Source organism: Balaenoptera borealis, assembly GCF_965194805.1.
Source record: "Balaenoptera borealis genome assembly, chromosome: 1".
Lineage (NCBI taxonomy): Eukaryota > Metazoa > Chordata > Mammalia > Artiodactyla > Balaenopteridae > Balaenoptera > Balaenoptera borealis.
Window position 1 is genome coordinate 174,755,863 of NC_138860.1, and position 70,451 is coordinate 174,826,313.

The 70,451-nt window shown below is 53.1% G+C and overlaps 1 protein-coding gene across 1 annotated transcript; it reads left to right on the forward strand.

Moving 5' to 3' along the window:
• The first annotated feature begins 25,256 nt into the window (after positions 1 to 25,256).
• On the forward strand, positions 25,257 to 55,500 carry RUNX3 (RUNX family transcription factor 3). Its single transcript, XM_082342210.1, has 5 exons — positions 25,257 to 25,877; positions 27,754 to 27,910; positions 35,506 to 35,610; positions 46,910 to 47,068; positions 51,862 to 55,500. The coding sequence occupies exons 1-5, from the start codon at positions 25,590 to 25,592 to the stop codon at positions 52,404 to 52,406; spliced, it is 1,254 nt and encodes a 417-aa protein (XP_082198336.1). The 5' UTR covers positions 25,257 to 25,589; the 3' UTR covers positions 52,407 to 55,500.
• The last annotated feature ends 14,951 nt before the right edge of the window (positions 55,501 to 70,451 follow it).

Genomic DNA, 70,451 nt, shown 5'->3' on the forward strand with positions numbered 1-70,451 from the left:
AGCGAGGGGTCGGCCTGCTCCTGCCCAGCCAAGGCCCCACCGGCCGCTCCTTGTCTCTCTTCCTCTTCCCAAATCGCTATGTCAGTCATCTTCCTCCCCGGCCCTCCCTATCTGGCTGTGGAGCAAGGGTCTGCCTTGGGCTGGGCAGAGCCGTGCATACAGCAGGTGCTTGGGAAATGCTTGTGGCCTGTGTTGTGGTCCCAATCTGAAGACAGTTTTTCCTGGAAAGGGCTGGTTTTCCTGGATTCTCCCATTCCCAGTGCCCAGGACTTGGGGTGTGATGTGGGCCAACTGGCGCTGCTGATCATTCAATGGACATTTATTGAGCATCACCTGCATGCCAAACACTGTCCTGGGCACTGAGGATTCAGGAGCAGACAAAACAGACAAAGGTGCCTGACCTCCTGGAGCTGACATCCTCGTGATGTATGGAAAGTTTGCCTCAGGGAAATGCCCCAGTGAGAAAGGCCAGCACCCCTTCGGCTTATGCCCTTCCTATCGGTGTAGAATCTCAGGCTCCTGGGACTTCTGTAACTTCCCATTACCCCATGGAACCCTCATCACAGCTCCTTGTGCTGGGCACCACTACCTCCATTGCAGAGGTGAATAAACAGACAGACCCAGAGCGATGGGCGATGGACACTAACATTTCACAGAAGGAAGACACTGAGGAAGGGAGAGGGGAATCATGTTTGTTGATGATTTGCTGTGTGCCAGGCACTGTGGTGGTTCTAATTTCAGTTAATCAGTTAATCTCTAATCCATGTAGTAGGTGTTATCAATATTATCCCCATTTTACAGATGAGGAAACTGAGGCTCAGCAAAGGGAAGTAACTCACCCAATGTCATGTAGCTAGTAACCGGTGAAGCCCAAATTCATGTCAGAATCTGTCTGATATCAAAACCAGCCTGACAAAACTCTCCTTTTTCTACCTGGCAGACATCTCTTCTTAAAGGCCCAGGCTCACCACCTCCTTGGAGCCCTCCCTGATTCCTCCAGGCAAGGTGATTCATATTTTCTTCTATGCAATTAGAGTACCTTCAGGCCCTTCTCAAATAATTCCAGAAGGCTTCCCAGAAAGGGTAGAATCTGAGACAGGTAGATCTGGGAAGGAAGGAACATTGGGGAGTCCAAGCAGAATTAATAGCATGGACAAAGGTATGGAAGAAGGACCACATAGAGAGGATTGCTTAGAAATGGGAGGGCCTGTGAGTCCTGTGGCGACGTTGAGGGAGAAGAGGCTGGAAGGAAGTTGAGCCAGGCCTAGAGGTTGGGCATGGCCTTCAAGGCAGTGGGGGTCCAGGCAGGATCCAAGCTGGGCAGTGATGTGGGGCAGAGCATCCTGTGATGCACCAGGCCGCTCTCTGAAATAGGCCAGTGTAGACGTGCGCCTTGAGTGCATGTAAGTGTGTGAACACAGACCACAGGGGCCCTCCCGCACCTGCTTGCGAGCCCTATTTTTATCACTCTCTAGACACACACCTCAGCAACGAAAGCAAACTTTTTCTCAGGCACATAGAGTGCGCCATGGATGGGATCGTCTGTGGTCAGACGAGGACAAGTCAGAGCAGCCAAAACGAGACCCATCCCCGGGAGAACCTGGGACCAGTGCCGGCGACACAATTTGCAGGGCACAGTGCAAAAGGAAAATGCAGAGCCCCTTGGTCAAAAATCATTAAGAATTTCAAGATGGCAACTGCAGAGCATGAAACCAAGCGTGGGACTCTTCTAAGCAAGGGAGCCTGTGTGACTGCTTGGCCTGCAGGCCCATGAAGCCGGACCTGCCTAAAACAGCCCTAGGCTGGAGGGGCCCTGGCCTGAAAATGAACCTCTGTCTGCCTTTCCTTCTTTTGTGCTTCATTCCTTTGACTTGTGCAGGCCTTCATTCTTCATGAGTCCACAATTTTTAAAACAATGATAATAAATTAAGCCTTGGGCAAGAGCATACCTTGAAGCTTTTAGAACCAGCAAGAAAGTTAGGGAAAACATAAATCCACCCGACACCCCCACCCCACCGGCATTTTAGGTTGTAGATCACCTGAAGGACCTAGGAAATTTAAAAATAAACTCTGTAATCTCAACACCCAGAGAAAACCACTAACATTCAGTGTATTTCTGTCTAGACTGTTTTTCCCTGTGTCTGGTTTTTGCCTCTAGAGGGTCTCTTCCCTTTATGGGTGAGGTCATACGGAGACTTATGACATATCCAGGAACTTCACCAAAAATATTAACAATCATTATGCATATATGTCGGGATATGTCTTGGGAGAGTCTGGAGCAATGCTGTCCAATAGAACTTTCTGTGATGTTGAAAATGTTCTGTCTCTACTGCCCGATACAGTAGCCACTCACTGCGTGTGAATACTGAGTACTTGAAATGTGCCCACCCAGGTCCATGAGTGTCACTGAGACACTGAATTTTTAATATTATTTTATTTTAATTATTTTAATTTAAATAGCACATGTGGGACCATCCAGATCTAGTAGAGTGTATGCCCAACTGTTAACCCAGGTTATCGCTTGAGGTGAGGTTATGGAGTTTTTCATTTTCCAACTCAAAATGTTTGAAAAGTTTTATACCCAATCATCACAGATTGCTTTTGTAAGCAGAAGAAAGCTGCTGAAGATTTAAGTTTGTAATATATTCCATGCTATAGGGGAAAAAAAAGACTTTAGATTTTTAAAAGCATATCACCAGGGAAGATTGATCCTGGCAGAATGAGATCTATTTTTATTTTTCTTATCAACGTACAGAAAAAAGAATGTGGGGTTTAGAATCAGAAGTTGTGGGTTTGCCTCCTGTTTCTGCCACTTACTGGCTGTGTGGCCACTTAACCTCGTGAACCTCAGTTTCCTCACCTGTGAGATGGGGATATTGACGCTACTGACCTCACCAGGATGCTGTGGGGACTGAATCAGACAGTGATGATGAGAATGCAGGGAACCAGCTGAGCAATGGAAGCAAGTTACTGGAGATGATTTCTGCAGAGGTGGAACCACTCGTCTCTGTGAGGGGCGCTGCTCACAGCTCTGCCATTTCCTAGAAACCAGGAAATGAGTGGGGCATCTCCCAACGTGTGTTCAGCAGATGTTTTCAGGTGTTGAGCAGAAATAAAGGGGGCTCATAAAAAGGAATGAAATAATGCCATTTGCAGCGACACGGGTAGACCTAGGGATTGTCATACAGAGTGAAGTCGTCAGAAAGAGAGAGACAAATATCATATAATATCGCTTATATGTGGAATCTAGAAAAATGGAACAGATGAACTTATTTGCAAAGCAGCAATAGAGTCACAGATGTAGAAAACAAACTTATGGTTACCAAAGGGGGAAGGGAAGGTGGAATGAATTGGGAGATTGGGATTGACATATACACACTACTATATATAAAATGGATAACTAATGAGAACCTACTGTATAGCACAGAGAACACTACTCAGTGCTCTGTGGTGTGACCTAAATGGGAAGGGAATCTAAAAAAGAGTGGATATATGTGTATGTATAACTGATTCACTTTGCTGCACAGCAGAAACTAACACAACATTGTAAAGTAGCTATACTCCAATAAAAATTAATTTTAAAAAAAGAAATAAAGGGGGCTCTGTGACCAAATAAGATCAGGAATGACTGTATCAAGCAGTGTTCCACAGAGGATTTTACTGCAGGACTTTTCAGAGCCTTTGATATGCTAACGAACATTGGCTCCTTGAAGGAGCTGGTGTGTTGAGAGCCCACTTTGGGAAAAGCTGCTCTAGGGAAAGCTATTAAATCCACCATAGCTGCAGGCCTGTGGGAGCAGAAATTGTATGAAACTTGAAAGGGAAATTTGCTGGATCCTAAATGCAAAAGGAAAAGTACAAAATTGGAATTAATAAATGCATAATTATCTAGAAAATATAAATTATGACAATTCAATTCTTAAATAGTCACATTAGCAGTAAACACTTACATGGCTCTTACTGTATGCCAGGCACTAAGTGCCTTACAGATCTTTGCTCACTCGATCCTCACAACCCTACAAAATAAGTGCTATTATTAAGCCTGTTTTATCCATGAGAAAACTGAAGCCCAGAGAGGTTAAACCACCTGCCCAGGATCACCCACCTGAGGTTCAAACCTGCATCCGGAGCCTGTGCACCTCACCGCAGCACATTAGCTCTGAGTTAATTGAGGTTTTCCCAGATAAAGGAACATCCCTTGGCTTCCACTGGCCTCCTTCCTGGGAAGGACTGGCGGCACTTCCATGAGCCTAGCCAATCAGAATCAGCTCTGCTGCTTTCTTGCTGGGTGAGTCATTGCCATTTCTGGGCTTCAGTTTCCTCCTCTGAGAAATGGGCCAGTAATCATTTGACGACCAAGAGAGGGAGGTTTGTAAAACACAGTGCAAGGTCTACTTAGAAAGCACTTGATGTATGGTGGTCCTCTCCTTCCTCAGTGCACAGTTAGGGAAACTGAGGCATGGAGCAGTGGGGGCGGGAAGGGGCCGGGGGGGAAAGTTGAGCCAAAGTTGAGCTCAGAGAGCACTCCAAGGAGCCAAGCCAAGATCCCATAGCTGGCCCAGTCCTCGCATGGCACAAGCAAAGGGCTCCTTTCTCATTCGGCAGGGAGGGGTCCCTGTTATCCCTCTCATAACAGCACTTTGAGCACTTTGGTGGGGGCCTCTCCCTCTGGGCTCCTCTCCCTGGGACGCCCAGCTTTCCCAGGGGTCCCTCCCACCTAGTGTAGGTTCTGTGTGATCCAGCACCACACCCCAAACCTACTGCCTGGGCATCCTGCAGCAGTCCTCTAGAATTCCCCTCTTGGGTCCTCCATGTGGAGTGAGGGGCACACACAGACATGCCTCTGCCCCTATTCATGGACCACCCTGCTTACCGGGGGGATATATTCCCCTGCCCTGGGTCACCTCTGAAATTGACTCGTGCCAGTACTGGGCTCAGCACTTGATATAATCACTACTAACTCTGACAAACACAAGCAGTTGGTATTTTTGTCCCCATTTTGCAGAGGAGGAAAGTGAGGCCCAGAGAAGTGAAGTCACTTGCCTAAGTTCCCAGAGTTTATAGGTGGTGGAGCTGGGGTTCAATCCCAGGCTCTCCTCACCACTGCCACGATGTCCCCCATAGGCACAGCCTAGTGCACAAAAGACAGCTCCTGAGTATACGTGCTAGACACACACACACACACACCCACACTCCCCCTGCACCCCTGCATGTCAGGGGCTTTGCTGCTGGGGTGGAAGTTGGGTGACTGACCCTCCCGTCTGAGCTGGGTCCCTCCCTCAGGCAGGGCCAGCTTCGTGAGCTGTAACCCATGGGGTGCTGCAGGGCTCCAAGCTCAGAAGGTCCCCACACTTGCGTTTAATGCTCCGCGGTTGCCTCTCCACATTCTTAATACCTTTATCTTTGGCTAAAAAGGGGCTGCTGGGGGGTGCACACCAGCTCAGACTCCGGGCCTGCCCCATGCTCTGAGTGGAGGCTTGTCCTTCGGCCAAGGCAAGAGGGGAGCTGGACTTCTCGGCCCCCTGCCCGGGCAGGCCCCAGGCCAGCACACAGCCCCCTGCCCCGAGGAGGCTTGGCCCAGAGTGGTGGGCCTGGGGTGGTGAGTGGGCTCCTGATGGCCTCCCTGCCTGAGCAGACAATGGACTGGTGAGGCAGGCACCTGGCCTTGGCTTTTGGACACATCGTGGCCCATGAAAAGCTCATAAAGGCCCCTGCTGGCTGGGGGAGGCGGGACTACAGCTCGTAGGGGGTCAAGCTGTGGTCAGGGTTGGGGCTCAGTCTGTGACCATTTGGGAGCTCCGATTAGGGCCTGTCTGTCTTGTTCAAGGCCAAGTCCCCAGTGCTGAGCTAGATCCGACTCTTCGGAGCGCTCAGTAAATACCGCTGGAGGAATGAATGAGTGAACACAGTTTTCCCAGGGGAGCCGAGCCCTGGACCCCGGGAGGATCTGCACTTGCAAATTAGCCAGACCTGGGTTCGAATCTTAGCTCCACCACTTACTCCCCGAGGGTCACATTTAAGCTCCCTTTCCCTCAGTTTCCTCATCTGTACAAGGGAGAGAACAACAGTTCAGACAATTAACTAAGACAGTATTTCAAGTGCTAAGCTCCACCCCTGGCCCCAGTGAAATGCTCAGGGTGTGAGAATTAAGATGATTTATATTAAGAGGCTCTAGAGACACCTTCCTCCTCAAAGATGTGTGGTATTCAGCCTGGCTCTAAGATTTCAGGCTTCAACATTTTTTAGGTGTTTTTCTGTATTTGACCAAGTTTTTTCATTGTGCTCATTCTACTTGTATCACAGGGGCAGGGGTGTGTTATGTGAGACCCTCAATGAATGTTATTTATTAACAGTATTGTTTTAAACAGACAATAAAAAGGAGGCAAGTCAGAGTCAGCTCCCCTCAGGCCTTCACCGGGGTCCCAGCTCCTGGAGGCCCCGACAGCACCGGGGCCCTGGGCCCAGCGTGCCCCCCTCCCCCACGTGGGCCCCTCCCCCACAGATGCCCCATCCCACATGATCCCCTCCCCCACACGCAAACCTCCCCCACATATACCCCCTTGTCGCCTGTGCCCCTTCCCCCCCCCCCCCCCCCGTATACCTGCCCTGCATACACCCCTCCCCCACGTGCATTCCACCTTCAGGTTAGACCAGCCCCAGCCATGGGGTTCTGGGTGAGACCTGTGGTTGTGGTAGGGCCTGTCACAAGCTGCCCCTGTTCAGCAACCAAAGTCTGGTCCCCCCAGGCCCATGTGCCCACTGGCCCCCATGCTCCTCCCACCCCCACCACATACGTGTGAACACACACACACACACACACACACAGAGGCAAACACACATCAGAGGCCGCACCCACTGTGATAGACACCCGACTTTTCAGGAACCCCTGTCTGTGGGGACCAGGGACACCTGGTGGTGTGGTCTGAGGGAGGCCGCAAGGGAAGCGGCTTTGCCCCTACCCAGGCTGGTCCCAGCTACTCCGGCCAGGAATTTCCTCCTCTTCCTGGGGGGCCCCCAGACACCTGCCACTGGCCCCTGTCCACAGCGCTAATGCTTCTCGAGCCTCACGGGAAACCCAGGACTGATGGGACAGAGTGGAGGCCCCAGCTCAGAAGGAGGTTCTCCAGCTGGGAGATGCTTCAGAGATGCCCAGAGGGGACTCATGATCTGACAAGTGGGAAAACTGAGGCTGAGACAGGAGGGTCTTGCCCTGGGTCACCCCAGGAAGGTGGAGGCAGAGGGGGTGGAAGCACACAGCAGAGGGGGCGGTGAGGAAGGCAGGCCTGGTCCAACCTCTCTGGGCTTCGGTTTCCCTGCCTATCACACGGGGACCACTCGGGGACCTTCCAGCTCCAACAGTCTGATCTGCTGGGAGCTCTGGAAGGCTCCAGGGAGCTCCAGGTGAAGTCCACTCAGCTCCCTGGCTGGTGGGGGAAAGAGGATGCAAATAGGAGGGGTCCCCAGGGACCTGGGTTAACCCCCTGAACTCATTTCTGGCCTCTTCTTCCTGTGGGGTTGGTTAAAAAATAGCCTCCCATCTGCCGGGGCTGGGGGGGTGTGGTGGGTAGGCTCCACCTGGGGCTGTCAGGTCTAGGACTGAGACTTGCCCGCTCCAACCCCGCAAGAACCAGGCTTGGCTGCCTCTGATGACGTGGCCCGTCTGACAAGAGTTCTCTCTTCCTTTGACTCAGCGGTGAGTATCACCACGGCTGTGCTCAGAGAAGCCGCATGCCCAGGAGGCTGTCATCTGAGTCCCTGCTCTTCCATTTTACAGATGGAGAGGGTGAGGGTACACACGGCATCAGGACAGCGGACAGAATCTGGCCCACCCAGCTTGTAGGCCAAAGCTCTCTCCTTACTTCCCAGTGATGCTGGGACTCTGCCCCATCAAGTAGCAGGCAGCAGGGGCAGGGGGTCTAGGTCTTTGCACCCCCAGATTACAAGGCTCACAGCTCTTCAGGGTAGAATCAGTGGTCTACAAAGGTGCAGCCCCTGGAGGGCAGAAGAGTCAGTTTTACACTGAGTCAGGCCAACCTAGGGTGAATCCCAGATGCCCTGTTTCCCTGCTCTGTGAGCTCAGCCAAGCCACTTCGTTCTCAGACCCTCAGTGTTCTCATCTGTAAGATGGGAGATAGTCATCCCTACTTCCAAGGGTGATTGTGGGGATGCACAGAGATGCACAGGGCCTGGTATGAGGTAAGTTCAGTCATTGAATTATTAACACACATGATGTCTATGCAGGCCTGAGGTCGTGAGCACCCTCAGAGATGTCTGAGGCTGTTTCAGTTGGAACCGAGTGTCTGAGATGGAAATCATGAGCCTTAGACCATAATGCGGACAAATGGCTAAATGAATGGGTATCTTCAGCCTGGATGGAACCAGTGAGGCCTTGGATGTAGAGGGGGTTTTTCTTCCGAGGAGGTCAAATAACTCCCACAATTTCCTGCCAAGCCCAGAAAGCCAAGGCGAATGGTAGGAGCGGGACTGGGGAGCAGCAGGCAGGTGGTGTCGAGAGCCCAAGAGTGTCCACACGGGGCTCCCCATCCTGGAACACATCCCAAGGGAGGGACCAGGGATGAGGCTAAGACATCCACACTGGGGTGTTCTAGCAGTGTCTTCATAACTGAGATCCAGAAACACCCCAAAGGGCTGACCACGAGGGAATACCACGGTGGTCCAGCTGGAACTGGGGGTGGGTCTCTCCACACACTTACCCCCACCATGCCCCATCAGTGTAGTTTTGTCACCTGCCGTCAGGGAGAGGATCAATATCAAGGGGAAATGCACACTGTATGTTGGTGAGTTTCAAAAGCAGATTCAAAACATGGACTACAGGTTCCCACTGTTAGAAAAGAAAAGAAGGAAAGACAGAGGGAGGGGGGAGGGAGAGAAGAAAAAAAATCTATACATATAGTAAGAATACCAGAAGGCTGAAAACCAAAATATTAACAATTGTTCTGGGTGGCAGGATATGGGTGGTTTTAATTTTCTTCTGCATAATTTTATTACTTTCCAATTTTTCTTTAATGAATGTGTATTATTCTTATTATCAGCAAAATATGTGTTTTGTTTCAAGAGATGAGGGGGTAGGGATTAGAGATTGTTCTTCCCCTTTCTTAGACTCTAAAACTGAGGCCCAGAGTGGGAAAGATGTCCGTTCATTCCCTCGTTCATTCATTCACTGCTCATTCATTCATTCATTCATTCATTGGTCCTTAAATGCTTCTGGAAAGTCCCTTAGAGCCATGTTCAGTTCTAAGTTCCTCGGCCAAAGAGCTGAAAATGACTCAGTTCTGTCCTCAGGGAGGTCACAGTCTTGGGGAGTAAAGGACAAAACAACAAGTCCTTACAGTGTGTTCAGACAAGGGGCCAAGTCCTCCTGGGAGCATCAGAGACAGTCTCACAATGAAGGGGAATTAGGACATGGCTTTGGTGTACGAGCGGGAGTTCTGCAGTCAGAGAAAAGAGGGAAGCCACCCCTCACAGAGGCACCATGGTCTGTTAGAGAGAAAGAATCCACTATGTGTAGGGAAGTGAATTAGGAGATAAAGCTAGAATGTTCTGTGAGCCAGGGTCTTCGAGGGCCCTGCACTGCCTGACTCTGCCACTCGATGGCTGTGTGACTGAGAAAGTTACTAAACCTCCTGGGCCTCAGTTTCCTCATCTATAAAGTGGGCTAATGACCCCATTGGGTCACTGCAAGAACTGAGTAAGTTAGTAATTGTAATGCACTCAGAACGGTACCTGGTTTATAGGAAGGGCCATGAAACTGTTTGCTTTCATTATTTGCTGTTATTTATCCTGTAGGAATTCTGGAAGCCAAAAGGATTTTTAAGCTAGAATTTAATATTCATTCATTCATTTATTTATTTCACTCATTCAACGGATATTTATTGAGATCCTAGTATGATCCCAAGCACATTTTTAGGCACTGGGAGTAGAGTTGCCAGACAAAATACAGGACACCCAAATTAGTTGAATTTCAGATAAACAATGAATGACTGCAATCGTTGGGACAACTTTACACTAAAACAGTATTTGTTGTTTATCTGAAATTCAGTTTAACTTGGTGTTCTGTATTTTTATTTGCTAAATATGGCAACTCTAACTGGGACTGCAAAACCAAATGAAAAAAAAAAAATACCCTGCCCTCCTGGAGTTGACATTCTGGTGCTGGGGGAGGGAAAAGACAATTCATAAGTGAAAGTGTAATTTATCAGGCAATGATAACTGTGCTAAATAAGTATAAATCAGGGAAGAAGGATGTATTAGTTTCCTATCACTGCTGTAACAAATCACCACAAATGCAGTAGCTTAAAGCCCATACATTTATTATCTTACAGATCTGGGGGTTCAGAAGGCCTACGTGAGTCTCGCTAAGAGCAAGGTGCTGGCAGGGCTGTGTTTCTTTCTGGAGGCTACTGGAGAATCCATTTCCTTGTCTTGTCCAGCTTCTAAAGGCCATCTGCTTTCCTTGGTTAGGGGCCCCTTCCTCTGTCTTCACAACCAGCAACATTGGGCCAAGTCCTTCTCATGCTGACATCTCTCTGGTTCCCCAATCAGTTTTCCATCTCACGTCTCCCTCTGACTGTCCTCTTCTGCCTCCCTCTTCCACTTGTAAGGACCCTTGTGATGTATTAGGCCCACCCAGGTAATCCAGAGTAATCTCCCCATCTCAAAGTCCTTAACCTTCATGATATCTGCAAAGTCCCTTTTGCCATGTGAGGTGACATATTCAGTTTCAGTGGTTGGGATGTGGGCATTTTTGGAGCCATTACTCTGCCTACTGCTGGGTCTCCAAGAGGGCCTCTCACTGGGGTGTCAGGGACTTGACTGAGGTGGGGAGTTGAGCCATGCAGACTGAATGTAAAGGCTTTCCAGGCAGAGGAAACAGCATGTGCAAAAGCACTGTGGTGGGAGTATAATTGTGTGTTTGAGGACCAGCGAGGAGGCCGCGTGGCTGGAGTGGGATGAGGGAAGGGAAGAGTGGAAAGAGATGAGGACAGACAGATGGAAGAGTGGGGGGCAGTCGTGCAGAACCCCACAGGGCTGATTGGAAGGGGAGAATCAGTGATGCCCCTTCCCACTCCTGGCCCTCAACTGCCCTCAACCCCTGCCCCCAGTACCATCCTGTTCTGCTAAGCTGACACCCACTCACATCAAAGGCCAAACTCCGCTCAGAAGTATCGCAAGATGAGAAGGAAAAGGGATTCAAGGGAGTTGGACTCAAGGATCTTCAAGGTCTTCCCAATATCAACCAGCTGTGATTTCCACACTCTAAGACCCTCTGATTCTAGGGATATTATATTCTAGGACAAAAGCCTCATAACTGTGTGACCTTAGGTAGGTTACTTAACTCTGATGAGACTCGGTCTCCCCACCTGTAAGTGAGGGGATCACAGAACCCAGGATGCACGGAGTTTAACCGTATAAAGTGCTCAGCACTGCGCCTGGCACACAGTGAACACTCAATAAATGTGAGTTCCGATGACAAAGATTCCGCCATTCTCGCAGTGTCTCAGAGCCTGGAGCCCGTGACCCTGTCTCCGAGAGCCTGACATTGGCCGGCTGTGGGGTTCCAAGTCTCCGGAAGGCCCCTACACTGCCAGCGTGCCCCCGATGCCCTGGCCTTCCCCACGTGCTGGGTGGCATGCCTACCCCACAGCCACATGAAAGGCCATTCCCCCAGGGTGTTCCCACACCTGGGAAAACCGGCAGCCTGCCCGGTGCTGGCCCCGCCCGGTGGCTAGAACACCGGGCAAGATCAGTGAAGCCCGGCCGGGCTCCCGGGGCCGCCACCTTGTTCCAATCAGGGCCGGGCGCCCTCTGCTCCGGACCCCTGCACAGCCCCCAGCGCCGTCCCTTCCAGGCCCTGCCCAGCGGCCCACGTTTCTAGCCCCGTGACCCCTGAGGAGCGGTGCCCATGGCCTGACTCCACTCTGGCTGCCGCCTGCCTGGGCTTGGAGGTTGAAGAACATGCTGGACAGTGGGGCCGGCCTGAGGAGCCCCAGGCCGGGTATGGGGCCTGGTGGGGTCCTGGCATTGGAGCACAAAGGAATGCAGTACAAGCCCCTCTCATCTCCAGCCTCAGTTTCCTCAGCTCTAGGTCAGGCTACTTCAATTCACCCCAGCTGGTTCTCAGGGCTATTGTGGGAGAAGCAAAAAGGGGGAAAAGGGGAAACAAGTTTTAGAATCATGGACATGCCCGGTGCAGAGGAGGTGGGAGAAGGCAGGTGGGAGAAGCTGCTTCCTGCCGTGCTGTGGGCCCTCCCACCAGCTCCCCTCTCCCTTCCTCCACCTGAGTCTCCTCAACCTTCAGGTCTCGGCGCAGATGTCACCTCCTCCGAGAGACCTTCACTGACCCGCCTGTCTAAGGAATTAGTGACCACCCACTGTCTATCTTCGTGTTTATGTATTTGCCTCCTTGTTTATCTTGTGCCTTCCCTGTTGGAGTCAAAGCTATCGTGTCCATTGCTGTATCCTCAGCACCTAAAATAACCCCTGGCACATAGTAGGTGCTCAAAAAATGTTTGTTGACTGAATGAATCTAGCTAGAGCCTCCTCCTTCCTTTGCTTATTTCTCCTTTTCCTTTCCATCCGAGCTCTTCCCCCATCAAGTGCAAGGCTCCCCGAGGATAGGACTGGGAACATTTCCCCCTGCGCTCCTAGGATGGGACCAGGTCTCTGTGAGCTAAGGACTTTCAGAGCATCAAGCCCACCCCTGATTTGACTGAGGTTCAGAGATGGGGCAGTAAGAGGGTGCAGCCCCCATCCAGGGTCTGAGCACATTTTATGATCCCATTCCAGAAGTCACTCAGGGACACCCAGAGATGCACAGGTGATGAACGTCACATTCTTGCCAGGGACAAACTCATGCCAACAGCAAACGACAAAGAGTGCCCGGTGTCTGAGCCTGTGGCCCAGACACGCCAGGCAGGGATTTATGAGCTTGCTCTAGCCTCTGTTTGGCTCTGCCCATATCCTCAGCACCTCCCCAAGGGCCACAGGCCTGCTAGGCGAAGAGGGAGGGACACAGGCTCATTGCATAGGGCTGGTGTCACTCTGGGAGCAGCTCTCCCTGCTGCATCCCCCAACCCCAGCCATCCATTCCTGCTGGCCTTTGGTTCCTGGGGGTCATCTGTGGACCCCAGGCCACAGCTTTGTCTTGTGTCCATGGCGTCTGTGCTCCCCATGGGCCTGGCAGGGCAGCACAGGCTGCCTAGGTTCAAAGCTCACCTCTGACATTCACCCGAGGTGTGAACCGGGGCGACTTATTAACCTTTCTGTGCCTCAGTTTTCCTAGTGCTATAATGGAAGTAATAATAAGGGTACTTAACACATAAGGCGGCTGTGAGGATAAATGAAATAATACATGTGAAGTGTGGATATCATTAGTTATTATATTGAAGGGCCTGGCCCCTGGGGTGAGGCTGCTGCATACAGCAGGGCACAATTTCAGCATCAACAGATCTTGATTCAAATCCCAGCTCTGCCCCTTCCTAGACGGGTCCGGGAGACTTACTCAATGAACTTCAGTCCCTCGCCTGTAAAGCAGGCCCGATGACATGTACCTAGAAAGCTGTTGGCAAGATTTAAGGAGCTCAGTAGGGAGCATGCTCAGCAGGGGCTGGGTACCCCAAAATGCTCCACTTGGGGGGGCTGCCATAATGAGCATGGCTTCAAGGCCACCAGATGATTCAGCTGAGTGAGCTGGTGGACAGGACAATCTGGTTGAAACAGTGATTTGGCCAAGAATAAACACTCTCCAACTTTGATGCACCATGGGCAGTTTTGCAACTCTATGCAAATTTCAGCATTTTTGTCAATCATTTTTTCAGAGGTTTCGGGGAGGGATGGCTTTTTCGGGGAGGGAGGGCTTTTTCACCTTTTGCTTTTCTCTTAAAATATTTTCTTGTAAAATATAGTAACAGGGAGTGTATATAAATAGTGTTTAAATGATAATAATAGAACAGACATCCATAAACCCACCACCTAGCTTTTAAAAATCTCTACTAAGTGAGGTGGATGGACCTAGAGTCTGTCATACAGAGTGAAGTAAGTCAGATAGAGAAAAACAAAAATATCGTATGCTAACACATATATATGGAATCTAAAAAAAAATGGTTCTGATGAACCTAGGGGCAGGACAGGAATAAAGACACAGACGCAGAGAATGAACCTGAGGACACAGGGAGGGGGAAGGGTAAGCTGGGATGAAGTGAGAGGACAACATTGACATATATACACTGCCAAATGTAAAACAGATAGCTAGTGGGAAGCAGCTGCATGGCACAGGGAGATCAGCTCGGTGCTTTGCGACCACCTAGAGGGGTGGGATAAGGAGGGTGGGAGGGAGACACAAGAGGGAGGGGATATGGGGATATATGTATGCGTATGGCTGATTCGCTTTGTTGTACTGCAGAAACTAACACAACACTGTGAAGCAATTATACTCCAATAAAGATGTTAAAAAAAAAAACCCACTAAGTGGACCTTAGGGCTCCCACCAGTGTCCCCTTCCCAATCACATCCCTCCTTCTCCCTCTCCCTGCCATGGCGGGGCAGGGGAACCACTCTCCTGGTCTTTGTGTTAACCATCATCTTGCTTGTCTGTATGCTTTCTGCTTTCAGTGTCATTTTCTATTTATAAGAGCAGTCATTTTGGAATGAACCGAAAGGCAGCAATAAAAGATGTGAGCTATTGAACTACTAAAGTTTACTTAGAGGGAAGAGCATGGAAGGTGGTCAATTCTCCCCATTTTACAGATGAGGAGACTGAGGCTTGAGGAGGCCCAAGGTCACACACTAGCAGGTAAAGATGCCAGGGTGAGAACTCAGAGCTGGTAGACCCTGCATCACAGACTGTCAGGTCACAAATGGAACTTTGGTTTCACTCTATCATTTGTTCAATAAATGTTTACTACGAGCCAAACCTAAGCTAGACACTGGTACCTGGTCCAGCCTCCAGCCCCATCCAACATTTAAATTCCCTCTACAATATCCTGGCCTCAACTTGAATACCTCCCATGACGGGGAGCTCTCTACCTCTAGAGGAATGTCTCATTCTGTCTCTGCTTCTTTTCCTCATATGGAGCCCAACAGCCACTGGTCATAGTTCCATCCCCAGCATTCGTGTGGTCCCCTGCCACGCACGGGCTCTTCAGAGATCTGAAAGCAGAGTTCTCAGCCCCAGGCCTGCTCTTCCCCAGGACAAAGTTCCCAGTTGCTTTAACAGTTCATCAAATGACATGGCTTTAATACTCTTCCCCATGCTGAGGTCCCTGGGGGTGTCACCTAGGCCTTAAAAGAGGGGGCTCAGGGTGACTCGCCCTCCAGGGGTGGTCAGGCTGTGGCAGCTGCTGTTTCTGAGCTCCCATGTGAGCCAGAAGCCCCCTCACGACCCCCTTTGAGCAGCAGTAATTGCCCCGTTTTACAGGTGAGGTGGCTGAAGCTCAGGAAGGTGATGTGTCATGTCCAGGGCCTGTCAGCCTGAACCTGACCCCAGGGCTTTGGGGCCCCAGGCTCATGCTCTGCCCTCCAGCCCAGGCTGCCTCAGGGACCCTCCCTGCAGCCCTCATATAACAGCCACCTTTTTCTGGACCAAGAGGGCAGGCTCCCCTCACCTCCGTGGAACATTTGGGAGGGAAGGAGGTTAACAGTCAGATACGGGGTAAGTGTCTGAAAGCCCCGGGCTCACAAACCACCTAGAGAGTCAATGTCCCTGAACTAAGAAGAAGCAGAAACTTCCACAGCCAGGGTTCAACTCCTCCCAGAGCTGAGCTAGAGAACAAATTCAAGCTCTGAGCCCTTACTCCACACCTGCCTCAAAGTTTGCATGTAGCTCTGTCCACAGGATGGTCTGTGTCTACATACACTTAACGTGTGCCTATTGAGGCCTATCTGCGTCTACACTAATGTGTCTGTGAGTGTTGACACAGACAGATGTGTCTCCTTGTGAGCGTCTTTGCACACACATACACTTAACTGTTTACATGTGTGGCTGTGACCTAGCAGTGTTGGGCTCCATGAGGACTTGTCCACATAGATGTGTGAGTGTGAGCTGCCAGTGAGTGTGTGTGGGAGTGTGCCCATGAGCATGTGTGCTGCATGAGTGTGCCCATGAGAAGAGGTGTGTGTGTGTGTTTGTGTGTGTGTGTGTGTGTGCGCGTGCACACACGTACCCTGTGTGCCTTGGGTCCAGTAAGATCTTTCTTCTCCCGGCTTTCCAGCGCTCTATCCCTCACCTGCCCCTTGGGTCCTACAGTTTGACCCTTCCTCCCCATTTTCTAGCCAAATTATAACACCTGGAATAGAGGTCTTTATTACGGAAACAATGACACAACCTAAATGTGAGTGGGAAAAAAAGGACATTACCATCACCAGGCACATTTTTTCCTAAAGAGGACCCTTAGCTGAGGCTTCCAGACCTGGGCACTTAAGGTCCCTGACAGGCCATGGTGGCCTGTGGAGCTGGGGAAGGAGGACAAGACCAGAGTTGGTCCCTCCACAGGTTTGCACAGAGAAAAGCTAGGTTATCAGGCAGGAGCCTCAGAGGTGGGTCCAGCTGCCAGTGAGCATCCTGTGTGACCTTGAGCAAGTCTATGACCTTGCCTGGGCCTCAGTTTCCCCAGTCATAGATTAACATGGAATTCTAGAACACTGAAGATGGACAGTCCTCCTGGGGATCAAGTGTGGGCTAATACACTTCTCTCCCCGATGGGGTGTCTGAGGCCCAGAGAGGGAAGGGGCTTGCCTGAGGTTACCCAGCAAGGAATAAGGGGACGGCTCCCCTGGGGCCAGCAGCCAGGTCATAAGTCATGACCACCTTTAGGCTCCATTCAACCCCAACTTTCTATGATTCATAGAGGATTGGAAGCCCTTGGAGTTTATCAAGGTATAAGGCACAACTGCTTCCCCAACCAATGAGGGTAGCAGAGGAAAACTGGAGCATGAAACAGTGGAGGAAGTCACAAAGAAGGACTTCTAGATGTTTAGGACAGAGAGCTGGGGAGGGAGGCCAGGACTCCCACTACATCCAAGGCCAGACTCAAGGCAATGACCCACACAGAAGAGCTAATAAATTTACAAGTGCAACAAACAACTATAAAACTGGGGCACCCCTCCCCCTCAGCCCTAGGGGTCCGGGCCCAGGTCCACTGTTGTCCAGTCCAGGACCGAGGGACCCATTCCCCACTGACTGGGTATGACCATGAGTACCTTCACTTGTCAGGCCTCAATTATCCCTTCTGTTATTTGGGAATAAAAAAGCCTGACCGTGTACCTCACCATCCCCACTGGGCATGGTGAACATGAAAGACTGCAGAATGGGGAGTGGTTCAGACACTTGCTTTGGAGTCAGAGGGACCTGAGTCCAAATCTAGGCTTCCTTGCCACATGGAAACCTCTTTGAGCCTCAGTTTCCACATCTGCCCAATTCAAGAGGTTGTTTTAAAGTTCACCTCAGACAATATAGGTGCTCAAAAAACACTCTCCCCAGGCCTGAGCACATGGAAGGGGCCAGGAGACATGAGGCAATGGGCTGATGGGGTGACCTGTGGACAGGACCAGTCATATCATTTGAGGGGCCTAGTGTAAAATGAAATTGCAGGCCCCTTGTTCAAAAAGTATTAATGTCAAGGCAGTGACGGCAGAGCATGAATCCAAGTGCAAGGCCCTTTTGTGGGACTGCATGGGTCATGGGCCCAGGAAGCTGGCCCTGCCTGTGGGACATCTGGGGCGGCTCAAACTCAGTTCAGGTTGAGGGGCTGAGGCCCTGCCACTGTGGCTTCTACCACCATGCGGAGGGCTACCCCTCTCCCCGGGGTTGCAGCTGGGATCACGACCGCTGGGCCCTGCCACTCTCAGTGGCCGTCGGAGGCTGCATAAAAGACCAACTGTTTTCCACCTCATTCTGCCCCGTTTTTATCTCATGCCATGCATACAGCACATAGTTGATTTCTTTCCGCAAAGGGCTGCGCTTTTTTTCTTTTCCAAGGGCGACGCTTGAAAGCCATGTGGCTTTTATTGCTGGCAGGAATGTCTGAGGCGTTCCTCTACCACCACATGAAATGGAGCCGTAATCTTCATCTGCGTAAGGCCAAAGCCCCCAGTCTCCTCAGAGCCATCGGCCTCTGAGATTAATTAAGGCTTCACAAGGACTGATAGTCATTAGGACCTTTTTGGGGCGATGGAAAATCCCTAATGGGACTGGCTGGGCCCGGGAGGCCCTGGGTGGGCAGGCATGGGGGGAGGTGGCGTGGAGAGAAAGATACCCTGGGGCACAGTCAGTGGGAGGCAGTGAGAGGGGGTTCCAGACTCTGCCCCTGGCCAAAGCTGTGACCTTGAGTCGCAGCTTCCCCTCCCTAGGCCTTGGTTCCACCATCTGATAAATAGGAGATCTGGCTATGATACCTCAGAGCCCTGAGGAGTCTGACATTATAAAATTCTGAATCCTGCCCACAATTCTCATGCCAGGATTCTAATTCTATTCCATGACTGTAACTTCAAGCAACTGATTCTGGTCCATGAGAACAAGAGAGTGGTGGTCAGGAACGTGGGCTCTGGGGCCACGCTGCCTGGTGGGAATCCTAGCTCCACAGTTTCCCAGCTGTGTGTCCTTGGGCAAATTACTTAACCTCTCTATCTTCGGTTTTCTCACCTGTAAAATGGGGGTGATAACTGTACCTCCCTCATAAAAGTATTGTGAGGCTAGATGAACTTTAACTGTTGTCAGTAATGATTAATAAAGCTCAGCATTCTAACCCTGTTCCAATCCTATTGGAAAAATTGGTTTTGGGACTACCAATTTCTTGGACTCCTATTCTTGCCACCTGATTAAGGTTTGGAGGCATTTTGAACCTGAAAGCCCTCCTGTGTTTCCTCTACTATAGGGGATGCAAGAGGCAACAGCCACTCAGAAGAGCCCTTTCCTTAACTGCCAGAGCGGAAGCTCCATCCTGGGCCTGGGGAAAGGCCACGCCCTTCCCTGAAGCCCTCTTGGGCTCCAAGATACCCAGGCCCCTCTCACCATTCTCCTGCTCTTCCCTGCCCCCCAACAGAAGAGTCCTCTGATTTGATGGCTCTGCCAGCAAGGAGCTTGGCACCCACCCAGTGCTGTGGATGGAGGCACTGTGACCAGCCAGCAGAGCAGAGACAGAACCCTGCTCTGTGTCAAGGAGTCATGTTAAAAGAAGGGCCCTCGAGGGACTTCCCTGGTGGTCCAGTGGTTAGGACTCAACTGTGGCCCCAGGTTCAATCCCTGGTGGGGGAACTACGATCCTGCAAAAAAAAAGAAGAGCCCTCAAGCCTTTCTTGTTTGAACCTCTCAGGTTCTGAGGCCCAAAGGGAAGAAGCTCTTTACTCTCTGAGCCTCAATTTTCCCACCTGTAAAGTGGAGAAAACAAAATCTCTACCCTGTGGAAGCCTCATAAGGGTTAGTGATAATTGGGGTAGCACTCCCAGCACACAGCAGGAGTCCAATCAATTAGGGCAATTGTTAGTCATAGACCACAGCGTTCTGCCAGAATTATTTCCGTTTTATAGATGACCAAAGTGAGGAACAGGGAGGGTGGTAGGAAGACCAGACCCAGTGGCGGAAGCCAAAGCCAGAATCCACTTCCCTGGCTACTGATGGGGCCACCTCCTCTCCCCTGGCCAGGCTTGTGCTGAGACCACCCCTCTGCCCTCCGTCCTCCCTCTCGCATTCCCAAAGCTGGGCACCCTCTCCCAGGGGAGCTACAGCAGGGTGGGAGTGGGAGTGGGGGGCTCCGCGGCTACAGGGGCAAGAGGGAGCCGGCACCGCCTGAAGCTCCAACCCGGGGTCACAGTGAAAATCATCTGGGGTACTGCGGAGAGCCGGCCCAAAGCCTAGAAGGCTGGTGAAAGTGAGGCCTGCAGGGAGACGGGGCACTTCTCCTGGAGCGATGGGCCGCACCTGGCCGGGAGGGGGTGCTGGAGGGACGCCCTGCAGCCCTGGCTCGGGGCTCCATCTTCGGGCTCCAGCAGGGTGGGCGGAGGTCAGGCCGCCGGGCTGTGGTGCTGCCCACTGGCCTTGCAGGAGCTCCGTCCAAGTCTCCCTTCTTCCCTGGTGACTCAGGTCAAGTCTCTCCCCGTTCTGGACCTCAGTGTTCCTATCTGTAAACTGGGGACTACAGCTGAGTCAGCCTCCTCACAGGAGAGTTGGTTCCGAGGTGAAAAGAGAGCAGGCTGTGGGAGCGGACAAGCCCTGCACCCGCTTCCGGGACTCTGAAGGGTCTGCTGATTTCCAAGTCCACTGCTGTTTAACAAATTTTATTGCCTCTAGCTCCCCTACCATCATCACAGCTAACGGTACTGAGCTCTTTCAATATCTGTACACTGGGCTCTTCCCATTTCTTCATTTAACCACTGGTGGGAGGAGGGGGAAGGAACGTATATAACCGTTTGAGGTGCCTCCTCCCCGAATTTTGAGTCAGATTGAGTTTTTAATCTGGCTCTTGTCCTCCTTAGCCCGGAAAACCTTGAGCAATGTTTCTTTTCATTTAAATGGGCGTAACACCTACCTCGTACACATGAGGATTGAAAGATGCACTTAAAGCCCAAACACAGGGCCTGGACCTGATAACACCTCAGCCAACATGGCTGTTACTGCTCTTCCTACTTTATTGTCCAGGGGACCAAGGCTCAGAGAGGTGCAGACCCTGGGCAAAAGTTACAGCCAGTTAACCGCAGAGACTGTAGCTGTGTCCTACTCACCATGCTCTCCCCAGCTCCTTCTCCCTCCCCTCAGAGTCTGGCCCTTTCCAAAAGAGAAAAAAAAAAAAAAAAAAAACTCTGCAATTTGAGAAGCCACTTGTCCTCCTCCTCCAGCCCCATCAGCAGGAGCCCTCCTGAGAGGCTGCCCAGGAGGGACGCCTCAGAGATGGATTCTCTGGGGTGAAAGCTCCCAACTCCGAAGGCAGCAACCCCTCAACCATATTACTGTTTCTCATGACCTTTTCTCACTAATTCTATATGTATATTTTAATATATGATATATAGGTAGCATATATAATAAAACTTACCTATGTATAAATATATATCTGAAATAAGGATACAGACAAGTCCTAGTTTAATTAGCAGCATTCTCTTTCTTTTTCTTTCACATGGAACAATTGATGGTATTTTTGATACGGTGAAACACAATGCCCCTCCCCTCCAGATTGTGAAATGCAGCAATTAGAATGACCTCCATTCACAGAAGAGGAAACTGAGGCTCAGTGAGGGACAGGAACATTCCACCTTGGGTTCCAGGGCACTAGGAAAGAAACAGGTTTCACCATGGGTCTCTCTGGAGCGGGTGTGGAGGCCGGCCTGGGAGAAACCATTAGCTTCTAGATGACTGTCCTCTGTCCATTCACTGGACTAGGGCTCCCATGAGACTCAGGATAAAGGGAACAGCCGTCTCCTGGGGAGGGCGTGGGGATTGACAGTGCTGGCTGAGGCCAGTTTCTACTTGGGAAAGTGTCTGTGGGGAGGTAGGGAGTGAGGCGAGTGGGTTTCCAGAGTGAGGGTCTGAGAGCCCAGGGGAAGGTGAGTCCTCAAGACTCAGGCACCGGCAGCCCTATGATGGTTGCTGGAAAACCCTCCTGCAAGCTGTCTCTGCCTGGACATTCCTTAGCTCCCCCAGGCCGCCCCCAGGAGAACCAAGGTGGCCAGGATTGCCAAGGACTAGGTTCCGAGTCTGGGGAAGCTTTGAATTTGGGAACTGGGTATTTCACAAATGGGAAATGTGAGGCCCAGAGAGGGGAAGGGACTTGCCAAAGGCCCCAGACAAGGGGTGATCAGGACTTATTTTTTTTTAGTATAAACAACAGTGCCAGCTTGAATGGATGGAGCACCACCTATGTGCCAGGCCTGTGCTAAGGACTTTACACACAATTCTATGAGGAGGCCACTGTTATTACCCCCGCTTTACAGACGAAATAGAAGAGGCTCAGAGAGGTTTTAAGCAGTTTTCCCTCGATCACGGTAGGTGGTAGAAGAACTCAGGCAGTGGAACTGCAGACCAAAGCTCCTTCCACAGCCAACGGACCTCTTAGAAGGTTTTCCAGAGCATAAACGTCCACTATCTGGCACAGCTGGGGGGTCCTCACCCCTCCCCAAGCACTGGGACTCCCTAGGAATCAGACCTGCCCTCAGAAGCGCTCTCTCTGGTGGGAGGGGACACACGTGCAGGCACCTCACTACCGGGAGTGCACTAGGAGCGCACTCCTAGACATTCTCCTGCAGCAGGAGGAGGGTGCCCGACGCAGGGTCATTCTGACCCCATGGATCCCCTTCCAGGGGTGGAGGACACTGGCGGGAGGAGTGGCTCCCAGAATCCAGACTCTGCAGGCTCCACGTTGTGTCCCTGTTTACCCAGCTCTGGGCCAAGGTAGGTCCAGACCTCCTGGCTTCCTCCCCCTGCTACGGACAACTTGGCGTTCCCTTAGGTGGGCTGTTTGTCCATCGGTCCCAGAGAAGAAGGAGAGGAGATGACGGTCCACATAAGATGGGGAAGGGAGAGGGTAACTGGGTGTCCCAGCTTGGGGACTGGGAGCTTTCCAACTGTAACTGTCCTTTGAAAAACGGGGAGAGAGGGGGTGGGAAGAGAAGGAGAGAGAGAGGTGTGACTCTAGGTTCGTCAGTCTGGGGTGGGGACAAACTAGGTTTGCCTTAGGTTGAAATTGGGAAAGAGCTGGTCTGTTCCTCTGTGAGTGCTCCTCAACCCCGGTGCCCCGGAACAGGACAGGAAAGTACTGTGCATTTCTGCCAGAGGGAACGTTCTGCAGCGGGTCGGAGGGCGCAGGAGCCCTCCGGTGTCCGAGATGCGAAGGCAGAGAGCGTCCTTGTCCATAGCGGGCGGAGAGGGCAGCCTCTGGTCTACCACAAAGCCATTGGTTTGTCCGATACGTAGCCGCACAGATGGTGAGGAATCGGGCGGGAGGTCTGTCCAGAAGGGGCAGCTTGCAGGAGGCGGCCGGCGGCGCCTGAACGCGGGACCGCAGCTGGCGCACATCTGTGCACAGAGCCTGTCGGGGCATCTCCGCGGCTGGCAGAGTGCAGGTGTCAACTAGCGGTGGATCTCGGAACTGCTCCTCCCCCGGCGGCCCCGGCGACCTCCTGCGTCTACAACCCAGGTTCCCTAGTTCTGGCGCCCATTGGCAGCGAGCGCCTTCCTTAGGGCTGGAGCCATGACGGGTCCTGTGCCAGGTGCCAAGATCCACAGGAGTCCTATTCTCAGGAAACCCATTTGTAAACTCGCCGTAGGATAAGAGGGAGAAATCAGGCGGAGAGACAAGTAAGGGCATGGCTGCAAACCAAAACCACTCGACAAATCGAATTTACGAACCCCAGACGCAGCGGGTCCTGGCCCCAAAGCCGCTCCAGGGCAGTGCGGCGTCGCCCGTCCTCCCTGGCCCCGGGCCCTACCTGGCGGGAAGCTCCCAGAGGTTGGATGCGCCAAGGTCCCGGTTCCTCACTTTCTTCTAGTTCTGCGGCTAGTGCCAGCGCTCACGTGAGCGAGCGGGCCTGAGCCCCGGCGATCTGCAACTCCGACGTGTAGGCTCTATAAAAAGGTCCAGTGAGGGACCTTCGTCGTCCCTGCTCTCTAAATGGCCCGAGGGACTGACGTGAGGCTCCGAAAGGGGTGGGGATCAGCTCTCCAGGTGGTCGAGGTTGGGCCAGAGCCGGTCCTCCCTGGAGCGGACGCAGGGCTTGATTTCGTTTGGCAACGACGAAATGGCGCGCGATGGGCCGGGGTCAGATCCAGGGCGAGATCTTGCAGCCACCGTCGGATCCTATGCTTCTTTGCTCCCGAGGCTTGGAATCGGTCGTTTTGCACCTGTCGAGTGCCGGAAACAACGAATATCCAACCCGATCTGCAAAACGGAGGGGAGACTCTGCACGCGTTCGTTCCCCAGACTCCAGGGAGCGCATCTGGGGCGATAATCCAGTGTGAATGGCGGCTTGATCTTTCCAGTTCCCCTCCTCGATGTAGCCTGTCCCTACGCCCGCTCGCCCGGCCTAGGAGGCGGGAGAGGGATTGTTTGCCTGCTTGCCGCCGGGGAATGGTTGGGCCACGCGGCCAGGAGTGGGAGCGAGGACCCAGGGCCGGCGAGCAGTGCCTTGGCAGAGCTGTCTTTGGTCCCTGCCCGCGCGGCCCAAGCGCACCTTCCGGGAAGAGGTGGGCGTGGACCCGCGGGGGCCAGTCTGCATCCACATGGTGGATGAAAATTCCCTCCTTTGGAAGAAGGGGCCCTTAGCTTTGCAGCCATTCCTGCGTTCTCTGCACAGTTTTCCTCTCACCAGGGACTCGCGTCCTCTTCCACGATGCAGGACAGTGTTTATATGCGCGCGGGGTCGGCGGGGGGCGGGGGTAAACACTCGCGTTTTTCAGGCCCCACCGCGTTTTTCGAAGACCCTCAGGCTGCCACAACGAAGAACGACGCAGCGAGGCCTGCGCGATCCTGAAAGTTATTTTGAGGAGAGAGCGGAGAGGAACGGGGTTACTCGCCCCCAAGCCGATGAGGGCGCGTAAGGGACACCCTTCCCTCTGTCCCCAGGTTGGCACCGGAGCCACCGAGGCCGGGAGGAAAGTCGCGCAGAGCTGGGAGCTGCAGAGGCCTCTGGCTCGCGCGTAATCTCCTATGCGGTGGAGGCTCTTGGGTCAAAATAATTTGCGGGACAGGTAGGGGCAGTGAGAAGCCACTTTGGGGCAGCTCCCCGCTGGATGTCACCGGCCTTGAAGCCCCCGCGGCCCCCAGCTGAGGGTGCAAGCTTCACAGGCCGAAAGCAGCTGGAGCTGGGGAGGCCTGGCTGCGGGCGGCCGGGAAGGGAGACAGAAGAGGAGCTGCAGCCCCCGAGTCAGGAGGCGGCGGCAAATGAGCCTCTGTAGGAACTAGACGTTTTAAACAAATTCTTAGCCTCGGCTCCGGCTCCCCAGAACTCTCAAGGAGCCCAGGGCGGTCGCGCTGGGGGCCCCAACCCCGGGCTTCCTCGGCGGGGCGGAGCCTTCCGCCCCTCCCCGTTGGGCAGCCTTCGGCGGTCCCCGTTCCTCCCCCGCGGGCGCTGCCGAGGTGCCCGCGATGGGGGCTCCGATTGGCTGCACAACGCGTCGCTCGGGCCGGCCCCGCCCCCGCGGGCCCCGGGGTACTAACTCCTCGCAGGCGGTTTCGGCACCGCCACTTGATTCTCGAGGATTTGCTCTGGGGCTGCGGCCGCGGAGTCGGTGGGGAGGCCGCTAGCGGGCTGCGGGGGCGGGAGGCGGCGGCGGTGGCTGCACAGCCCGCGCGGGCCCCGCCGCGGCCAAGGCAACCGGAATCGCCGCGAGGGGCGGCCGCACGCGGGCCGCTCGACCAGGATGCGGGACTAGCGGACCGGCTGCGCGGCCGTCGGGGCAGCGAGGCCTCGCGGCTGGCGGGCCCAGGCAAGGCGTCCCCGGGCGCCGCCCCCTGCGCCCTGAGGCCTCGGCCCGGCTGCTTCTGCTTTCCCGATTCTCGCGGCAGCGGCGGCCGAGGAGGCGCCCGCGCCAGCCGCCCCCGGGGGAGCCGCGCCGCCGCCGCCCGCCCGGTGCCCTGACGGCCGCTGTTATGCGTATTCCTGTAGACCCGAGCACCAGCCGCCGCTTCACACCTCCCTCCACGGCCTTCCCCTGCGGCGGCGGCGGCGGCGGCGGCAAGATGGGCGAGAACAGCGGCGCGCTGGGCGCGCAGGCTGCCGTGGGGCCCGGCGGGCGCGCCCGACCCGAGGTGCGCTCGATGGTGGACGTGCTGGCGGACCACGCGGGCGAACTCGTGCGCACCGACAGCCCCAACTTCCTCTGCTCCGTGCTGCCCTCGCACTGGCGCTGTAACAAGACGCTGCCCGTCGCCTTCAAGGTGAGTGCGGGCGGGAGGACACCGGCCCTGCGCCTTCGGGCGTCTCAGCTGCTGGAGCCAGGGCCCCAGAAAGGGAGGGAAGGGGACGTGCCCGCGACCCCGCGGCGAGAGCCCAGCAGCCGAGCCACGGGCGCTTTCGGTCTCTTTGCGCGCTCCGGCCGGGGACTTAGGCGTTCCTTCTTGGATGCACCCGACACGGACGACTTTTAGAGGATTTGGCCCCTCCACCCTTGGGGAACCCTGCGGAGAGACGTTGATGCGGAAACGGGCGGATGGGGCTTCGCTCTTCCCCAGCCCGGATCCCTCGGACACAGCCCTGCGGGCAGCGGAGCAGAGGAGCCCCGGGACCAGGGCGAGGACACCGGAGGCGGGGTGTGGAGGGTGGAGAGGGCCTACCCGCCTCTCAGAGGAGCAGCACCCCTCCTTCTGCACTGCTTCAGAAACACTTCCTGCTCACACCGTCAACTCCCGGCTTCTGAAATTTTACACAGGGAGGCTCTAGGCCGGGATCGGGGGCCTAAACGAACCCTAAACGGTTGCGGCCGGGATCCCGAATGTCAGGCAGAGACTGGGGGCGCTCCCACCCCTGGCAACCCCCAGTCATTCAAAGGAGCTTTTTCTCTTTGCTGGGGAGTAGGCGACTGTTTCATTTTCATTTTTTTAAGGGGGCAGCGAGATGAAACGAAAACGCCTTGGTTTTCCCCTAAACCTCTCACAGCTGCCGTGAGAAAGGGCAAGGCAGGAAGGGCCAGCGGCTGGGGGTGGCGGGTGCCTGAGGTGGCTGGAAACAGCGGCTCCTGGCAGCTGAGGCCGTCCTTGGTCCCATTAAGACGACTCCAAATTGGAAAAAGGAATGAGTGGCTCTTTGAGGTCTCCCGGGTGACATCTTAAAATACCAGTGGGGAAAATCTCCCGGGGAGAAGGGGGAGGGGGAAGCCCGTGTGACTTTAATCCTCAGATCGGAGGTTTTACTGTCACTTGGAGCTTAAAAGGAATCTTTGAAATTAAAAGAAGACAGGATGTTGACAGGAAATCTGGCCTTTTTAATCAGACCCCAAACATTTTCTCCTTGAAATTTTTACCATCTGGATCCCTAGTCCCTGCACGCGGTGGCCACGTTTAAATGGCTGTGACTGCCTTTGCAGTCTGATTCCTTTTCAAAAGGCAGCTGCCTCCCCATGCTCCTTGGGGTGGGGGCGTGGGGGAGACTGTATTAGGGGGGGCATCTCCACCCCCATCCTGCAATTCCCAGCAGGTGCGTCCTCCTGCTGTCAAAAGCCCCTCTCTCACTTTAAAGGGGTTTTCTGGACAACCCCTCTGAAAACACCAGTTTGTTTTGCATTTTGCATTTTCCCTCCATAACGAATTCAGGCTCTGCAGAGGCAGATAAACTGGGCCTGGGCTGCATTTCAGGACCAAATTTTGTACCCCAAAGGGCTCTGGCATTAATTGAATGTGGGGAGCAGTCCCGTTATTATTGATGACATTATTTTCATTTAGAGACTTGGTTGCTAGGAGCGTGTTGATTCCTCTTTTGCTCAAGCCGAAGGGAAGAGAGGAACTGCACCCCACAGCATACTGCCTGCGCTCATTCACTGCTTTCACTTAGATTAAATTTCATTGAAAGGATAAATTGTTCAGGACGTAACTTAACCAGTTGATCTAGGATTTGGGTGTGGAAGGTAGAGATTTTGTCTTTTGATTTTTGTTGTATTGGGGGGGCAGGTCGCTATTGTTTTTAAACCTCTTCTCCAACCCGCATTTGAAAAATCTGCAGTGCGCCTGGGACCTAGGGGAGCTGCCCGCCCAGCTCCTCCCCTTCTTTCCTTGGCCTCCCCTACCTTCCTAAGCTGTCCCCCTGCCCCCATGCCCTCAGGTGGTGGCTCTGGGGGACGTGCCAGACGGAACGGTGGTGACAGTGATGGCGGGCAACGATGAGAATTACTCCGCTGAGCTGCGCAACGCCTCGGCTGTCATGAAGAACCAGGTGGCCAGGTTCAACGACCTTCGCTTCGTGGGCCGCAGCGGGCGAGGTGAGCGGGAGGGAGACCGCGCCAGCCCGACTTTGGCAATGGCAAAGGCGGGGAGAAGGAAGCTGAGAGCGAGGCCTTGGGGTCCCTGTGGCAGCCCCAGAAACAGGTCTTCAGGGCCAGCCTGCCGAAAAGTGGGGAGTGTCCTTCCCAAGCATCAAAACAGCGTTTTGGACCCCCTTAGGGTGTTACAGACCCTTTTGAGGATGTGAAGAAAGTTAGGGTCTTTTGCCGGAAAAAGACACAATTTTCTTCCCATTTCTGGGGTTCACTAACTTGTGAAGTCTTCCACACCTCCCCTCTTTCCCGATTAAGCACCCTTGTCTCACAAAAGATGCTGGGAGAAGATAGTGGACTATCCCTGTCTTCAAAATGGGGCCTCATCAGTCTTTTTTGGCAGGATGCTTCGAGGCTGATTTAGACAAATCCTTGGTCTTTAGGTCCCCAGCACCCCAGCCACTCTCCCCACTGGGGTGGAATCTCCCCCACACTTTGAGGCTGCCTCTCCCCAGCTGCGGTCTCCTGAAGCCACAGTTTCACCAGTTCTTCGAGCCTTAAGGTGGTTTAGAAAAGAAACGAATGCAGTGCAGGATGCTGAATGTTGGAAAGCATAGCTTGAAGGCTGCCATCTCCCACCCTAGAATCATGGCTGGTGTGCCACCCTGCCTGTCTGATCTTCCTCAGGCAAGATGAAGGAAGGCAGGACCAGACGCCGCTGTGGCTGCTGCCAGGGGCTGTTGAGTGGGAGGCTGCTGGGACCTGAAACCCATCATCACTTCTGGGTGGAGAAGTTCTAGAACCCCTGCTGGGGCGAAATGGAGACTTGAGGGCTCGCTGGCCCTTTAAGACCAGCCTGCTGAAAAGTGGGGAGTGTCCTTCCCAAGCATCAGCCGGCCCCTCCCGCTTAAGAAAGTAAGCTAGGTTCCCTCTGCTTCCAGTCGCGACAGAGGCTGAGGCAGAATGGTACTTTTCATCACCAATAAACAAGACCTGCTTAAGGTTTTAGTTCCCTCTGAGCCGCCGGTCCTGCTCGGAAAAGGGCATCTGGGCACCATTTTTTCCTCTCCAGCCGCTCAGTGTATACATACAAATGTCAAACATATTTTGACTTTTCAGCATTAATTAAAACCAGGGCATTATTTGCATGTAATAACTGTTTACTTGTTACTTTTTATGAAACTGAAATAGTTTACATTCTTTCAAACATTTCCTGTTCCTGTTGGCTCCCTTCCCCACGCCCAGATTTCTTTCAGACGTTGCCCTTAACTGGTTGCAGGTTGATGGATGGAAAATGTTTGCTTTTATGAATTAAGCTTTCATTGCTGCTCCTAATTAGTCTCCAAGCCCCTTTTGTCATCCCCAATCTCTCGAGCCTTTTGCAACTTAATCCCAGCCCCAGCCCTGAGTGGAGAGTCGCTCGCCACTGGTTGGTGGTAGCTTGCTTGGATGCAGTTGGACCGTGGGGTGGTGGCCAGGTCTGCCGGCCCAGATGGTGGTGGCGAGGGAGGCCCCCTACAGCTGCAGCAGAAGGGGAGGTCAGTCTTGGGAGCCCAGTAAAGCACCTACACCCTCTTCTGGGAGGTGAACTCCAGAAAGAGAAGAGACGGTGATTCTCTGTGTTACTGAGATCTTGCCTGGCCCTTCTGCTGCTGAAAACGATTTCTTTTTGGTATTTATACCCACAGACCTGCACCCACCCTGCAAGGCCCGCCGGGAGGGAGATAGGTTTCCAAAGCATTGCGTAGCAGCGTGTTCTTGGAGCAGGCAAGGCTGAGGCTGGGGTCATGGCTCTGGGAGATGCAGGAGGCTGGGTTTATGAGACATCCTCACAGCCATTCTCTTGCCAGTCTCAGTGGTCCTGGGAGGCAGAAGAGGCCTGAGTGGGCGCTCCGATGCCCGTGGAACCCGACGGCACTTTCAGACCTTGGAGGCTCATGGTCTTCAACAGCCTGGGCTCTACAACCAGCCGACCTGGATTTCAGTCCCAGCTCTGCCAGTGACTTGCTGGATGATATTGGGCAAATGGCTTAACCTCTCTGTGTCTCCGTTTCATCGTCTGTAACATGGGGATAATAATGTTACCTACCTCATGGGATTTTTGTGAACATTAAGGAAACGGGTACTAGCATATCAGTTGGCAAATGCTGAGAGCTGGATACAGGTCAGAGATTTTGTTACTTCAAATGCCTGGGGCTGGAGGAGATCTTTGCAGTCCCTTTGAATGGTGACAGTCACTGATTTTCTGATTACGGTGTGGTTTGGGCGGGGGTGGGGGAAACCCAGAAAGTGTGAAGTGTCGAGTGGGAGAAGTGGAGGCGGCTGGCAGTGAGGAAGGAGGACACAGGGGTCCTGTGGCATGCAGCTCTGCATCTGCTGTGGCCCTCCTGCCCACTGGGAAATTCCCTCTGAGGAACAGATCCGTGGTTGACACAGACAGTTTGGGCCACTTTAGGAGTCAGGACAGGCTGGGGTTTGGGACTCAGAGCCTTTCCCTGGCTCTCTGACTTCTGCCAGAACTAAGAAACCAGAAGGAAACTTCTGCTTGTTTCCTTGCATTTTATTCCTTGAATCTGTCTTAATTCCAAGAAGATAGCTTTCCGTACAAGGCGTACACACAATACCACCACAGAGCTCTCACGATAAGCCTGAAGGTGTAAACCAAGAGAAGGAAGGGAAGGAAACCAAGTCATTCTCCTGCAGTGATTAGGGCCAAGGTCCCCGCCCTGCCGGACACAGTGCCCCTTCTTACAACAAATTTTTGCAGCGCGCCCTCTACCATCCTACAATTGAAACGCGCAAGATAACTTAATCTATCCACCTATGTGCATTTTCAAAATCTATATAATTCCATAGCTATAATGGAGAGAAAAAGGAAAAGTAACTTATAATAATGTATCTATTTGAATATGTAAATGTTGGGGCGAGATGACAGACACTGTGAGGTGGATGGGTGTTTGCACCTCTAGCCGAAGCCCCGTGACCCCTGCAGCCAGCCCGACAGGTCAGGTGTACATGACTCAAAGTCTGAACATGGCACTGCCGTCAATGACATGATTTGCTGAAGCTGTGAGCAATTCTTGGCAAGAGTCTGAGCAAAATTTTAAAGAAAAGGAATTGTCTTCCCTCCCAGAAAATTCAGTAGATATTAAAAGAGTGTAAAAACTTTTTCCTTGTTTTATGTAAAACTGAGTTAGGCTCATGGCTCAGAGAATCTACATAAGCAAGTTTTTCCCACACGGGAAGAGTGAATAGTTGATTGCCCTGTGCAGTGCTAGACATTTGCATACCCCCTGCCTTCCACATCCCACCTCTTGAGGACCACGCAGCACACATCCCCAAAATGCTGTCTAGGAGGGGGCCGCTGGCCTAGGTGAAGATGAAAACAACATGACTTCCTGAACTGTCATGAACTGGTGAAAAAGAAACCGTAGTGTGTGGAGACAGATTTGGGAGCCAATGTGTAGGTGCAGCCTTAGGGGGACCACTGGTGGGGGAGGAGTGGATGGCTTCCTGGTCGACACTGAACAAATCCAGAGGCCCCCAGAGATGTCCCCTCCCGCTGTCCATGAGGCCCCAGTGAGTGGGGCTTGTCCCACAGGAACCCAGGCAAAGAGAGACAGCGACTTGCCCGAGGGCGCACTGCCAGACCCCGCTGTGCCTGCGGCTCCATCCAGGGACCCAGGTCCTGCGGGAACGCCTAGGGCCACTCTCAGCCCCAAGGAGCAGCTATTTCCAGACTAGGACTTCTCCCCCTCCTACCAGGGCCGGTGGGAGCACCTTGATTTGCAATTCCTGGGCTCCCGGCTGATTGCGAGTTTGCCAGGGGTTTCTGCACCGTTGTCCACCTCCTTTGTCCTCTCAGCTTCCTGCTCTAAGAGAGTGGAGAGGTGGACGGATGGGTTTGCCACCAGGCGGAGAGAGAGGTGACGGGCGCTCAGGGAGACAGCTTTCCCCACCTGTGGTTCGTGGGGCCCCTGCCTCTTGTGGCACCTGACACATGCCCCTCCCTCCCACTCCTGCTCCCAAGTGCCAGCCCCTCCCTTCCTCCCTCCCTGGTCTCTGTGGGTACCTGGGAGGGGTGGTGTCAGGCCTGGAAACTGGGAGGAAGCTGTTAAGGTGGGCTGGTGACCTCAGGGCTAGCCTGTGGTTTGCTGCCTGGTGGGGTGGAGGCTCCTCACTCCCCAGGAGTAGGTGCTCAGGGTCGGTGCGGAGGGGCAGGTTCCAGTACATTCTAACCTTCCTGGGCTCTGCCTGGATACTGCGTGACCTGGTCAACTCATTGCCCCTCTGTGAGTCTCAGTTTTCTCATCTGTAAAATGGGAGCAGTAACCTCTGCCCTTAATTCATTTAACAAACATTTATTGAGCACCTACTATATGCCAGATGCTGTCCTAGGGGACACAGCAGTGAACAAGACAAAAGTTCTGGCCCCCAGGGAGCTTATAATCTAGTAAAGGGAGACTAAATAGATAAGTAGGTAGATTATTAGAAGTAATAGGCATCAGGAGGAAACTGAAGCAGATCGAGTGGGAGTGGGAAGGTCTGTGATGCTTCAGAGTGAGCTTCTTAACCTTTCATCACCCCATGGACCCCTTTGACAGTCTCAGAATAGTGCTTTTTAAAGAATGAAATAAAATACAAAGGATGGCAATGAAAACCAATTATGTTAAAACATAGCAAAACGTTTTTTAAAATTGTGATAAATGCGCTGCCTTGTTAGCTTGTTAAATAACAAGATCTAGCAACGGGTTTGATGACGACCGTGACTTTGAAGTTGTGACGAGCATGAAAGATATTTAAAGAAATCTGCAACGTCTGTAATGTGATATGTAAATATCTGTGACGTCTGTTGGTGACAAGGTCACAGGGACTGCTGTAATGCCTCTGTGGTTTGTTGTCTACGTTCATACTTAAGAGAGATGCTAAATTTCAGCTAGAGGCTAGGGACAATACAGTTGCCATTTTTTTCTTTTCCTATCCCAGTTTTCGAGCCCACTCAATTCTAAGAGGGATGTCAAGTTAAAAATGCCTCCTTTAGATAAAGTGACCGGGGAGGGCCTCACTGGAAAGGTGACTTTTCAGTGATGACCTGAAGGAAGTAAGGTGAGAAATAGAGCACTTCAGGGAGCTGGCAAGTGCGGGGCACAGGGGCCCATCCGGCTCTGGGCTGTCAACCTAAACTACCCATCAGCTTGGCACCCTGCAGTACCAAGGAGGTGACGGAAGGGTCAGAGGCCCAGGGACCCCTGGAGAGGGCCTGACTGGTAGGGGGAAGGATTCAGGAGGGAAAAGACCTCAGAGTGAGGGGAAGCAGTAGTGGGGAAGGAGGGTCCCGGGAAGGGTGGGGCCTGGAGCGGGAGGCCTCTGCACTTCCTGTTTCCAGAAAGCATGGAAAGCACCCCTGTTGTCTGAGTGAGGGCCAGGTGGGTGTCTCTGGCCCAGAGCTCCAGGTCAGGAGTGGGTTGCATTTCCACCCCTGCCTCCAGCTGGCAGCTCTGGCAAATCCCTCCAGAGAGGCCCCACTCTTCCCTAGTTCGAGTCACACCTCAATTTAAACCCCTTCTGTCCCCCTACCCCCCTACACCCCCCCAGTCTCAGAAGCCCTTGGGTTCCTGGGTGTGGCCCCGGCAGCCTGGCTGGTTTTCTTTTGTGCTGGGTTGTCCTCTTTCTGAGGCTGGAGTTTTCCCTCCATCACCGGATCAACAAGTAGCAGCCATGCTAAGCTATCGTTTCTCACACCCCGCCCCCCCCACAAGCTTTCGTCTCCTACTTGTGAAGTGGGAATATGGAATCAGGCCTGCCTGCCCTGGAGAGGTGTTGGGAGGACGAGGACAGCCCTGGGGGGACACAGGTGCACAGGGCCATCAGCCCCTGCCCTCGGGGAGTCCCCAGGCCTGTAACTGGGGACCAGAGATAGGGGTGCTCAGAGGCAGAGCAGGAGGAGGCCAATTTGACTTGAGGATCAGCGAAGCTCCCCCCACACCCCTCCCCAGCCTCACACGCATGGAGGCTTTGATGCTGGTAGAGAACAGGGCGGGAGAGGGGGGCTCTCACTTCAGTAAAGGTGCTGGGAAAATTGGGGTGCCCTTTGAAGAAAAACCCAACCAGTAAACCCCCAGAAGAATCAAAGAATTCAACGTGGAAGGTAGAGAGGAGGGTGTTTATTGAAGGTAACCTTTCTAAACATAAAATGACAGGAGAAATCACGAGCAAGAGGTAGAACTGAAAATGCAAATCAGCTTGGTGTCAGAAAGCGAAATGTAAAGGCCAGTGAAGTGGGAAACCGACTGCCACAAATAGGACAAGGAAAGTGTTAACAAGCTTGATAGAGTGATTTTTCCTTAAGGCATTGAAACCTTAATAGAAAAGTATGAAAGACCATGAAGCAATGATTTGTGTTGGATTAGGACAGATGATAAACATATAAAAATTTTCAGTCTCACTAGTAATAGAGCAAAGGTGACGAAGTCAAGAGTGTTTAAGAGATCTTCCACCTTGATGGATGAGGTCACGAAGACGCTGACAGCATCACGGTAGACTCGGGCCCACACCAATCACGATGATCCTCTCCAGAGAGTCATCTCACCGCAGAGATTAATGCCCCTGAATCCATCCCAACCCTCTGATGCGATGAAATCACTCACCGCTTCTTGGAATCTATTCTAAGGAAATAAGCAGAGATGTAGACAAAGATTTTTATAAACAGAAGGCCATTTTCGTTTTATTTTAAATGGTAAAACAAAAATGATGATTTTAAAAGTTTTCTCCCCTCTCAGGAATTTTGAATGGAGACTTTGGAGCCAAATGTCTATCTAAAAATAGAACAGAGTTCTGGAAATAACAGTTGTGTCTACAAATGAAATGTCTGCAGTTCCCAAATCAGTCCTTTTTCAGCCCCAGCTGCACACGCCAATAAGAAATTAGCAGCAAGGTGACACCCAAGAGTAAGGAGGTGGATAAGTAAAAGACGAGGCTTCCATGAGTTGAAATGTTTTGCAGCCATTAAAAATGAAGTTTATGAAGAATTTTTAATGACATAAGTGCTTATGATGTGTTAAGTGAACAAAAAAGAGGGTACGGAAATACTTATTTTAGTGTCATTGCAACTATGTAAAAACACACACTCGCCCAAAAAGGGTTGCAGGAAAGAACACCCAAATCAATGTTAATAGTGTTTATCTCTGGCTAGTGGAACTGTGGGTAATTTTTTTTTCTTCTTTTTTATATATTCTGTGTTCTCAAAGTCTTCTATAAAGATCACTAATTATTTTCATGAAAAAAAAACATGTACTCATCTGAGCTCCCCACCCCAAAATCGCAAGGGTCTCTAGACAGAAGGAACAGCACAAACAAAGGCCAAGAAGCAGGGGGGAAGCAAGCCAGGGTGGCCAGAGCGTGGGGCGGGGGAATGTGATAAAGTTGATGCCAGACCTCCCGGGGCCTTGAATGCCAACCCCAGCAGCTTGAATTTTACCCAGAACCCTATCTTCTGCCCAGGTTCAAAGTAGAGAGACCTGCTCCTTCTGGAAGATGAAGGCTTCAGGGTGTTGTGAATAGTTCCAGGTGCCAACCTCTTCTTTATTCCCCACTCTCCCCAGGGAAGAGTTTCACACTGACCATCACCGTGTTCACCAACCCCACGCAAGTGGCCACCTACCACAGAGCCATCAAGGTGACCGTGGATGGACCCCGGGAGCCCAGACGTAAGTGCCAGAGCCACTGAGCCCCTGGGTCGGGGAGGAGGGCCCAGCGGGGGAAGGGCAGTCACCGAGGTCAGACAGATGGCACTGGATCCTGGGAGCTGTGGCGGATTGCAGTTCTCCGCTCCACACCCCGCCGACTGTGTGCCTGTGCTTAGCCCCGGGCTGTAGGAAGCCAAGCTGGGAAGAGGAGTTGACTGAATCAACTTGACCTACCCTTGGCTCCCCGTACCCCAAGGGATGACTGCCCACTGGGGGCTCGCTGGGGGAGTATGGATTTGCAACCTTTAAGGAAAGGAAAAGGATGGGTGTGTGTTTGTGTGTGTGTGTGTGTGTGTGTGTTTGTGTGTGTCTGTGTGGTGTGTGTGGTGTGTGTGTGTGTGTATGTGTGGTATGTGTGTGTGTGCTGTGTGTGCGGTGTGTGTGTGTGGTGTGTGTGCGGTGTGTGTGTGTGTGGTGTGTGTGTGTGGTGTGTGGTGTGTGTGTGGTATGTGTGTGTGTGGTGTGTGTGTGTGTGTGGTGTGTGTGTGTGGTGTGTGTGTGTGTGTGGTGTGTGTGTGTGGTGTGTGTGTGTGGTGTGTGGTGTGTGTGTGTGTGTGTGTGTGGTATGTGTGTGTGTGTGGTGTGTGTGTGTGTGGTGTGTGTGTGGTGTGTGTGTGTGTGGTGTGTGTGTGTGTGTGGTATGTGGTGTGTATGTGTGGTGTGTGTGTGTGTGTCTGTGTGGTGTGTCTGTGTGGTGTGTGTGGTATGTCTGTGTGTGTATGTATGTGTGTGTGTGGTGTGTGTGTATGTATGTGTGTGTGTGGTGTGTGTATGTATGTGTGTGTGTGGTGTGTGTGTGTGTGGTGTGTGTATGTGTTTGGGGGTGGAGGTTGGGCCAGGTTTGCTCTACTCCACCCCAGGTTCCTCTGTCAGTGGCGGAGGGAGGGAGCCATCAGAAGTAGGGGCTGCTCGGGCTGCAAGGCCAGATCCCCTCCTTGGAAACGTTCTTTGAGTCTTAGCATGTGACTTAAGTCACATAGAGCTCAGACACTCTGACCCCAGGACCCACATCTTAAGATCAGGAATGCAAATTTGATTCTGCAAATATTTATTGAGAACATATTCTGTGCAGGGAGCCCTGATCCGTGCACTTTAGCATCAAAGAAAGTTTGTGTTTCATTGCTTCTGCCTGCTGAATGACCTGGAGTTTGCAGATTCAGACTGGGGAAACTGGAGGGGCAGCTGCCACAGTGGGCCTGAGGCCTGTGTTCCCTGAATGAATGAGTGAAACAAAGAAGCAGCTGGTCGTCGCTAGACTGGCTGCTTCCTGAGCTCTGAGCAGAGCTCTTGTGTGGACTGGCCCCCACTCACAGCATGCTCATGCCTGGTGTATTGATAGCTGCCCTGTCCTTCTCTTTGTAGCTGTGGCCCTTTACAGTTTAGAAAACCCTCTCACATTTATTGTCTCATGGGATCCTGAACCAAAGGGTCACTAGGTTCCAGGGAGGAGAGAATCCAGCCCTGGGGATGTTGAGAACCTGACCAGGGCCTCACACTGTCTCAGGTGCAGGGAGGCGCCAGTCTTCCCAGAGGCAGCCTTCAATTCCAGTTCCAGGGCTAAGTGGGCCTGAGGCAGGAGGCTGAGAACGGGATGTGGCTATACCAGGGCAGCGCCAGTGAGGGCCCCCCAGGCCTGGCTCCCCATCAGTCCAGTTCCTGGGCCCACTCCAGTACCTGGCCACTTGGGAAAGGCTCAGAGCTGGGCCCAGTGGCCCTGGAAGAGTTTCCCTGTAGGCCTCTCAGGGCCACCTCCTCCAACCCGCCTCGGGCTCCTGAACCTGGTGATCAGGCCCAAGTTATTCACCTCCCAGCTGGCACCTGCCCTGGCCAGATTCCTGCTGAGTCCTTCCTGCTGGGATTGGATGTGGATGGGTCCATGCCCCTGGCCTTGGGCTTTGTGGCTCTGGACAATCATGGCTCCCTTTTGGCTTCAGTTTTGTCATCTGTGAACTGGGTCAGTGACCCCAAGGGTCTCAAGGTGGTGATGGCTGGGAAGCCCTTGTGAGCCACAGGCCCTTGGTACAGAGAGCAGATTCTGAGCCAGCTTGCCTGGCTGGGAGACCTTGGGCAAGTCTCTGATCTCTCTGGGCCTCAGCTGCCTCCTCCGGGAAGTGGGATGATACCACCCGGCCTGCAGGCCTGGAGATCAGTGATGGCTTGTGGATAGCATCTGGCTGTAGCAGAGGGAGGGTCCTTGTGAGTCTCTGTATCTGTGGTATTCTCTTATCCCTGGTACCTGGCATCCCCTCTGTACTCCCACCACTAGCACCATTAGCCGGTGGTGAACGTTTCTTGGTCAGCAGCAGGGTGGCTGCTGAGAAACCCAGGCCGTAGTAATAGGGGTATCAAGTCTCCGCTGAGGGAGGTGGTGTCGTAGTCTAAGTCTCCAGGGGCAGAATCGGGATGAATGGGAGCCACGGTTGGGCTCAACGTGATGATGAGCCGTTAGGAGCCACTGCACAGAACAGTGAGCACCCACTGTGTAGCGGCGTGTGAGCGGAGGGCGCTGGGAGCTTGGTGGGAAGGCTCCCAGGGACCGGCCAATGCCTTCAATCCCTCGGAACCCTCCACGTTCAGCCCTGCCCCGCCCAGAGCAGCTGCCCCCCCACCCAGCCGAGGCCACTGGATGAGGGTGGAGGCTCAGCCCTGCCCTTGGAAGCCCCCAGTCAAGTCCTTGCCTGCTCGTCTCTCCCGAGGTCCCCCAGACATGAGACAGCCCCTTCTCGGGGTGAGCTGGTAGGGGAAGGGGTGGCATAGGTCGAGGCAGCAAGAGGAAGGGAAAGAAATCAGGAGCGGAGAGAAGCTGGAGTCAGAAGCAAGGCGGTACGGGCCAGATCAGTGGTGGTAGAGTGACTTGAAACAAAATCTTAGCAGAGGCTCGTTTATAGAAAAGAGCAGATGTAGGAGGCGGCACATCTCCCCATCTCCCATCTGAGCACCTGCTTGCTCTTCCCCCTGCCCGGCCTTCAGGGCAGGTCTCACCTGCACCCTGGGTTCCAGCCCCAACCTGCCCTTCACTCTGCGACCTTGGACAAATCCTCCTCCTTTCCCCGCTTCCGCTTCCCCACCTATAAGTGGTCAGAGGGCAGCTCAGCTGCTGCTGGTCAACGAGCACTCCCTGTGTGCCAGGCCCTGTGCAGAGTCTCTTTTTTTTTTGGCCGTGCCGCACGGCATGTGGGATCTTAGTTCCCCAACCAGGGATAGAACCTGCATCCCCTGCCTTGGAAGCGCAGAGTCTTGACCACTGGACCGCCAGGGAAGTCCCCCAGAGTCTCTTCATTGATCCTCGACAACCCCAGGAGGAGACAGGCCAGGAGGCCAAGCCACTTGCCCAAGGGTGAGCTTCGGTGCACCCCGGGGGCTCCACCCTGGGGCTCAGGGAAACAAGGGCCACTCAGAAGGGCCTTCCTAGCTCAGTGTGCTCATCTGTAAGATGGGGATGATATTAGCTTCTGCTCCGGCGAGTTGTGAGCTTTACATGAATTACAGCTGCCTGGCCTGCAGGAGGTACCCAACAACCCTGATGGATTATCACAGGGTTTCCCTTCTGGGCTTTTCTCCTGCTTTGTGACCCCCGACCCCGTGTGAGGGCTGAGCCTTCTGTGGGGAGGGGTGGGAGTAGAGACTGGTCCCGGGAGCCAGGGAGGGGCGCCTGCAGCTCCGCGAGGCCTGGCTGTGGGTTCTGTGGCCGGGTCGTTCCCCTCCGCTGCCCTGCAGAGCGCGCCCAGTCTGCAGCCAGGTGGCCGGCTGGCTTGGAAGGCTGGCTTGGTGGCTTCCTGCCTGTGTGGCCTTGGTTTCTGAGGTTCTCGGTGCTGGTGTCCCTCAGAGTCACTGGGGGCTGGTAGAGAAGCAGTGGAGCAGGATCCAATATACGGGGCAGCAGGCGGCGTAGCGCCTGGCGAGCCTGGGGTAGACCGCAGTTTGGGAACCGCTCACCCTGGCTCCCAGGCTTGGCAGGTGCTGTAGCTGCAAGGGCAGGACGCAGGTTCTCCATGCTGCCTGAGGCCAGGGGGCGGGGGCGGTTCTGACATCTTGCCTGGGGGCCCTTTCTTCCCCAAAGTGTACATGGGATGATTTCAACAAATATTTTTCTGTGTCAGGCACTATTCTAGAAGCTAGGGACACTGCAGTGAACCCAAAAGATGGGCTCTGGCCCCCTTGGGTCTCACACACTAGGGGTGGGGAGAAATGGTAAACCATGCTGTTGTCACCATGGCCCACAAGGCGCAACCTGATCTGTGCCCATTACCCCTTGCCTTCCTCTCTGACACCCTTCTCCTCACTTACCCAACTCTGGCCACCTTGGCCTCCTGACCAGTCTTCAAACTGGGCAGCTTCACACTTCTGCCTCAGGGCCTTTGCACTGCCGTTCCCTCTACCTGGGGCACGCCTCCCCCAGCAACCCCAGACGTGTGGCTCGTGTGGGCTTCCCACCTTGAAGTCTTTACTCACACTTCTCAGTGAGTCCTCCCCTGACCACGCTGTTTTAATCAAACACACAGGCATCCCCCTCTTGCCCTTACACTTCCCGGCTTTCATTTTACTTATCACCTCCTAAGATGCTATATAGTTCACTCATTTATTTCACGTATTTTTCATCTCCCCTGACTACTATATATGCTCCATGGGGTGGGGGTTCTTTGCTTTGCCAGACACTGATGTAGACCCTGGAACACAGACGTGAGCACTTAGTAGGTGCTCAGTAAATATTTGTTGAATGAATAAACAAGGTAAACAGATGATTAGCTAGTTTAATTTTAGGTAGTGAGAAGTCCTGCAAAGAAAATCTAAGCTGGGGGTGGGGGGGAGCGGTGGAGAGTGCAGGGCTGGGACCCACAGCAGGAGGGGGACAGGGGAGGCCTCCTGAAGAGGTGACATTTGAGCAGAGGCCTGAAGGAGGTGAGCAGCCAGCCACTGGGGCTGCTGGGGGCGGGAGACGACGAGGGCAGGAAAAGTGACCCTGAGCCTGCAACTTTAGGACTGTGGCTGTCATAAAGTTGCCACAGGTCTGTCCTCAGCTCCAGGTGGGATTGGAGGGATGCCCGGCTTGAGGAGAGGTGACTGCTCCCGGCCTCTGGCTCCCAGGACCCCCCGCCCCCAGGGGGAGTGCACCCAGCAGGAGGGAAGGGGTTAACCTCGGGCCTCCCCGGTTCCCCTAATCAACCCCAGGCCACTGGAAGCCCCAGTTGTGCCCCTGGGAGAGCTGCTGGCCCCCCACCCGCCTGGTTCCTTGCCTAGCCACCAACTGGCTTTCATCTGCTCACAGGGGGCCGATTCACCACAGACCACCTGGGGCTCAGCCCTCGCCTGCGACTCTGCTCGGCTGTTAGGAGCCGGGTGTAAATCTCCTGACAGGCCGCAGAGCCGGCCTTGGGCCCGGGTGCCCCACCCCACGGCTGGACAGACAGTGGCTGCTGTGTATGGGATGTGGCCGCACCAGGGCCAGGCCGGGCAGCCGAGGAGGTGGCCGAGTGGCTTCAGATGGGAGAAGGGCCCCATGGCTGGGACCCACATTGTTGCCTGCAGACCATGCTGCTCCTGGGGCCCCGCCCAGCTCTGCTTCTCCCCGCTCCCTGCTCCCGTTGGCCTCCTGCCCCCCTCACCCCACCGCAGCAGGACACTGAGCTGGCCTCCTGCCAGTCGGGCCTCACTGCCAAGGAACCCAGCTCCGCTCTCTTGGAGGTCTTGGGAAGTCAAGACCTTAGCAGCTGAGCTCCATGCACCATGCTGACCAGTCCAGGTTTGACCTTGACCACGTGCCTCCACTTTCCCATCTGTAAAATGGTTGTGATGATAGCGGCCTCTCAGAGGGTCGTGGCCCTTGTAGACGACACGCGTGGCCTGCCTGGCACAGTGCTTGGCACGTCGTAGATGTCTGCTCAAGCGGTTGCCACTCTCATCACGGGGGCTTGTGTCGGGCCAGTGTGAAGGCAAGGGCATGGCCCTGATGGCCCCTGGGTTTCCCCCTGAAGCACCAGGTACCTGGCAGGTGTGGGGACCCGGTGCTGGCCCAGTGCTGAGAGATGCCCCGGGAATGGAAGGAAGGGAGCCCCACCTGGAATCCAGCCTTCATCCTCGGGCTCCTGCCGCTGGACCCCGGGTGAGTCACCCGCCTGGCTGGGCCCCAGTATTCCTCCCCCAACTTTGATCCTTCTCACACACCTGCGAGGCTGGGCCCTCCCACTGTCCAGATCCATTGAGGAGGGGTTGTGAACCCAGAGTGCCTTCCTTGAGTGCCAAGGCCAGGTGGGCTGTTTAATTCTCCCGGCCTGTCCACACCCTCAGGAGTTAGAGTGTGAGCTCCACTTCACAGGTGACACAACTGTGGCCCAGTGGGTAAGAGCTGCCTGGGCCAGGCCTGGGCCACTGGGCCCTGGAGGGTCATAAATGAGGATCGGAGCACTCATCAAGGTGACGTCGGAGGGGCTGTCAGTGAGTTGAGCCCAGGTGCTGCAGGCAGACGGGCAGCCCCAGCGAGGTCCAGAGGGCCAAAGTGGGGCCGTCCCCAGGCAGTCCCCCTCCTCTGCACAAAGTGCTCTACTTTGAAACACTTGGGGCCTGTCCTCCAGCTCATCCTCAACTCAGGGGTTAGACACTATGATAACCACTTGACAGGTGTGGAAACTGAGGCCCAGAGGAGCAGGGGGACTTGGTGGGTGAGAGCAGGGTGTGATTAGAGGGTTGGACTCTCAGCGCTGAGCCTCAGAGCAGGGCAGGGCCCCTGGTGGAGTCCACTGAGACCCCCTCATCTTCCTCTTTCCAGGCCTGTCCTCCTGCATCTGCTCCAGGCCCTGGGCCTGGGCCTGGGCCGGGCCCTAACACCCATTGTTTGGAGCCCCTGACTTTCCAAACCCAGGCTCCTTTCCTACAAGATGGGCTCCGGGAAGACAAGGTGGCCAGGTGCCTCTATGTGACCTCGAGCATGTCCCTGACCTTCACTGAGCCTCAGTTTTCTCACCTGTGAACTAGGGACAGTGGTAGACCCCCTCCTGGGGATAAGGCAGGTGAAACAAGGCAGAGCATGTCAACTGCTTAGACAGTGGAGTGGAGGAAGCACTGAGTAAGTGTCAGCCGCTGTTTTTCTTTCCGTTCCTGCTAGCTACTGCTCTTAGCCTGCAGAGGCGCTGGGAGAAGGGGGCTTCCTGGAAGAGGCAGGGAATAAATACTAGAGAAACCCTGGGAGCAGGAGAAGCAACAGGAGGTGGTGATGGGAGGGCCCGGGAGCAAGCAGCCCTGCCTCCCTTCCTTCCGGGGGCCTCATCCTGGCCAGTCGCTGAGTCTTGCAGTCTTACGTCAGGGACTTTCAAAGCTAGAGGGGCCTCAGTGAGCAGTGTGTGCAGATGGGAAACTGAGTCCCAGCGTGAAAGGGCTGGGCCCCTGGTGACCTAGTGAGCTCCCCAGGGCTCCCCACCCCGCTCTCACTGTGGGCAGCCGAATGAAAGAGGTCTATTCTGAAGGCACATCTTCTTTCCTCGGGCACAGGGAGTTCCGTTCCGCTCCCAGTGTGAAGGCCCAGGCCCCGTGGCTCTGAGACTCTCTGGCGCCCTGGCCACGTGGAGCCACCTCAGCTCCCCTTTGCCCCTCCTGGGCCGTGGCTCCGGCCTTCCACAGCAACAAGAAAGCAGTTCCCTAAGTGCTGTTAAAACTCCTCCTCCAGGAAGTCTGCCCTACATGAAGGCAGAACAGCATGTGATGGAGCGTGCGCTCTGGGACCACATTACCTGATTTATATCCCAGACCAACTGCTTAGTGTAGGGCTCATCTTGAAGCCTCTGTGGCCCCATCTGTACAATGGGACCAAAAGGGAAGTGTCAGGAGAAAGAGCACTGGACTTGGAGTCTGGGTCTGGGTGCCGACGCCAGCTCCGCTGTCCTGGCTTTGTGTACCGGACAGGACTTACCATCCTGGCCTCCGTGTCCTGGTCTCCATGTGGGGATGATGATCCTGCGTCCCTTGGCACGGGCTGGGGTAGAAGTGACCGTGCAGATGGTGGGGCCCCAGGTGGGTGGAGAGCGTCCGGTCACCTTGTTTGGCCGGCACCATGCCCTGCGAGGGCACCATGATGCAGACACCGTGGCTTGGGGTAGGTGGGGGAAAGGGGTGAGGCTACCAGGCGGCAGAGCCCATCCTCAGACCCAGGCTGGCTGCGAACCCCTCCCTCCTTCCACTGGCCCACAGGAGTATCTCTAGACGCTTAGTGCACAGTGTGACTCAGAAACGGGACTTTATTAGTCAGTGGCGATAACAACAAGGCCTGAGGTTTTGCACCAGCTTTCGTGTAACCCCACTGGCTCACTTCAAGCTTGTGGTTGACTAAGACACCCAGATCCTTTGCACCTGAGCTGCTGTCAGGTCAATCTGCGGTCTCCAGATCTATCCAGCCGGCTTCCTGCCTGTTGAGACTGTTCTGACTTCATTCATGCCCCAGCTCATCCACATTGCCTTGCCATTTTCAGTGGCCTCAGCAGCAAGGGCAACAACATTTCCTCCAAGGCCGATCAGGACTGAGGCCAAGCCCTCCGGCACTTCCCTAGAGACCACGTCCTGAGGGGTATCCATTAGCCAGTCCTCGATGGCTAAGGTTAGACAACCAACCAGCAAATGAAATCCCAAACTTGGAGGATGCAAACTGGCAGCCCCTGAACAGGACATGTTCTACAAAGTGGTTGAGTTATTTTGTTGTTGTTTTCAGTATTTGAATTAATTGCCAACATATAAAATATGGGAGGTTTCACATAAAAGCAGGTTTATGGCTTCTGGTAAACTGGAAGCTCTGGCGACACTGGGTCCACCCCCATCAGGGTACCAGTCAGCTGGACGGGATGGCAACTGCCCCTTCTACAAGGCCCACCCTCTCCAGTCTGCCCCAGGCCCTACCCATCCCATGTGCCTCATTTATGTGACTTGCCCAGCCCCCATAGTCATCTAACTTAGTGGCCCCAGCTCCAGCCAAACTAACCCCAGCCCACGTTTTTCCTGTTGCCAAGGGTCCTGGGAGGTAGCAGTGGGGGGCCGGGGTGGGAGCCAGGTGGTTTCATTTTGGCTGCTGAGTGTCCCATGGGCTCGGGCCTGGGGCCTCCTCGGAGGAGAAAGTGGGTCCCTGGTTCTTGGTGACTTGCTGAGCCCATTGAGGCTCCCAGGACAACCTGTTCCATTTCTAAGGGCTCTCAGATGCCTATTTGAGCTTGTGACAGGGGTGTGTAGCGAGACTAGGGGCCTGTGGGTACCAGAATCCATTGCATCCCCCTTTTGAAAATCAGAAATCAGGCCCATTCTGAAGCCTCCACCTCCGTCCCCTCACTCCCAATGGCAGTGAAGAGTCATCTCACACTTTCCAGGCCCCTAGGATGCCATTTTCCAAGCCTCAGCAAGCATGGTGAGGAGTTTTGTTTTACCTCCCACTACCTCTCTCTCCTTCTTTCGCTGTCAATCTAGAAAATTCCTCGTGTCACTGAAGACCCCAGGACTCAGGCAAGCCCTCCCCTCTCCCTCAGCCCCTCCCCACACTTCTTTTCCAAGGATCCCAAGTCTAAGACATCCTCCCTCTTTCCTCACTGTGTGACCTCGGGCAAGCCTCTTCACCTCTCTGAACTGCAGTTCTCTTGTCTGTAAAAAGAGGACCAGGCCCACCTGTCTGCCTGGCCTCCTCCCTCAGGGTCGGGTGGAGCCAAACGGGCCAACTTCGGCTGACAGGCTGATCAGGAGAGCCCAGGAATGTCCGGTCCTCTCAGTGAGGAGTCCTCTGCCCTTGGGAAATTCCCCGACACAAGGAGGGGTGTGAACAGAGAGATTCCTGGGAGTCCTGCATGCAGGGGGATAACTTGGAAGCGAGCTAAGTGTCCATCTGAGAGGAACGGCTGAGGAGACTGCGGCCTCCAGGGGATGTGCCGAGCAGGAACGAGGGACACCCACAGGCTTAGTGAGCCCGCCCCGCCCCCACTTGTTGCTCCTCAGTGTGCCCCAGGGTGGGCTCCCGAGGTTGTTTCTCTGGGGCTGGGTGACTCTCTCCATCTGTCAGATGAGGAAACTGAGGTGGGCCCCCAGGTGTGCTACTGAAAGAGCAAGTTAGAGAATGATACAGCCAGGCTGAGAGCATTCAAGAAAGTTCTGTGAGAAACTTGCTCTGTGTTTTGCATGCACGTGAAACCAAAAAAAGGCTGAAAAGAAAGACCTCCAAATTGATCACGTGGGGATTTCTGGGCAGGGATTTAGGGTGGGTCAGAGGAGCCATTAGCCTTACCTGTAATGCTTTTATTTTTGTAGCTATTCATATGTTGCTTGTGAAATGTAAAATGAGTAATTGAAAAAGTGGTGTGTGTGTGTATGTGTGTGTGTGTGTGTGTGTGTGTGTGTGTGTGTGTGTGAGAGAGAGAGAGAGAGAGAGAGAGAGAGAGAGGTGGTGGTCCCTGCAAGCCTGATGTCATTCAAGAAGCCTTGAGGGTGGCCTCGGCTGGCTGCTTAAAGGCAGGGGCATGGCCATCTTGACCCTGCCAGCTCCTCCAGGGTCTCGGAGACGAGGCTGGGGTCCTTCCTGTGTGGGCCGTGGCAGAGGGATACTGGGAAATGCTGGCAGTTTCTCCAAGTGCGATGCCCAAGCCAGGTGCACTGGTCCCGTGTCCCCAGCTTCGGGACAGAGATGGGAGTCCAGCCCCTCACACAGCGCCCCACTCCATTTCCGCCCATCGTGGTGAATTTCCCCTCCTGAGACCCAGAGGGGAGAAGGCGTGTGCTGCGGGTCCCAGGGTAGCTCTGGGCTGGAGGAGCCAGCATTCCCATTCCGGGGCCATCTCCCATGCCTCTTGCAGATGTGAATGGCGGGCAGGATGGATGCTGGGGGGCAGACAGCGGCAGCATCCCTGGGTTCTCGCCCTGCCTCCCATGGGAGCCTGCTTAAGCCCCTTTCCCGTGCCTGTTGCCTCAGATTCCCCTTCTGCCAAAAAGCGTAACGTAGAGGTGTAGGTCGCAGGCTTTGATTTGAACCCTGAGTTCAGATCTTGACTCCACAACTTACTGGCTCTGTGGCCTGGAACCTCTTTGAGCCTCACCTATGGCATAAGAAGGTAGGAGTGAGATGATGGCAGCCCCAGGACAGCACGTACTGACCATTCTCTGTTCAGAAGAGACATCGGTAGTGGCCTATGGGTTCTCCGTGCGGAGGCCTAAGGTTAGACCTCAGGGAGAACTTCCCAGCAGAGCAAGGCATTTCTGCCCCCCTGAGACTCTCGGGGACCAGCTTCTCATGGGCTCCCGTGCTCTGCAGGGCATCGACAGAAGCTGGAGGACCAGACCAAGGCGTTCCCCGACCGCTTCGGGGACCTGGAGCGCCTGCGCATGCGGGTGACGCCGAGCACGCCCAGCCCCCGAGGCTCGCTCAGCACCACCAGCCACTTCAGCAGCCAGGCCCAGACCCCCATCCAAGGTACGGCACAGGGAGGTGGGGGCTGCGGTGGGAGAAGGGGGCGGGGGCCTGGAAGTGGTCTCTCTGCTCCAGAACAAAAGCTCATGCCAGGGTCGTTGGCTGCACCACCCTGGTGTTTGTTATAAAGGAGCACCAGTGCTCCTACACGGCCCTGGGCTCAGCCCTTCCTTCATTCATTCAGCAAACATTTATTGCCACTCGCCCTGTGCCGTCGTGGTGCCTGGCCCCAGGGATGAGTAGACAGGCACAGTCCCTGCCCTCCAGGAGCTCCCCGTCCCCTGCGGGAAATGGGTATTAGTCCCCCAGTGCAGCCGTTAAAGTTGGGCAGGACTCGCCCAAGGAGCCTGAGACAGACACATGTCTGCCAAGGACACCACGGCCCCCCAGGCCTCAGCTTCCTCATCTGAAAGCGGGGTGGTGGTGGATGCCTCTGCCTGGGCCTCGGGTGACATTCAAATGACGTTACTGCACTCCAACTTCGTCACGAACTGTGACGTGACTTTGTCCCTGGAGAGAGACAGAGCACCTCCTGAGAAAGGTCCCCACCTGGCCCAGAGACTCTTCCCAAACAGGAAGGAGGAGGGAGGCCTCTGGGCGGAGGCCCAGGATGGAGTCTTTACGCCTTGGCCGGATGGACACGGCAGGCACGTGTGAGCCTAAGTTTCGGGCAGGCCGTCCAGGTGTACAGGGCCTGGCACATAGCAGGTGCTCAGTAGGTGGTCAAATGGTGAATATCTACTCTGCTCTCTAGGTTCTCTCGGCCAGTGGGTTGGGGTGCAGGAGGCTGAGTGCACAGCTGACCCTCAGGCCAGGCAGGGACGGACAGTGCTCGTCACCAGTGCTGGACGCGGCCGGGAGGGCTGGCTGCTGCTGTCATGCACCGTGGGTGTCTGTTCTTTCTTGGTCCTCCAGGCCCTAGTTAGAACCCATTTGGCAGAGGAGTGAATTGAGGCTTAAGAGGTTAAGGGCCACTCTTGGGTCACACAGCACATCAATGACCAGGTTCAAAGTGTCCACAGCACCTGCCCCCAGGAACTTCCTGTACTTCTGAGGGCAGAAGCAAGGGAGTCCCTACTGGGTCTCTCTATTAAGGGAGGCCCTGCCCCCAGCCCTGGCCATGTGTGCCAGGCACAATGCCATGGCAGGGGGACTTGATGCAGCCCCCTGGTGTGAAGAGACGGTACCTCCCTTCTGGCCTGGGAAGCTGGGCCTTGGCCCTGCTGAGCCCCCAAGGTGGGGAGAGGCACCAGGTCCAGGCTTTTAGCCACGGGCTGTCGAGCTTGAGACACTCAGCAACTCTTGAGCCAGGGGGGCTGCAGGGTGGAGGGGTCTGAGCTCAAGAGACAGCAAGAGGTCCTCTGGGCTCATGCCCACCCCTGCCCAGAAGCTGTCCGTGCTCCCGTTCCCGGCAGGCCAGCCTTTGTGCAGGTACAGTGGTCTAACACTCCAGGCCTTTCCCTGACATGGGCAGAGCTGGGGCCCAGCCAGGGGGCCCTGGAACCCAGCAGGTGGGGGCTAACAGTGGCGTCCTGTCCAGCAGCTCCCGTGGAAGGAGAACCCACCTCTCTTTCCACTTGTGTGGACATGGCTTGGGAATCAGCACCTGCCGGAGCCTGAGGCAGGCCTACCCACCCTCTGTCCAGCCCCAGAGGGCCAGGCCTAGCCCAGCAGCAGGCAGAGCCCCTGCCGCCCCCGAGGCTGGGAGGAGAGGAGGTCGGGCCTGTGTGGGATAGTGGCTGACCCAGTCCTTCCCCTTCTGCTGTATCCTGAGGCAGGGTGCTCGCTAGCCACCCACAGCATTGGACTTCAGGCAGCCGCTGTGGCCCTTCACACCAGCCAGGCCTCCCCGTCCTCAGGCCTGTCCCCTTTGGAGTGAGAGGAAGGGCTTTTGACAACCAAGACCAAGGAAGGAACATGAACTTTGCAGTCAGGTGGACCTGGCTAGGAATTCGGGCTCTGCCAGGCACTGGCTGTGTGATCTTAGGCAAGTCACTTCACCTCTCTGAGCCTCAGTTTTCTCATCTGTAAAGTGGGAAGAAGGAGGTATCTGTCACGGGGGTGTTGGCAGGGCCAGGCTTGGGGAGTCCCTCTCACTGGCCCTCCCCTTCTGGTGGGACAAGCCTCTACTTTCAGACTCCATCCTGGGGGGTCCCCCTCAGGATACCCCACCACCACTTCTCTTGGTTCCTGTTAATAGCTTTGACCCCCCAGCTTTGGTGACTGGCAAGCAGTGCCGAGGCCCCAACCCCTCCGTACCCCAGCCCCCAGCCCCCCGGCTGTGGCCGCCCACAATGGGGGCTTCTCACAGCTCAAAGGCCTCATTCAGCCACCACACAGCAGCTGGGGCAATTTGGAGAAGAAAATAAACATTTCCTTCCAGTGTTGGGATTGGCTGCTCGACAGCGGCCTGGCCAGCTCGGGTTTCTTGGGGCTACTGGGCTGGAGGGGGCGGGGCTGGGGGCAGGAGCTGATGGGGTGCTGAGGGCAGATGCTCCCCCCACCCTGGGAGGGAGGCAGGAGAGGACAGTGGCAGGGCTGGGCAGGCCTGCCCACAGCCCACAAGACCCCCGAGGGCCACACGCACCCAGGCCCACCTGGCACAGCCTTGTTTCCCGGGCTGCAGCCCTGCCATCGCATCCTGGGCTCCCTGTTTGGGCTCCCTTTGTTTTGAAAAAGGGGTTCCTGTCAGGCGGCAGCGCTCGCTTCCCCGGGCTCAGAGCAAGGTGTTAGCCTCATGCTTGGCTGTGCTTGGGGTGCCAGGCCCTGCCAACAAGGCTCCTCCCCTGGGGTTCAGAGATGAGGGCAGGGGCCAGGCTCCTCTGACCCCCTAGGCTTCAGGGCAACACCGACCAGCCAAGAGATCTGTTAGGGAGGGTCCAGATGCGCCAGAAGGCCCCCGTCTCCTGGACCCTAGCCCCCACATCTCCCCACCTGGAGCCCGGAGCCTCATCCCGTATCATCCACATCCGGGACCAGAGCCTGCTGCTGAGGAGAACACCCCCCCAGCTGAGCTGGGAAGACCTCAAAGTCCAGAGAAGTTACAGGTCTTATCTGAGGTCGCACAGCACCTCAAGCAGATCTGGGGAAGTGAGGCCTGAGGGCACCTGCAGCTCTAGCCTCAGCCACGCCTCAGGCACGGCAGGCAGTGCACACCTGGAGCTGGCCAGGGGCAGAGGCTGGGCTCCTCCTGAGCCGTCTCTGGCCCCTGGTCTTTGGTGGACAGAGGCCTTGGGGACAGACAGACTTTAGTCTGCTGCTGAGGGCTCATCCACCTCCCCACTGCTGCCCAGAGTCACCCCTTTGGCCAGGGTACAAGGAAGGCCCAGGGTCAGGGGCTCATCTTTGCAGGGCCCTGAATGAGCCGGTTGTCCTGAGTGCCCAGGACAGGAGGTGTCACAGCTGCAGTGGCAGCACAAACCCTCATCAGGCCCCTGCTCTGTGCTCAGTAGGCACTTTACATGTATTAACTAATTTAATCCCTAAGAACTGTTATTGTCTCCATTTTTCATGTGGGACAACTTGATGCACAGAGAGGTTTAGTGACTTGCCCAAGGACACACAGCTAGTAAGTGTTAGAACTAAGATAAGTATCCAACCTCAGAGACCACACAGTTAACCTTCAGTCTGTGCTGCCTTAAAGATGGGACAGTTACCCTTCAGGCACGTGTCAGAACTCAAGACTGAGAGCCCTAGGATTCTGTGTAGGTCCAATGTGCTGTGTGACACTTAGGCAAGTGCCTCACCCTCTCTGAGTCTCAGTCTTCCTACCAAGGGGTTTAGACTCAATCCTGAAGCCCCTTTGAGTGTTGAGGTTTGGGGGGTCTGTGATTACAAAAGTACGGGGCAGAGGCTGGGATACTTTTGTCTTGGAGCCAACTCCTGGGGGAGCCAGGGTGGGGCCTGGGCTGGACACTGGGTCTCTCTGTGACAAGGGCAGGGTCCAGGCCACCAAGCCCCTCTGGCTGCTGTCTGTCTCACTTTGCTGTGGAGGCGGGTGAGGGTGGCATCTGATCCCTGTCTGGCCACCAGTCAGCTCCAGCTTGCAGGGCTGCCCTGGAGACACAGGCCCAGGCTGAGGCCGGGGCGGGGGGGCGGGGATGGACAGAGCTGCCGTGGACCCAGCTCCCACAGCACAGGCGGAAGCTCCCGTAAGCTAACTGAGCCCCACCTGGGCAGGAGAGGTGCAGGCGCACGCGCACATACACCCCAGCGGGAGCAGAAAGCAGAGGCCTCGTGATGAGTTCCAGTCCTTTCTGTGCAGCATCAGGAGAATCCATCTTTCTCTCTCTGCCTGGTTCCTCGTCTGCGAGAGCAGGGCCTGACTCCCAATCTCACAGGACCGTTGGAGACCCTCTTTACCGAGAGCGAGAGAGGGAGGGCGAACCTGCCGGGCCAGGCTGTTGGGCGGCCTGTGCTGGCTCCGCCCTTGGCTCCCCACGCACCCACAGCCCAGCGGGGAGCCCACCTACCCCCTCGACAGGCCTCTGCATGGCTAGGCTGGGAAGAGGATGCCGGGAGGAGAGAAAAGCCCTCCCCCTGCTCTGCCTGCTCCGGCAGCGCCCGGGGCCACCTGCAGCCCAGACCCCTGCTCGCACCTGCTTCCCAGGTGGGGCTGGGTTGGGAATCAGCAGGCTGCAGCCCCCGAGCAGCTCAGGGCGGTCGGAGCAGAGCCACATGTAGCACCAGGGATCCCCCTAGATGGGCCTGTAAACCAGAGCCCGAGGTCATTCGTGAAGAAAGGCCGCCGGGGTGGTGTCGGGCAGTGACTGACCATCCTCCTTGCTGTCCCCCAGGCGCCTCCGACCTGAACCCTTTCTCCGACCCCCGCCAGTTTGACCGCTCCTTCGCAGCGCTGCCGACCCTCCCGGAGAGCCGCTTCCCCGACCCCCGGATGCATTACCCAGGGGCCATGTCGGCCGCCTTCCCCTACAGTGCCACCCCCTCGGGCACGAGCATCAGCAGCCTCGGCGTGGCCAGCATGCCGGCCACCGGCCGCTTCCACCACACCTACCTCCCACCGCCCTACCCGGGGGCCCCGCAGAACCAGAGCGGGCCCTTCCAGGCCAACCCTTCCCCCTACCACCTCTACTACGGCGCTTCCTCCGGCTCTTACCAGTTCTCCATGGTGGCCGGCAGCAGCAGCGCTGGCGACCGCTCGCCCACCCGCATGCTGGCCTCCTGCCCCAGCAGCGCCGCCTCTGTCGCCACCGGCAACCTCATGAACCCCAGCCTGGGTGGCCAGAGCGACGGCGTGGAGGCCGATGGCAGCCACAGCAACTCGCCTACCGCCCTGAGCACGCCCGGCCGCATGGACGAGGCCGTGTGGCGGCCCTACTGACCGCCCGGGTCCAAGTGGACTGCTCCCGCTGGTGGCGGGGAGCCCAGGAACCTTCCAGACAAGTGGCGGGCCCAGCTCCAAGGCTCAGGGCACTCATGGGACTTAACGCTTCACGGCAGCTGTGGGCCCAGGGGCCATGGTCCTGGGGCCCAGAGCTGGTGGCTGGCTCTGAAAGCATCTGGTCCAGCCACGTCTTTGTACAGAGGGGTCAGGACCTCCCCCAGGACCCCGCCCCCAGCCCAGATCCTACTCATCTCATCCCACGTCCCTGTGGGAGAAGTAGCCTCCTCCTGCCACCTCCCCTGGAATGACCTGGCTGTCCCCAGCTATGCCCACTGCTGTCATGGGGCCCAGGCCTCCTGGGACAGAGACCATCTCTGTTCTAGAGCGAGGCGGCATTTGCCCACATGGTTTGGCCTCTTATCCTCGGGACCCTAGAAAGACCTCCCCACCCTTACCTTCCTCAGAGACCCCGCATCCTGTGGGCCCAGCCCTCTCTCTGCATTTACACAAGTTGAGTCACAACTGGAAGGTCCCCCAGCCCTGAGAGGGGCTCGCTTATGGTTTGGATGGGGAAGGAACCCCTCCAGAGGCCCCAGGGAATCGCTAGCAGAGATGGAATGAGGATACCCCCAGGCCCGCCCCCCAGCTCTGCTTCCCTACAACTCCTGGCAGCTAAGGGCCCGACCCCATCCCAGCTGTCCGTGGGTCCCAGGCCCCAGAGCAGACTGGCCTGCGGTAGCAGGCCCCTAAAACCGGGGAAGACACCTGCGGACAGGTTCTCCATGCACTTTACCAGTCCGAGGCATTCGCCCTCTGTTCTCTCAGTGGGGGCTGGGAAGGGTCCCTTTCCCCCTAGGCTGGTCTCAAAATTGCCATTTTTGGAGAGAGCACCAGGACCAGACAGGTCCTAGCAGAGAGCCTTGGGGTAAGGGGTCATGGGGTCAGATGTCAGCATCCCTGGCCCACCTAGGTCCAGCCAAGCTGTGCACAGCCAAGCTGTGCCCCGGACCCGCAGCCTCGTGGGAAGGCCCAGCCAAACCTTCCAATCTCTGACACACAACTCTCCGTCTTTAACCAGTCTGCTCCCAAAGCAGTCTTGAACAAAAAACCAGTTTTTAAAGCTGATTTTAGAGAAAGAAGTTTGTCAAACATTTTCAGTCATGCGATCTCTTACAGGAAAAGGCCCCATGATAGTGAACGATATCCCTCCCCCTCTGAGAGTGTGGAATTGTTAGGATCCCTAAACCTCCTCAAGAGGTTGCAGTCCTTCAGCAGCATCCCACCAGCTTGCGCCAAAGGCCAACCTGGTGCAGAACAAAGGGAGCGCTGGTGAGATGCTGGAATCTCAAGTCTGTGGCTCTCGGGCATTTGTCCGAGAGGACGTGTGGGTGTCCCGGTAGAGGTGGGAGGGATGTGGGGGAGCACGGTGGTGGCTGCGTGATGGCAGAACACAAGAGCTGTGAAGGGCTTGGCAGCCTCAGCTCAGCCCCTGCTGTGCTCACAGGGGAAGTATTACAGTTTACAAATGGGAAAGCAGGCCTTGCCCAAGGGTTTAAGCATGTCCGAGTTTTTTTCGTTCTAGAAAGGCATAAAAAACCCATGTCTGAATTTGTTAGTTCTCGAAAGGCGTAAGTGGAAAAGGACAAAACTCTTATAAGCATTGGGCAGCATGTGGCTTTTAGCCATTGTTTCAGCCCCATCCTCCGTGGATGTGGAAATCTCCCCTACAAAATGCTCCTTAGCGGTTGTCTCTGTAATAGCACGTGGCCTGCCTGCCACCGCACCCTGTAACAACCGCCAGATAAGCACATGAGATACACGCTCAGACAGGGTAGGAGGTCCTTCTGGTGATCTTATTCAAACCCCTCTTGCTACAGCTTCTCTTGTCCTGCCCTCACTGGAAAAAGCAGTCCCCTGCTTTTATCTCTTCAAAATAGCTGCTGGGGGGATCCTGCTGACTCCCTTCAGCTGGGGGAGGTGGGGGTATCTCTCCACCCCTTCTCAGGAAGCAGCTACAAATCCATTGCCCTCGTGTCTCCTCCTCTCCTCTTTGGTTGTAGACTGGCCCCAGGCCCCAGTGGGAGGCACCCTTGGGTTCCCAGTGCCCAGCACTTTGTAGCCCCTCCCCAGATTACTACCCCTTCCTGACATCCAAGCCCCCGTGGGGGCAGGGACAGGAAATAAATCGACCCCCTCCCCGCAACTCCCTGACTCAAAGTGATGGCAGCCGTGCTGAGTCTTTTTTAAGGCCCATAGTGGGTACAGACAGCTTGGGTCCTTATTTACAAGGCTGCTTTGAAGTTGTACTAGGCAAACACACTGATTTAGAAAGCACAAGGAAACGAAGGGGTTTGGGCACCATATTACTGTAAGCCTCTTGGTGGTGGGTACGGATACGTTGTGACATATTGTCATGCTGAGGAGTTAATACCTGCTATACTCATATCTTCCGTAAAACCGACCCAGGGCTGGGAAGAAGCTGGAGAGGGATGGAAACTGCTTTGCACTATAATTTGCTTGGTGTGTTTGTTTTTAATGCACAACTTCCGTGTACAGTAAACTGTCTTCTATACTATTTAACAGTAAAATGAAATTTTGACTGATTTGTTACAATAATATAACTCTGAGATGTGTTGAAGGATCTCAATGCCAGACTTCTAGAGCTGTATGCGTGGGGGGTGGGAGAGGATGGGAGTCCTCCCACCATGGCCAGGGAGGAATGGGGCAGGGCCTGGGGACAGGAGCAGGACTGACCCCACTGCTTTGGAGATCCCCAGCGCCTTGGCCTCCGTGCATCCGGCTCCATCTGGAAGGGCCCCAGAGACCACCCTGGGTGAGTGCAGCTGGTGAGGCCTCTCCCATGTGTGGCTGGAACCCCAGAGGAATATCAGGTCTTCAAGGTGCCACCATCCCTTCTCCCTTCGCAGGTGGCCCATGACTTTTCACAAGTCAACAGAACAGGCAGAGCATCTGTTCCAGCTCGCCCCCAGGCTCTGAGTTGGGAAGGGGGCATAGGCAGGTGGACCGTGAAGCAGCCTTGGTGAGAGCCCATCTCTGGGAACTGTTCGCTGCAATACTGATAAGTTAGCAGCAATCAGAACTGCAAAGCGATCAGCTACGTCAAAGAGGTGCAAAGAGGGGGTGTAATCTGGCCCCACAGCTCCGTGGAGGAGTTTGTGGCTGATGGTGAGGGCGGCGGGTGTGAGGGTGTGGGGACTTGGCTTGACAGCCTCCCCAAGCCTGCCAGCAAGGAGGCCTGGCCCACCGTGCCTGTCCAGCTGGGGCTTGGGGAGGGGAAATTTCATAAAACACCTTATTTTTGAGTGAAAATACTTCAAAAGCTAATCCCAAGACTTTGCCCTGTTCAGTTAGGTTGGTCTGCCTGAAACCCAACACCCGACAGGAAGTTCCCCTTTCCCCAGCCTAAACCCTGATCCCCGCCCCTCTGCGCTGAAGCACCCCTTCTGCCCCAGGGCCAGAAGAGTCTTCTCTGAGCAGGGTCCCAGCCAGAGCTGCAGAACTACTCTGTGGGTGTGCTCTGAGTGCCGTCTGCCCGGATGAGCAGGAATAGTCCTGAAGCAGCATCTATAATTCAACACTCTGCTTCCGTAATGTGTGTTTATTTGGGGGCCCTTTGTAGGGAATGATGGAGGTTATGAGGGAGCCACAGTTCAAGCTCCTCCCCGCTGGCCACACTTTGGTGCCACAGCTGATACAAGAGGAGGTGTGGCCTCCAGAGCCCCTGACTCAAGCTCCATCACCTTACCCCTAGCAAGCACAGACCAGCCCACCTAGGTTCCCAAAGGGAAACTGAGGCCCAGCGAAGTCCAGGACTTGCCTGAGGTCACACAGGCTGCTGGGGGAAGAGCTGCAGTAACCATATCAGCCTGCAGGTGGCAGCAGGTGGGGAGCGTGAACATGCCCCTCCAGAGAAGGGGGAAAAGGGACTTGCCTCAGTTATGGCTGGAATTCAGGTTAGGTGTTGGAAGGAACATCCTGACCTCAGGGGGTTCATCCCAGAAGGGCCTGGAAAAAATCTTGATATGGAGGAAGGGTTTCCTTTCCTTCTTTAGCTATGTGCCTGTGGGAGGTCCCTGTCCTTCTCTGAGCCTCCCTTTTTATTCAGATATTACACAAGCACCTACTGTATGCCAGGTATGTAGTAGAAGTATCATATGCCAGGTATGTAGTATCAAGTCCCATGATCCCCAAAGGCCCTGCTTTGGGACAGGGGTTTACTCGGCTTGAAGGAAAGGTTGACATCCCTGGCCCAGCATCCCCAGCCTGCTGGAGCCCAGGCCCGAGCCCCCCACCTCCTGCACCTCCCGTCAAGGGTAAGGGGGCCATTTTGTTCCAGAGTCTGGGAGCCCCTGGACTCTAGAATTCCATTTTGAGGCTCGAGGAGCTGGTCCAGTTTGGGCAGTGCCTACGGGTTCACCAGCCGTGTCAGGCCACAGCCTGTGTCCGGCCTGGCCAGAGGCTGAGAGAGGTGGTCCAGGCCTTGGGACTCCCAGGGGTGGTCTCCCTGGGCACTGGACTGATCTTGGCACCTCCTGAGGGATGAAGTGGTCCCAGACAGACTTGAAAGTGCTGGGCTTCTGGCCGTGGGGATGGCTTTGGCTTATACAGTGAGAGGTGGATGTCCCGGCAGGGGTTGAAGGCCCCAGGTAATGATGTGTGCCCAAGGGAAGAACTGTGAGGGCCGGAGGAGACCGCAGTGAGGGGCTGCCAGTGCGGGGCCAGCGCCGGTGTTCTGGGAAAGGGCCTCAGCCTGCCTTACTCCCCCCTTTCCCCAGACTGCACCCCACAAACACAGCCAGCCAGGCCCCCCCAGTATGGCCCAGGGGGCAGCTCTCAGCTGCACCAGACACCCAGCTTGGCCACCGGGGAATGCACCTCAGTGGGTCGGTTCATTCTGGGGTCGTAAATGAAATGAGCTGTCAAAAGGACGGGGGCGGGGGGGCACCGGAGTGAAAGAATAAACTGTTCCTTACGGAAACTCAGGGTGCCCCCCATTCCTCCCCACGAGGGCTGGGGAGCTGGGAGGGGGTGAGGGGCCGCATCCCCCCAACACCCGCATCCACACCTATGTGGTCCAGCAGCTAGAGGAGCCCGGGGAGCCGGATTCCAGGCTTCCTATTTTTAGTTTTGCAGTTAACGGCACGCTGTTTGTTTTATATATTTATATTCACCCGCAGAGGGAGCCTGCCCTGAGCCAGCCCGGAGGAAGCCCTTGAGTGAAGGGGAGAGGAGCAGTCCCAGAGCTGGCTTTCTGGAGCCACCCTTCCTTTGTGCCCATGCCAGCTGCTAGAAACAGTTGTGACCTCGTTGTTGTCCTAATGGGTGGCAGCTGTTTGGGCCACATACCCCACTCTGCTCTTTGGGCCTGGTGTCTGCGAGGCCTTGGCCAGAGTTCGTTCACTCATTCACCAAACAGACCCAGGCCTCGATCCACCCTCATGCGCCAGACAGCAAGAAAAAAGACCAATAAGACACGGCTGTGCTCCCGGGGAGCTCACAGGACAGACAGGAAGACAGAAGGGCTAACCCATGGGATACATGGTGCGGATGAGACAAGATGGAAAGATGAGTAGACGTTCACCAGCAGAACTTCTACTCAGAGAAGCAGCAGGAGGGCCTCTAGGTGGAGGGAACCACATGTGCAGAGGCCTGGAGGACAGGAGTGTGTCTAAGCTGGGAGGACAGTGGGGAAGGTGGAGGAATGGCGAGGGGATATGGGAGACAAGCAGGCCAGGGGGGTCACAGGGGCTGAAGGTCAAGCTTGGATTTGGTCCTGCAGGCACTGGGGAGTGGGGGCAGGTTCAGATGGTTGTGCGTCTGTTGGGGGGAGTCGCCATGGCAGCCTGGAATATGGACTGCATGGGGGTGCAGAGAAGAGACCTGCTCACAGGCTACTGCAATAGTCCAGGCAAAGGAGGGTGAAGCCTGTGCAAAATGGTCAGAGGAGGAGCTAAGTGTTCCCTAAGGCATCTTTAGCACAAAAGTCAGAGGAAGGATCCAGTGCCCCAAACCTCAGGTTCAAGTGTCTCTCAATTTCTTGGGTTCATGGCATTTGATGGAGGCACTGTGGACAAGGTCTTGATAATAGTTTTTGTTATGCCAAGTGTGTAATAACAGCAACCCTGCCCTCTCCCTGATCCCTACCCCCCACACATGTTTTAGTGAAGCCTTATGTCCTGGCTCGTGACAACCCCCTCACCACCCCCGAGGCCACATGCAGCCTCTCAGACTAAAGGGTCCAGGGTTCAGAGTCTGGTCCTGCCACCCCACTCTCCTCTGTGGCCCAAGGATGGAATGGCTGTAAGATCCTGAGTCTGAATTTCCCAAATTCTATCTATTAAATTCTAAAATCAAATTTTTTAATTGAAGTGTAGTTGATTTACAATATTATATTAGTTTCAGGTATACAGCATAGTAATTCAGTATTTTTGCAGATGATACTCCATTAAAAGTTATTACAAGATAAAGGCTATGTTTCCCTGTGCTATATAATATATCCTTGTTGCTTACCTATTTTTTACATAGTAGTTTATATCTGTCAATTCTATACCCCTAATTTGTCCATCCCCCTTCCCTCTCCCCTTTGGTAACCACTAGTTTGTTAGAGAATATTATGCTTAGTGAAATAATCAGACAGAGAACGACAAATACTGTATGATATCACTTATATGTGGAATCTTAAAAAATACAAATGAATGTATGTGCAAAACAGAAACAGACTCACAGATGTAAAATCACATTTTAAAATTACACCAAATAATACTAGTGTAATTAGTAGTAATTACAGAGAAAAAATACATTATACAGATTACCAAAAAGAGGACAAGAAAAATTACCCGTAATCCCACCTCTCCAAAGATAACCATTGTTAATACTTTCAGGGATTTTTCCCCCATCCAGATCTTTATTTCTATAAATATATAAATATTTTTCCAGGAATAAATATTTTCTAGCCAGGTACACACTGTATATACAGTATATCAATTAATGTCATTAAAAAAATAGAAATAAAAGGAATCTAGAGTGAACTCACTGGAAGGTTGTGGTTATAGCTGTTTTCTGGTTTCTTCTTTATATTTTTCAGTGTTTTTTCAAGTTTTCTAAAGTGAGCACATTTGTTAGGGGTATAGTGTATTAAACTTTTAGACCTTGATGAATATCCAAGCAGAGGAGTTCAAAATCATGCTTGGACCAACTCCTTTGACATTAGCTGAGGTGTCACCTCTTCCAGGTAGTCTTCCCTGATAACCTCATGCTGGGTTTGGTGCCTTCTCTGTGAGTTTATCTTTGGAATCATAATAATAGCTAACACTGCATGCCAGGCACTATTATAAATATTTTGCCGTGTTAAATCAGCTCTTTGAGGTCTATACTATCATTATCCCCATTTTACAGATAAGAAAACTGAAGAACAAGGAAAGAATTCCCTCCCATATTTCTAACAAGGACAGAGCAATACCTGAAAAAGTTGAGCTTAAGTTTCCCATTAGCTAAACATATTGGGGGCTCAAAGTAAGAATTCAGTTGACTTTAGGAAAAAGGTGTAATTTCTTGCACACCTGAGTTTGTGCCCCATGACTCATCCTGGCCATAAAGATTGCCCATCAAAGGGAAAAAGAAAGGAAAAAGCCATGAAAAAATGTCTTTCCAAAAAAAAGCAGAAGCAGGGAGGACACAGGCGTTACAGCCCTTTCTTCTCATCTGAGAGCGATGCGTCCGCCTTTCTGGGTTGTGAACCTAAGATTTCACAGACGTGTGAAATCGAAAGACAGAAATCACCATCTCTGGACCCTCCGGCGACCCCCAGCCTGTCCTGCATACTCAAGGGGACAGACGCCCTGCGAATGAGGCCTCCCTGGGGGAACCCGGGCCCTTGGTGGCAGGGCTCCCTCGCCCCGGACAGGCACACACAGTGGGACCACCAGCCGAGGGGGCAGTCTTCCCTGCCTCAAACAAGTGCTATTTCTTTTTCCATGAAAACAACCCAGTTCTAAACCACCGACGCCCGAAATTAGAAAAATACGCGGCCGGTATTATCATAAAACTATTTTAACACGGTGGGGCCCTCTGGGTGGCAGGAAGGGTGGCCAAGAGCCCACAGCAGCCCCTTCCAGTTGCAGCCCCTGGAAACGCTCAGGGGGACGAGAAATTTGGTTTTCATTAGCGGCGAATGTGAGCGGTTCTGTCACTCTGAATGGACCTTTGATTCTGGCTGGCGGTGGAATCTTTCCAGGACAAGTGAGTTTTGTTTTGTTTTGTTTTTTTCATAGAAAATGGGCCAGGCCCTTCTAGCTTACGTCTCCCCGAACTACACGGGAATTGGGCGACTCCCCAACCTCTTGACTTCTAACATCAACAGCTGGGGCCGGCAGGAGGGGCACCCGAGACCATTTGGCTTTATTGACCCTGAGGTTTTATTAAAAATGTTATGTTTCCTTGAGGTCTGCACCAGACCCAACAAGAAGCCCAGCCAGGGAGGGGCTCACCAGGCCAAGGGGATTTTCACCACCTGGAAGACAGCCCACCTTGACCTGCTTTCTCCCACCCTAGTGACCCCCAGAAGTGGCCTCCACTTTAAAACCTCCGTAGAAAACCCTATCGCTTGACTTCTGTCGACTTCAGGTGAAAGAACACAGGCCCACTCTTTTATTCATTCGACACATATTGGTTCAGCACCTACTACCATGATGGGGGCTTGGGATGCAGCTGTGAATAAGCCAAAATCCTCAGCCCCATGGAGCTTACGCCCTTAGTAGGAGAGAAAGACTGTAAACAAACAAATAAATATATGCCATGATTTCAGAAAGGAATAACGGCTACAAAAAATAAAATGGGAGAATATGATGGAGGAAGATGGAGTGTTAGAAGACAACGTTAGAAAAGGTAGTCAGGGAAGAGCCCTCTGAGGAGGGGACGCAGTCTGCCAGGAGCTCGGCCAGGTGTGGCTGGATCTCTGCTACAGGTGGCATCTTCACTGGGGCAGGTCAGCGTGTCTGGAGTCCGGCAGACAGCCATTGGTCTGGCAAACTCTCTTCATGATGTCCCACGGCAGAGAGGAGCCAAAGCAGTTTGCCTTTACACGGCAGGGACCGCAGAACCCCCTTCCCGGCCCTGCCCGAGCCCCATCATAATGACACTGCCAGGGGCTGCCTTAGCTCAGGTTCCCTAGAAGCAGATCCAGAGGTAGGGATTTTTGGGGGGTGGGCTTTCAGAAGTGGAATGAAGCAAGTAGGACAGAGCAGGGGAAGAAAGCTAATCCATGATGTCTCTGGGCTGGAGACTGGCCTCCTTCTGATCTCACGGGGCCCTCTGAAGTGTGAATTGCACCACTGAGTTGCCTCCCAGGCAGCCGGTGTGGCTGATCTGCCCCCGCCAGAGGGGAGTAACCTCCCTGGTAAGATCCCTACTATTGGGAGGAGAGCAATTCTCCAGGGAAGGAGGCATCTATAAGCTGCTAGAGCCAACCTGGTGGCCCAGGGTGGTGTCTGGAATGTTTAGAGGATCGGGCACACCATAGTGGATGCTGCCAGAACATTACCCATACACCCCTCCCTGGGCCAGCGCCCCATTCCCCTGCTGCTGTGAACCTGAGGAGCAGGAAGTGGCAAGAACATGGGTGCCAGAGGGTGGAAGATAAACCCCATGAAGATTCAGGGGTCCAACATGTTAATGAAGAGAGTAAGGAGCAGGGAGCTGAGGCATGCCACGCCTTCACCTCTAAGAGAAGTTGCTGCACTCTGCACCTTCTACCACACGGTAGGCAAAAAAGTCCCCCCACCAAAAGATACATCCATGTCTTTATCCCTGAAACCTGCGATTATTACCTTATTTGGAAAATGGATCTTTACAGATGTAATTAAGTTAAGGATCTCAAGTTGAGAATATAATCTTGGGTTATCCGAGCAGATCCTAAATCCAATGACAAATGTCCTTATAAGTGATACACAGAGGAGGAAGCAATGTGACCACAGAGGAAGAGATTGGAGTAAAGAAGCCACAGGCCAAGGCATGTCTGGAACCACCAGAGGCTAGAGGAAGCAAAGAATGGTTTGTCCCCTGGAGCCTTCAGAGGGAACAAGGCCCTGACAACACTTTGATTTCAGGCTTCTGACCTCCAGAACTTTGAGAGAGTAAATTCTTATTGTTTTAAGCCACCATCGTTGGCCTCTCTAAATTTTGAAGCAGCATATTCCACACTTGGCAATACTACTCTGACCCATTTATTAGGTGATCAGAAAGCTACCAGCTTTGTGTGTATGTGTGTGTGTGTGTTAAAATACATATAACATAAATTTACCATCTTTACCATTTTAAGTGTACGGTTCAATTGTATTAAATGTATTCACATTGTTGTGTAATCATCACCATCATCCATCCCTATAACTCTTTTCATCTTGAACAATAGAAACTCTATATCTATTAAATGATAACCCCCAAGCCCCTGACAACCACCACTCTACTTTCTGTCCCTATGATTTTTGACTACTCTAAGTATCTCATATACGTGGAATCATACAATATTTGTCTTTTTGTGACGGCTGATTTCACTTAGCATTATGTCCTCAAGGTTCACCCATGTTGCAGCATATGACAGGATTTCCTTCTTTTTTAAGGTTGAATATTGTTCCATTGTGTGGATATACTATGTTTTGCTTATCCATTCACCCATCGGTGGATACTTGGATTGCTCCCATGTTTTAGCTATTGTGAATAATGCTGCTATAAACATGGGTGTAGAATACATCTTCAAAACCCCGCTTTTTATTCCTTTGAGTATACTCCCAGAAGTGGAGTTGCTGGATCATATAGTAATTCTATTATTAATTCTTTGAGAAGCCTCCATACTGGGGGTGGGGGAGGTAGATATTTTTTAAGTTGATTTACAATATTGTATTAGTTTTAGATGTACAAAATAGTGTTTCAAATTTTTTATAGACTATACTTCATTTAAAGTTATTATAAAATATTGGCTATATTCCCTATGTTGTACAATATATCCTTGTAGCTAACTTATTTCACTAAGCATAATACTCTCCAGGTCCATCCATGTGGTTGTAAATGGCGAAATTTCATTCTTTTTTATGCCTGAGTAGTATTCCATTGTATATATACACCAAGCCTTCTTTATCCATTCATCTGTTGATGGGCACTTAAGTTGCTTCCATATCTTGGCTGTTGTGAATAATGCTGCTATGAACATTGGGGTGCATGTATCTTTTCGAATTAGTGTTTTCATTTTCTTCAGATGTATGTCCAGGAGTGGAATTGCTGCATCATATGGTAACTCTATTTTTAGTTTTTTGAGGAGCCTCCATACTGTTTTACATAGTGGCTGCACCAATTTACATTCCCACCAACAGTGTCCAAGGGCTCCCTTTTCTTCACATCCTTGCCAATATTTGTTATCTGTGGTCTTTTTGATTATAGCCATTCTGACATCTGTCAGGTGATATTTCATTGTGGTTTTGATTTGCATTTCCCTGATGATTACCACGTTGAACATTTTTTCATATTTCTGTTGCCCATCTGTATGTCTTCTTTGGGAAAATGTCTCTTCAGGTCTTCTGCCCATTTTCCAATCGGGTTTTTTTTTTTTTATTATTGAATTGTGTGAGTTGTTTATATATTTTAGGTATTAACCCCTTATCAGTCATATCATTTGCAAATATGTTCCTCCATTCAGTAGGATGTCTTCGTTTTGTCAGCGGTTTCCTTTGCTGTTCAAAGCGTTTAAGTTTGGGCTTCCCTGGTGGCGCAGTGGTTGAGAATCTGCCTGCCAATGCGAGGGACACGGGTTTGAGCCCTGGTCTGGGAGGATCCCACATGCCGCAGAGCAACTGGGCCCGTGAGCCACAACTACTGAGCCTGCGCATCTGGAGCTTGTGCTCCGCGACAAGAGAGGCTGTGACAGTGAGAGGCCCGTGCACTGCGATGAAGAGTGGCCCCCGCTCACCACAACTAGAGAAAGCCATCGCGCAGAAACGAAGACCCAACACAGCAAAAATTAATTAATTAATTAATTAATTTTAAAAGAAAAAGCTTTTAAGTTTAATTAGGTCCCATTTGTTTATTTTTGCTTTTGGTTTCTTTGCCTTAGGAGACAGATCCAAAAAAATATTGCTACAATTTATGTCAAAGAGTGTTATGCCTATGTTTTCTTCCAGGAGTTTTATGTCTTACATTTAGGCCTTTAATCCATTTTTAGTTTATTTTTGTATTTAGTTTATTTTTGTATATGGTTTATTTTTGTATATGGCCTTTAATCCATTTTTAGTTTATTTTGTATATAGTTTATTTATTTTGTATTTTTAGTTTATTTTTGTTCATTTTATTTTTTATTTTTATTTTTTTATTTTTGTATATGGTCTTACATTTAGGCCTTTAATCCATTTTTAGTTTATTTTTATATATGGTGTGAGAAAATGTTCTAATTTCATTCTTTTACATGTAGCTGTCCAGTTTGCCCAGCACCACTTATAGAAGAGACTATCTTTCTCCATTGTATATTCTTGCCTCCTTTGTTGTAGATTAGTTGACCATAACTGTGTGGGTTTATTTCTGGACTGTCTAGTCTGTTCCATTGATCTATATGTCCATTTTTGTGCCAGTACCATTTATTTTGATTACTGTAGCTTTGTAGTATAGTCTGAAATCAGGGAATGTGATACCTCTAGCTCTGTTCTCCTTTCTCAAGATTGTTTTGGCCCGCCATACTGTTTTTCACAGTGGCTGTACCATTTTGCATTCTCACCAACAGTGAACAAAGGTTCCAATTTCTTCACATCCTCACCAACATTTGTTATTAAAAAAAATAAAACCATCATTTTTGAGACAAAAAAAGAGATAACTCTGCAGAGGTTCAGGCTGCAATACAAGCTGCCCTGTTATTTAAGCCATGTGACTAAGAAGATTCCACAGTGCTAGATAAGGATATTGGGCAGAGTCTTTGGCAAACCCCAGTAGAAGAGTGCTGGTGCACACTCCTTGGGTTTTCTGCAGCAGAGAAATACTCTTTTTTTGTGATAATTTCTGGCATTCTCCTGGATCCTAATAGAGACTGCATGTCTGACCATGAGACACCCAGCAACTATGCCATCTGAGCTTCCCTTGTGAGCTGGGTATTCTCAAATCCACCAAGTCATAATATTAGGAGGGCCCAGCATCAATCCATTTTGGAATGGAAATGATATATTTGCAATTGGGACTGAGCAGGTCCCGAGGATCCAAGCAGGCTCCATGAAGAGGTGTGCCAGGCCCCACGCTGCCCACTTGTGTTGCATCTATACCTGTCCCTCCACACACTCCTGTGGCCTCATGGTCATAGATCCCTATGGCCAACTGTCAGAGGAGTCAAGGACTCAGGTCTGGGTCATGGGCTGGCACACAGCGATGAGCGATCCATGTGGTCGTCCCCTTCACGCGGAGGAAGAAGGACTACCCGTTGGCACGAACTCCCAAGCTGGTTGGTCAGCAGCCTGAAACTGCAAAATTAGAAGATCTCAGATGGCACGGCTGGGAAGACTGACCTGAGCAGGACGTGTGGAATATCCTCAGGGCCCCCGGCGGGTGAATCCATTTACAAAGCGCCACCAGCCACATATCACTGAATCTTGGGGCCCTGGGAGGTGGGTCCCTTCGTGGCCCCACCTGGGCTGGGTTCCTGCATCAGTCCTGGCCACAGCAGGCTCAAGGTATGGGTACCTGTCTCAGGTTGGGCTGCCCAGAGTAGACTTTTAGAAGAGGGTCTATGTGAAAGTGAAGTTCTTAAGGAAGTGCTCCCAGGACAAGCCATGAACAGAGTGGGGGTATCTGGACATGGGAAGTGAACTAGTCAGCTCAACCCTGACCTATGAAGGCCTCTGAAGTGTCAGCTGCACCTCAGAGTTTGTTCCCAACTGGAGGCCAGTGAACTGGGCTTTCATACTCCTGCATGGGGACCAGCCAGTCATTATCAAGCTAAGGCCACCCTGGGGACAAAAATGCCCAGGCACTTCTGGGTCTGTGTGTGTGTGTGTGTGTACGTGTGTGTCAGCAAAACAGCTCTAGTAGCTCAAGGGGAGGCCCCTGAAGAGAGCCACAGGTGCAGACTGTTAGAAGCAAAGGTACCCGGGGCGGTGGCGGGGGGCGGGGGTGGCCACAGAAACAGAATGTCAGCTCCAACCTCCTTCCCTGTGTCAGCTCCAGCCAGCTTCCCAAGAGCGACAACTCCTTACCTCGAGCATTGGGTTTCACAGTGTCCCTTCCAAAATTCACATCCTTCCTGGAACCTCAGACCTTATTTGGAAACAAGATCACTGCAGATGTAATTAGTTAAGATGAGATGGTGAGATCATCATCAGATGAGTAGGGTGAGCTTTTCATCTACTATGACCAGTGCCCTTATAAGAAGAGAAAAGACACAGAGGCAGCGACACGGGGAGAAGGTCAGGTGAAGAAGAAGGCGGAAATTGGAATGATGCATCTACAGGTCAAGGGACACCGAGGATGGCCAGCAGCCACCAGCAGCTAGAAGAGAAGCATGGAACAGATTCTCCCTCAGAGCCTCCAGAAGGAACGAACTCTGCCAACATCTTGATTTCGAATTTTTAGTCTTCGGAACTGTGAGAGAACACAGTTCTGCTGTTTTAAGCTAGCCAGTTTGTGGCCCTTTGCTACGGCGGCCCTAGGAAATGAATGCACCTGGAAGCGTCCGGGTGACGGGCAGCAGGAGCAGCACATGCAAGCCCTGGGCTTTGACGAGGAGGCCAATGGGCCGGCACTGTCATCATCTGGCCAGAGAGACTTGGAAAGAGACTTATGTTCCAAAAGCAAAACGAGAAAAGGAAAAACCACACGCTTCCATCACCTTCCAGGAGGTGGGGAGCTGCCACCCCACCCACCAGGAGCCTGGGTCTGGGCTGTGGACAGGAGCACCATTAGTCTGGGCTGGAAACACATCCAAATGCTCCTGAGGTTGTTTTTGGAAACACATTGGCCAGATGGGAGAGGTGCTGGGCCTGGCAGCTGGACCAAGGCCCAGTTGGGGGAAGAGGAGGGAGCAGACGGGCACCAGGTGAGCAAGCGAGAGGGATGGCTCTTCTTTGCTCCTGGAGACCCCTTGTCCATGAATGCAGGTCTGGGAAGAGCAGGGGAGGTGAAACCTGGCTGGGACCTTGCCAAGTTGTCCCTCTGGGTGGGAGACCAACAGCCATATCACCTCAGTCATGGGATCTTTTAGTAAACAGAGCATCTCCCCAGGCCAGAGGAAATCTTCAAGGAGCAAAAATCCACTAGAAACAGCATCTCCCAAATTTCACTCACTCAAGTATCGCCTCCCCACTTTTTCCCATATCTGGCCCATATCAGCTATACAAGTGTTTTACTTAACATTTTTCTTTAAAATATTGCCTCTTTCTAGTCTCTTCAACACATGGTGCTGGGACAACTGGATATCCGTATGCAAAAGAATGAAGTTGGACCCCTACCTCACATCATATACAAAAACCAACTCAAAATGGATCAAAGACCTAAATGTAAGCACTAAAGCTTATAGAGGCTAAATCTTCATGACCTTGAATTTAGCAATGACTTCTTAGACATATGACACCAAAGCACAAGCAACAAAAGAAAAAAGTAGATAAATTGGACTTCTTCAAAATAAAAAATGCTGTGTATCAAAAGACACTACCAGGAGAGTAAAAAAGCAACCCACAGAATGAGAGAAAATATTTGCAAATCACATATCTCATAAGGGATTAATATCCAGAATATATAGAGAAATCCTAAAACTCAACAACAAAAAGGCAAACAAACCAAATCAAAAATGGACAAAGGACTTAAAAGACATTCTTCAAAGAAGATATACAGATGGCCAACCAGCACATGAAGAGATGCTCAACATCAAAAATCATTAGGGAAATGTAAGTCAAAACCACAATGAGATACTACTTTACATCCACTAGAATGGCCAAAGTTTAAAAAAGAAAGAAAATGGCAAGTGTTGACAAGGATGTAAAGAAATTGGAACCCTCATACATTACTGGTGAGGATGTAGAATGGTGCAGCCACTTTGAAGAAACAGACTGGCATTTCCTCTAAAAGTTGTACATAGAGTTACCACATGACCCAGCATTTCTGCTCCTAGATGTATACCTCAAAGAATTGAAAATAGGCATTCAAACAAGTACATGAATGTTCATAGTAGCACTATTCACATTAGCTAAAAGGTGGAAACAGCCCTAATGTCCATCAGCGGGTGAATGGGTAAACAAAATGTGGTCTATCCATACAATAAACTATTATTCAGCCATAAAAAAGAGTGAAGGACTGGTACATGCTACAACATGGATGAACCTTGAAAACGTTATGCTAAGTCAAATAAGTCCAACACAGAAGATCGCATATTATATGATTCCTTTTATATGAAATATCCAGAATAGTTAAATCCATAGAGACAGAAAGCAGATGAGTGGTTGCCAGTGCTTAGGGGAGGGAGGACTGAGGAGTGACTGCTTAGTGGGTACAGGGTCTCCTTTGGGGGTGATGAAATGTTTGGAACTAGATAGAGGTGACGGTTGCACAACCTTGTAAATGAACTAAATGTCACTGAATTGTACATTCAGTGTACAATGAAATTAATAAAAAATGGAAACAATCCAACCGTCCATCAGTGGTTGAAAGGATAAACAAAATGTGGTGTATCCATACAATGGAGTATTATTTGACCATGAAAATGAATCAAGTACAACATGGAAGAAGCTTGAAAACATTATGCTAAGTAAAACAAAAGAGCACATACTATATGATTCCATTTATCTGAAATGTCCAGAATAGACATGGACATTAACATTGTCTATTGTTCACAATGTTCAGAAATGTCTATCCATAGAAACAGAATAGATTAGTGGTTGCTAAGGGCTAAGAAGAAAGGGGGATGGGGAGTGACTGCTAAAAGGTACATCATTTCTATGGGGGGCGATGAAAATATTCTGGAATGAGTGGTAATGGCTGCATGACTGTGTGACTATACTAAAACCCACTGAATTGTACACTTTGTAAAAGGGTTAATTGTATGATATATGAATCATATCTTTTTTCAAAAAAATGCTTTTGAGTCTGGAAAAATTGGGGACAATCTGGCATGACTGAGGCTTCTACTCTTCATGATAACAGCACCTACCTCACAGGAGGCATGAGCAGGCTAATAAGCTAATGCCGTGATTCTCAAATTTTAGATTTCAGCAGAATCTCCTGGAGAGGTTGTTAAAATACCAACTGCTGGCCACCTTCCCAGGGTTTCAGATTCCGAAGGAGCCCAAGAATTTGCATTTCTAACAAGTTGCTAAGTGATGCTGATGCTGCTGGTCCCTGGACCGCACTTTGAGAAGCACCGAATTAATTGTTCCTGTAAAGTGCTCTGGGTCTGGCCTCTGAGCAAGGACTCACTATCACGTAAGCACATGTTAATTATTCTCATAACCATAACTGGGAGGTTTGCAAGACCAGGGTTATTATCTTGGTGGTGAAATTGAGGCTTAGAGAAAGCAGGAACCACCTGGAGTCGTGAGGTGGCAGGACTGGGACTTGAGCCCAGATATTCTGGTCCACGTACTTCCCCCTGAATTCCCCACAGTTCCTGAAGCACATGCTAGGTCCGTTCCAGACCCCCAGTGCTCCAATCCACTCACTCCATCTTCAGCAAACTCACTGCAATCTCCCTGCTATTCTGGGGGTTTTATCTAAACCCTCTGCTCTGAATCCGCTTCACTCTGGATGCTGCTTCCGGCCACCCCCTCCGCCAGCTCCAGAGCAGGTCTCAGCCTTATCCTCCCTGCCACTCCCTGCCCCACTCACCAGAAACCCAGTCCTTGGTCCCAACAGGCAGGGTTGGGGTAGGGCAGCCTGAACCAAGTCACAGAAGGAAGGGGTGGTCCCGAGGTCTCCGAAGGGGTCACACAACGATGCTCTCAGTGAACCCCTCAGAGTTCCTGCGAAGCCATCTTGCATGCCATCCTAGTTGCTCCTGTCAATTTCACAAAAAGG

Excerpts from the sequence above, each read along its gene's own strand:
- RUNX3 (XM_082342210.1), top strand. The coding sequence starts at position 25,590 with ATGCGTATTCCTGTAGACCCGAGCACCAGCCGCCGCTTCACACCTCCC. Across the intron at positions 25,878-27,753 it reads CGCTGCCCGTCGCCTTCAAG|GTGGTGGCTCTGGGGGACGT; the intron begins GTGAGTGCGGGC and ends CCATGCCCTCAG. Across the intron at positions 47,069-51,861 it reads GGCCCAGACCCCCATCCAAG|GCGCCTCCGACCTGAACCCT; the intron begins GTACGGCACAGG and ends GCTGTCCCCCAG.